We start from the raw sequence: 63,131 nt of genomic DNA, 5'->3' as shown, positions 1-63,131 counted from the left end.
ACAAGAAAAAGTTGAATTGCTTGATATGTACCGTAGATTGACGTCTGCAGCTGCAGTTGCCGCCATTTCAAGGTAAATGAATCCAGCGTTAAGGACCACTGTAAAAAAAGAAATGGAAATTCGTGAAGCTGTCACTGCAGCTATGTCATCTGGCACAATAACCTTGCACTTTTTGCAAAATACCCTTTTCTCTTGTATTGAAAATGCAGCTTTTAAGTGGGTGCAGGATTGCAATAAGAAAAGCATACCTATGGACTCTAATATGATTTAAGAAAAAGCAAACTGATTACATGACAACTTAAAGCAAAAGGAAGGTGAAGGATCTAAAGCTGGCACATTTAATGCCAGCAAAGGATGGTTTGATAATTTAGAAAGACTTAAAAATGTCAAGAGAAGAGGAGAAGCAGCTTCTGCTGTACAAGAGGCAACAGACGAGCTCCCAAATGCCACTTAAAAAAATCATTGAGGAGAACCCTGAACAGGTTCTTAATGCAGACAAAAATGCCCTATTCTGGAAAAACAATGCCATAAGGGACATTTGTTAGTAAGGAAGAGAAGTAAGCACCAGGTTTTAAGGCAGGAAGGGATGGGCTAACTCTACTTTTTTGTGCAAGTGCAGTCGGGTTTATGATCAGGACTGCTCTTATACATAAAGCTGCTAACTGCTGAGCCTAAAAGGAAAAAATAAACTCCAGCTGCTAGTCTTTGGGTTGGTATAGCAAGGAGGCCTGGACAATAAGACCTTTTCTGGATTAATTCCATTGATGCTTTGTCCCTGAAGTCAGGAAGTACCTTGCCAGTAAAGGACTGCCTTTTAAATTTCTTTTCATATTGGACAATGTCGCTGGCCACCCAGAACCCCATGAGTTCAATACCGAAGGTTTCATAGTGGTCTACTTGGCCCCAGACACAATGTCTCTAATTCAGCCTTTAGATGAAGGAGTCATAAGGACCTCTGAGGCTCATTACACATGACACTCTATGGAAAGGATTGTCAACGCTATGGAGGAGAATCCTTACAGAGAGAACATCATCAGTGTCTGGAAGGATTACACGATTGAAGATGTGATTGTTGCTATAGGAAAAGCTGTGAAAGCCATCAAGCCTGAAGCAGCAAATTCCTGCTGGAGAAAACTGTGACCAGATGTGCATGACATCACAGGATTTATGACAAAGGCAAGCAAGGAAGTCATGAAAGAGATTGTGGATGTGGCAACAACAACAACAGCAAACAAAAAACAAAACAAAACCACAAAATCCCTTGGGAGTGAAGGGTTTCAAGATATGGATCTTAGAGAGATTCAAAAGCTAGTTGACACCACACCAGAGGAATTGATATAGATGAGTGCTTCTGAACCAGTGCCAGACAATGAGGAAGAAAATGAAGAAAAAACACTGCCAGAAAACAAATTGGCATCAGACAATCCCACAGAAGGTTTCCGATGTTTCAAGATTGCTTTTGACTATTTTTACAACATGGATCCTTCTATGATATGGGCACTGAAACTAAAGCAATCAGTGGAAGGATTACAGCATACAAACATTATTAGAGAAATGAAAAGGAAAAAATACGTAGTTCCATAAATTTACCAATGCCGCCTCCTCCTCCTCAGCTCACTCAGAGTGCAGACATGAGGATGTAGATCCACTTCCACTAGTAAATAAGCATCATGCCACACAGTTAAAAACTTATCTCCTGGGAGTATGTGTCTTCGTGTGAAAATCTAATAACTGTATGGCAAGAACTGTGTCGACGTTTTTCTGTCATCATCATCGTTATCATCACCTAAGGGTTCATCCTGTAGAACAGCGTGTGCAAGACGTGTATTGAAGTGGGTAGCCTATCCCAACATAGGCATAAGGTGAGTGACATTTAATATAAAATTAATCGGTTAGTTTTCTTACCTTTTTATAACTTCGCTTTCAAAGAATTGCATTACTGTACAGTATGCCTTTCTCATAATTGGAGAAACTGCATATCAGTCTATCATCACAGGGAAGTGTTTTCTTAAAAATGTAATAGTGTTTCTAATACTGTGCTATGAATATGACTAACACTGTATGACATAAAAATTTTATAACGATTCATTCATTAGTGTATAGATAGGGTAGGTTACCATAAAGCAATCATATTGCTGCTTCTTCGTTATCAATGCATGAATTGTTATACTTGTAAATAAATGTGTATTTCTTTTTCACATGAGCTTTCATTTTTGATGTCTAGTGTTAGTAATACAAATAACATCTACAGTGTTTTTTTTATCAGATAAGACAATATTGATGTAGGTACTGACATAGAGACGATTCACCTCATAAACAGATGACGTAAGCCTATGGTGTTGATAAATACAGCACAGCACTGTAAATGTATTTCCCCTTCATTATGATTTTCTTAATAACATTTCCTTTTCTCTAGCTTACTTTATTGTAAGAATACTTTATTATAAGAATATGTAGGGCCTCCCTGGTGGCGCAGTGGTTGGGAGTCCGCCTGCCGATGCAGGGGATACGGGTTCGTGCCCCGGTCTGGGAGGATCCCATATGCTGCGGAGCGGCTGGGCCCGTGAGCCGTGGCCGCTGGGCCTGCGCGTCCGGAGCCTGTGCTCCGCAACGGGAGAGGCCACAACAGTGAGAGGCCCGCATACCGCAAAAAAAAAAAAAAAGAATATGTAATACCTATAACATACAAAATATGCATTGATCGACTGTTTATGTTATTGGTAAGGATTCCAGGCAAAAGTAAGCTATTAGTAGTTAAGTTTTGGAGGAGTCAAAAGTTATACATGGTTTATTGACTGCATGGGGGTTGGCTGCCCTAACCCCCACAATGTTCAAGGGTCAACTGTATGTATAATTTATTATGGTAAGAATATAACCATTGATTTCTTCTTTCTTAACTGTTTTTATCAGGTATTGTATTTGTCTAAGGCTTTTTCAGGATTTGTGGTGATAATCATATATATTTTAATATTACATACCATATTAATGATCTAAGTAATATATGTATATATATGTTTACTATAATTATCTGTTATGTATTATTATTACTAATATTAAAACAGCCTTTTATGCCTGGAATAAATTCTACTTAGTTATGTTGTATTATTTTCTTAATGTGATTGGATGCTGCTATTGTTCTATTTAGTACCTTTATATCAACATTCAAAGGTAATATTGGTCTGTATTTTTAATTTTTGTACTATCTTTATCAGGTTCAGTTATCAATGATATACTTAATAAAAAGAATTTGGACATTTTCCTCCATTTTCAATGTACTGGAACAATTTATGAAACATTAGGACTATGTTGTCTTTGAAAGTGTGGTGGAATTCCCCTGTAAAACCACCTGGGATTGGTACTTTCTCTGGGTAGTCCCTTAATAATTATCTCTATTTCTTCTATGAAATTGGTCTTTAAAATTCTTTTCATCTCTAATGGAGTTGTTTTTCATAATCTTTGCTTTCCTAGGAAATTATCCCTATCACCTAGATTTTGAAATTTATTTTCATAGAGGTCTGAAAAGTAGTCTCTTTTTTATAATTAATTTTTATTGGAGCATAGTTGATTTACAATGTTGTATTAGTTTCAGGTGTACAGCAAAGTGATTCAGTTATACATATACATATATCCATGCCTATTCAGATTCTTTTCCTGTATAGGCCATTACAGAGTATTGAGTAGAGTTCCCTGTGCTATACAGTAGGTCCTTATTAGTTATCTACTTTATATATAGTAGTGCATATATGTCAATCCCAATCTCCCAATTTATCCCTCCCCTGCTGTTACTCCCTGGAAACCATAAGTTTATTTTCTACATCTGTGACTCTATTTCTCTTCTGTAAATACGTTCATTTGCACCATTTTTTAAGCTTCCACATATAAGTGATATCATATGATATTTGTCTGACTTACTTCACTGAGTATGATAATCTCTAGGTCCATCCATGTTGCTGCAAATGGCATCATTTCATTTTTTTTAATGGCTGAGTAATATTCCATTGTGTATATGTACATCTTCTTTATCCATTCACCTGTCAATGGACATTTAGGTAGTTTCCAGGTTTTGGCTATTGTAAGCAGTGCTGCTATGAACATAGCATATCTTTTTGAATTATAGTTTTGTCCAGGTATATTCCCAGGAATGGGATTGCTGGATCATATGGTAGTCCTATTTTTAGTTTTCTAAGGAACTTCCGTACTGTTCTCCATAGCGGCTGCACCAATTTACATTCCCACCAAGAGTGCAGGAGGGTTCCCTTTTCCCCACACCCTCTCCAGCACTTATTGTTTGTAGATCTTTTGATGATGGCCATCCTGACTGGTGTGAGGTGATACCTCATTGCAGTTTTGATTTGCATTTCTCTGATAATTAGTGATGCTGAGTCTTTTCACGTGCCTCTTGGCCATCTGTATGTCTTCTTTGGAGAAATGTCAGTAATCTCTTATTATGCCTTAAATTTCTTCTGTTTAACTGTTATTTCCCCATTAGTTATTTTGTATATTTTTGCTTTCTCTATTTTATTTTGATCAATTCAGCCAGTTGTTTATGTTGTTCATCTTTAAAAATAGGATTTCGATTCATTAATTACATCTATTATTTTTCTATTCTCTGTTATTAATGTCTACTTTTATCTTCATTATTTCACTTCTCTTTTATTTACTTTGTTGTACATTTTCTAGTGTTTTTTGAGGAGGCGTCACTCAGATCACTTTGGAGACATTTTTTTTTAATTGTAATAAAAAACAATACAAAACGCACCATTTTTTTTTCTTTGCGGTACGCGGGCCTCTCACTGTTGTGGCCTCTCCCGTTGCGGAGCACAGGCTCCAGACGCGCAGGCTCAGCGGCCATGGCTCACGGGCCTAGCCGCTCCACGGCATGTGGGATCTTCCCGGACCGGGGCACGAACCCGTGTCCCCTGCATCAGCAGGCGGACTCTCAACCACTGCGCCACCAGGGAAGCCCAAAACGCACCATTTTGACTATCTTTAAATGTACAGTTCAGGGCTATTAAGTATACTCACATTGTTGTGCAAATTTTGGGGGGGTTGAACTGGTATTTAATTGATTTATTTTCAGTCTTTCATTTTTACTGATAACAGTGATTAGTGCTATAACATTTCCTCTGATCAGTGCTTTAAATGCATCCCATAGATTCTGATATGTTTATATCATCATTTGTTTTAGAAATGCTGTAATTTTAGTTTGTATATTTTCTTTCAACCAAGAGTTGTTTAACTAAAGGTCTTAAAAATAACTCCCAGGGGCTTCCCTGGTGGTGCAGTGGTTAAGAATCCGCCTGCCAATGCAGGGGACACAGGTTCGAGCCCTGGTCTGGGAAGATCCCACATGCCATGGAGCAACTAAGCCCGTGCACCACAACTACTGAACCTGCACTCTAGAGCCCGCGAGCCACAACTACTGAGCCCGTGTGCCACACCTACTGAAGCCCGCATGCCTAGAGCCCATGCTCTGCAACAAGAGAAGCCACCGAAATGAGAAGCATGCACACCGCAACTAGAGAAACTCTGCGCACAGCAACGAAGACCCAACGCAACCCAAAATAAATAAATAAATAAATAAAAATAAAAATGGTCCACATCAAAGTAAATAAATAAATAAAATTCCCAGGCAGAAGGCCCTTTTAAAAATGTTTTAATACTTTCTAGTTTTATTTTATTGTGATCAATCAGACAGTGTTGTTTGCAATATTTGTACTTTATGAAATTATTGATCTTTTCTTTGTGACCTAACATATAATCAATTTCTGTGATGTGGACACCTGAGAATATATAGTCTTTAATACTAGTGTTTAATGCATAGGATCAACATTTCTATGTTGTCTAGGTCCTCTACATTATTACTTAATTTTTGCCTACTTGAGCTGTCTTAGAGTGGCATATTCAAGTCTCCTATCTTTAGTGTGTTTTTATCTCTGATTCTGTACATCTTCTATATTTTTTACTTCATAAAACTAGTTACTGTGTTATATGATTCATATTGAATTGCAGATTTTAGTGTCAAAAAGCACTCTTCTTTGTCACATTCAATGTTTCTGGTTTGAATTCTGCTTTGTCTGATATAAGAAACACTACCCCTGATTTCTTGTTGTTTCCATTTGCCTTGTACGTCTTTATCCCTTCTTTTATTTTTGGCTTTTCTCAGTCCTTTTGCTCTCTGTGGTCTGTTGCCTGCAGCATATGATTGGTTCTTGCTTTGTGAGTCAAATTGAAAAGTTTCTTCTTTTAATGGATAAATTAAGCCCATTCACATTTATTGATCTAACTGACATGCTTGCCTCAATTTAGTCATATCTTACAATTATGTATGCGATGTTATTTTTATGTTTCCTTCTCTACAAGATGTGCTTTCTATGCTTATTTTTTAATTCACTTATTTATTTTAGCATTCAAAGAGGTTTGTATTTTTTACAAGTACCTTTGTACTTATACCTTTTTGAAACTTTTTATTTTGAAGTAATTACAGAATCAAAAGAAGTTTCAAAAACAGTACAGTATTTTACCCATCATGTAACTTCCCCAAACAGTAATGTTTGCATAATGTTAGTACCTATACCTTTTAAAAATTGCTTATGGGCACATTGACACAGAATTATCTAAGTCCTGGTTTGTTTAAAACTTTTTCTTTTTCCATAACCTTAATATTTAAAGACTAGTTTCACTGGATATAAAATTCTTGGCTCACACTCTCTTTCCTAAGTTTCTTGAAAATGATACTTCATTGTTGCCTTCCTTACTTTGTATGTTGTTTTGGGAAGCCTGGCACCAGGTAAATTAATTTACCTTCACAGGTTATTTGATCTTTTTGCTTAGAGGTCCTGAGGATATATTTTCTTTATCTTTCATGTCTAATAGTTTTACTAGGATATGCCTTGGATTGATCAGTTTGGTTAATTTTCCTAGGAACCCAGTGAGACCTTTCAATGTGTGGACTGAGGTCTTTAATTTTGGAAATTTTTCTTGGATTATAGGTTTAAATCTTTTAAATATTAGTTCTGTCCCATTGTTTTGTTTTTCTTTCCCAGTGATTCCAATTTTACAACTGCTATTCCTTTTTTGCTTGTCTTTCTGATCCTTTTTACTTCGTTCTAAATGTCATTTTCATTCTCTCAATTATTTTTCTGCCTTTTTCCATGCATGTTATTAAATTTTCTTGAGTCCATTTTTGCTTGAGAACCTTTTAATTTATCCTCAGTTCTGAGATAATTTTATCTTTTTCTTCCATTTATTTTCATATTTTGAGTAATTTTCTCCACTTTTTTTATCAATTTTTTGAAAGTCTGAATCAAGTCCTTGCTGGGATTTGGTATTTTTTTCTTTTTTTTTTTTAACTTTGAGTTATATTGAGGTTTGGGTATTTTTCTGTCTTCAAGTTATGTTTACCATGTGGTTTTAGTGCCTTTTAAAATGTGTTCTTGTTATTCTGTATTGTTTTTGGAGGAAATATTGGGAGACACAGACCAAGGCAGCCACCATTGTCTTCAGCAACTGGAAGTCTTATTGAATAGCCTTTTTGAAGTTTCCTAACTTATGAAAACCAAATCTACCATCCCCTACTCTGATGAATTCACAAGGTATTTTGTTCCTTACCTCAAGGCCCTTCCAGCTGTGTTGATCACAAAGCAGATCTTGGAGGTGATCTTAGGTTTGTAACTTGTATAAAAGAAAGCCTATCCCCAGACACTTGGCTGCTATACACTTACCTACTTCTTTATTATAAATGGCAGCCTTGTTTTAAAATTGTGCCCCCTCCCCCTCCACCAGAACTCATATGTTGAAACACTAACCCCCCAATGTGACTGTATCTGTAGATGGGGCCTTTGGGAGATAATTAGGGTTAGATGAAGTCATGAAGGTGGAGACAACAGAGAGCTTGCTTCCTCTCTCTCTCCACCATGTGAGGATACAGTGAGAAGGCAGCTGTCTGCAAACCAGGGTGAGAGTTCTTGCCAGAACCTGACCATGTTGGCACTCTGATCTCAGACTTCTGCCTCCAGAATTATGAAAAATAAATGTCTGTTATTTAATCCAACCAGTTTATGGTATTTTGTTATGGAAGCCTGAGCAGACTAAGACAAATTTTGGTACTGAGAAGTGGGGTGCTGTCCTAACAAATAGCTAAGCATGTGGAAGCAACTTTGTAAGTGGGCAATGTATAGAGGCTGGAAGAGTTTTGAGGTGCATGCCAGAAATATGGACATTATAGCTGATTCTGGTGAGGGCTCAGAAAGAAGAGAGAAGAGCAGTAGAGGAAGATTCTGTCATCTTGGAGAACACACATATCATCGTGACCAGAATGTCACTAGAAATGTGAGTGCTAAATGTGCTTCTGGTGAGCTCTCACACAGAAATGAGGAACATGTTATGGGACATTGGAGGAAAGTCCATCCTTGTCATAAAGTGGCAAAAAACACAGCTGAATTGTGTTCTAGTGTTCCACCACTGATCAGAAATGCCACCTTATCAGATAGTAAGTTTTCATACATCTCTCTATGTTTAGAATCTCTATTCCACTACTATCTGTGTTTGCACCAACATGTAATGCTTTCACAATTAGAAAAAAATTCCTTTTTATTTTTTAAAATTTGACACTAATGAGTAAAAATTCCCTTTCTCATATTGGGTAATTTACATCAGTAGGGGAACAGGTTGCTGATGCTAGGTTCATCCAGGACCCTGCTTTGGAGTCATGTGTCTGCCCAAGTGGGAAAAAAATTTAACTTCTCATAAAAACACATCTCTAAGAATTTTCACAGAGGTTGTGCTATGCAAAGGCTATATGACCAAGTGGAACTTGTTTGAGGTCAGGCTGGGGGAACATATAAGGATGTACTTCTGTTATGTAGCCTTGTGCTTACTCTTTTCATAACACATACGTATTGTAATTGCACGTTTAATTGCCTGTCTCCATTATTGAAGTGCGTGTTTCATGAGAATAGGGACTGTTCCTTTGGCATGAGGTTGTTGTGAAGATTAAATAACTAAATAATAATAACATAGTAAGTACTCAATAAGTAGTTACTGAATTGAATTGTATTAATGTCATCTAAGAAGATAATAATCCTTTCATCTAGGAGGGTAATTCTGAGCTGTATCAGTACCTATGAAGTTGGATAAGACTTACTTGCAGCTTTGCAATGACATGAATACACTTTTAAGTATGGTGTAATCTGTAAAAGACTGCTTCTATTAATGAGTTTAAGGCCATGGTACTGAGAAACTTTGTTCTTTCTTTGTTTCTTTCTTTGTTTCTTTGTTTCTTTCTTTTGCCACACTGGGGGGCATGTGGGATCTTAGTTCCCTAAGCAGGGGTGAACCTGTGCCCCCTGCAGTGGAAGCAGGGAGTTTTAACCACTGGACCACCAGGGAAGTCCCAAGCAACTTTGTTCTTTAAAATCATAGATCTTAAAAAACTTGACTCTTTGAAATCCTATCAGTGAGAATAAAAGGACCTGAGATGTTCAGAGAAGTCACAACTTTGCCATCTAGTCCAGGTACAATTGTCTCAGATCAGGGTCTTCCATCAAAGAGGGGACACAACATTATGTATTTATCTTAACTCTGGCTCCAAGGACAGTGCATTGAGCCCTTTCTATACCCAGGCCTGTTAACTCTTTTTGTTTTTTAATTTTATTGAAGTATAGTTGATTTACAATGCTGTGTTAATTTCTGCTGTACAGCATAGTGACTCAGTTATACATACATGTATATACATATTCTTTTCCATTATGGTTTATCAAAGGATATTGAATATACTTCCCTGAGCTATATACAGTAGGACCTTGTTGTTTATCTATCCATCCAATATATAATAGTTTGACTCTGCTAATCTCACACTCCCAATCATTCCCTCACAACCCCCCCTTTGGCAACCACAAGTCTGTTGTCTATGTCTGTGAGTCTGTTTCGTAGATATGTTGATTTATGTCATATTTTAGATTCCACATATAAGTGATATCATATGATATTTGTCTTTCTCCTTCTGACTTACTTCACTTAGTATGACAATCTCTAGGTCCATCCACATTGCTGCAAGTGACATTAGTTCATTCTTTTTTATGGCTGAGTAATATTCCACTATATCTATCTATCTATATCTATGTCTATATACACACACACACCACATCTTCTTTATCCATTCATCTGTTGATGGGCATTTAGGTTGTTTCCAAGTCTTGGCTATTGTGAATAGTGTTGCTGTGAAAACAGGGATGCATGTATCTTTTCAAATTAAAGTCCTCTCTGGGTATATGCCCAGGAGTGGGATTGCTGAATCATATGGCAACTCTGTTTTTAGTTTTTTTGAGGAACCTCCATACTGTTTTCCATAGTAGTTGTACCAACTTATATTCCCACCAACAGTGTAGGAGAGTTCCCTTTCCTCCACACTGTCTCCAGCATTTATTATTTGTAGACTTTTTAATGATGGCCATTCTGACCAGTGCGAGCTGGTACCTCATTGTAGTTTTGATTTGCATTTCTCTAATAATTAGCGATGATGAGCATTTTTTCATGTGCCTGTTCCAGGCCTGTTAACTCTTTACTCATTGCCTTACTTTTCTTTGAACCTATGAAGACACTGCTTTATTTAAATTTTATCTAGGGACTTCCCTGGTGGTCCAGTGGTTCAGACTCTGAGCTTCCACTGCAGGGGGCATGGGTTCCATCCCTGGTTGGGGAACTAAGACCCACATGCCCTGCAGCATGGCCAAAATATAAATAAATAAATTTTATGTAAATCCCACTAAGACTTCTAATAACACCTATCTCTCTTTTTTGAGGCTGAACTTTGTTTCTCTTTTGAAGGAACAAAAGTAAACTTCAGTTTTTGTTTTCAGATTTGAGTGATTTGATTGTATTTTAACATGTATATTTGAGTACATGTAGTAATGGAACATTTTAAATTCTGTAGAAAGATTTGTGATTATCCTTTAAGAACAGTTTACTTTACCCTTTAATGGACAGCAACAAGACCTTTTGGTCAGTCAAATTTCTTAGTAAAATTGTTTTAATGATTTAGATGTAAATATTTCTAAGGAACAGTTTGAGACTGTGACTGTATGTCATTTGTAACTTCAGCCATCTGTTGAGCTTGCACACATGATGTATTCTAGCAAAAAATATTGATACTTTCCATATCATCATTTAAAATTGCAGTTGTTGTGCCATGGGAATTAAAAGGTGAAATGAAAATATGAAGACCTTTAAAATACACAGTGAGCAGATAGTTTGGATTAACTAGATACAGAAAATATAGCATTCTTTTTCATAAGAAAGTTGGATAAAGGAAACCATATTTTCCATATTCTTATTTCCAAAAGATTTTCTAGTATGATAACAAGTGAAAAAAGAGGGTTTTCTACTGAAAGAGCTGTCCTAACTCTTTTGCTTAGCCACACTTGCATAGGTATTTTCAATTTCTTTGTCTTCAGGACACGTGTGGGTAAATTCTTCACGGGCATAGGCATTGTGGAGATAGCGCCAGACTCCTGAGAATTCTCCTGGAATGTCGAAATCACGGTATTTCTTTGCAGCAACCTAGGGTTTTGGAAAAAAAGAGGAAAAAGCAATTGGTAGTGAGGGGCATCAGTAAAATGCCTAGTGTGTAAAAACATATGTCAAAATTCAGGATCGGGCTTCCCTGGTGGCACAGTGGTTGAGAGTCCGCCTGCCGATGCAGGGGACGCGGGTTCGTGCCCCAGTCCGGGAAGATCCCACATGCCACGGAGTGGCTAGGCCCGTGAACCATGGCCACTGAGCCTGCGCATCCGGAGCCTGTGCTCTGCAGCGGGAGAGGCCACAGCAGTGAGAGGCCCGCGTATCACACACACACAAAAAAATCAGGATCATTGAGGACGTTACCTACACAAAAAGTACTACAAAATAAACTTAAAGAATCTTGGATTTACTACTTTAATGTTTTGTCTACAAATGTAGACAAAACTCCATGCTTGTAATCATTTTTATATTTATGGTGTATTTAATTATGAATGTTTAGAAGAAGGAAGCACAGAAAAAGAGCACAGATCTTTTCACTGTTTAGGGTCCGACAGTGTCTTACTTCTTTATGTGTTCTTTGTGTCTGGCATAGGACCTGAGATAGAATAAGGTCTGTTCAATAAAAATTTGTTAAATTCGATTAGATAATAATAATATTAATAGCTCACTTTATTATCACTTGTTATGATCCAGACACTTTTCTAATATTTCATATGTCTTAATTTTCTCAACAGTTCTGTGAAATGGGTACTATTACCCTTGTTTTGTAGACAAGACAGTGGAAAACACCTTCTGATTTAGGAAGAAAGAAACAAGTTTTTATGCTTCCTAGAGAAGATCATTATGGATTTTTCCTCTGAGGAGAAAAAGGAGACATACCTTATACATAGTGATGATGACAAAGCCCTCATATAAAAACTCACACTGAATGGTCACTGTGCTTCCTGTTGGCAACTCCCAAACTCCTCTCAATCATTCAGCCTGCCCTATGAAGACTTACTTTAATAATGTTCAGTTTGGGTAACAAACTGCAGTCAGCCAGTGTCAGCTGATCCCCATCCAAGAACAATCTTCTGGAAACTGTGAGTTCCTCAGCACTGTCTGGATCAATTTCATCTAGAAGTGGGGTGTTCAAGTAGTCATCCAGACGCTTAAATTCTTTGAGCAGAGATTTTTCAAAATCTGAGGCAATGAAGTCAATGGGTTACTTATAAATGTGCGGTCTTCATGACTAAATACATTCCCAATATGCTTTTCACACATTTAGACATCTCTATATACTTAACTAGAATGCTCAACTACCCACTGATAAGACAGAATCAAATGTTTAATCAAATGGTGAATAGACATATTTTTGGACTCTTCTTGAGGAGGTAAATTGGGAGGAGAGTCAAAGAAAAAGAAAGGTAATATATATTATCACTCAAGAAGAGTCAGAAAGTGGAATCAGAGACTAATAGCTCTCATGATTCAGAGAATAGTAAACCTATTCGAGAGTGTTTGTGAGAAATGGTAGGTGCTATGGTTTAAGAAACCTTAAAGGTACACAAGACTGGGAAAGTTGGGGGGGTTAAGAAATACAGTCCAGCAGTTAGTTCACCCCTGGCATGTCAATGTTCTAATAGAGCTAATTTGGTGATTCCTATATTGAATATTAGATTCTAAATCCAATAAAAACTTCATGCAAGGAATTTCAGAAGAGAGAACAGAGAGTGAGATGAAGAGTATTCCCCAATATATACTATATATTCAGGAAAGTCCTATTTTAGTTGAGTCAGAATATGAGAGTGAGCATGTGAGTGAGCAAAACGAAAAGACTTAAAGAAAGGTATCTTACTCTTATTTGCCTCCTTTTGTGCATTCTTAATGTATGCAGAAAACTTGGCAAAGAGGTTACAGCCCACGTCAAAAGACTCCTTGTTCTTGGGACTCAGGTGAGGATACCTTAAAAAGAAACATCACTGCACATAACATTCACCCATAACAAGACATAGACCTGGTGTCTTTGTTGCACTCTACTGAGAGAAGTTTTGGAAAATTGTGCTGGAAACTGAAGGTGCTGAGAAACCTTTCATTGGAAATATGTTTTTTTCCCACTCTGAGAATTCTTTAGCTTCTAAAGTTCACAGGGAAACCAGCTGTTTGGAATTCAAGGCTCATTTATCTACAGAAACAGTGTTTCAAATGGCTGTTGGGTCCCCATACTTGCTCCTAAAAGCCTGTTTGGCAGAAGATATGGTGGTAATACATTTTCAAAGATAAGTAGTAGGAAAAAACATGGCTTCAAATAACAAAATACATAAAAGAATAAAGAGGATGGAGAGGATGGGGGGAAAGTAGCCAAGATGTCCTCCTCTTGGTAATACAAAGTTAATTTAGCATAATAAATTAAAGTAATGTAATAATGTAATTTACCACATTAACAAATTAAGGAAAACCATATGATCATGAATAGATGCCCAAAAAGGGTTCAGTGAAAATCAATTCCTATTCATAAAACCCCACACTAGCAACTAGAAATGGTTGAGCCAAACACTTAGCCATCTTCTTTGATCCCTCTTTCTCTCCATGCCCACATTTGATCCATTAGCAACTCCAGCCAGACTACCTTTCAAAATGTATCCAGAATTTGTCCACTACTCACCACCTCCACTGCTCCCTACCTGGTCCAAAGCCTATATTACTGCAACACTTTGATTATCCCCCCTCTCCCATGCTTATCCCTCACACTCCCAGGACATTCTCCACTTGCTGCCAGAGCAGTCATGTTAAAACTTGTCATATCATGTCTCTTTCCTACTCATTACCTTGCAATGTCTCCATCTCATTCAGACTCAGAGCCCAAGTCTTCACAGTGGTCTACAAGGGCCAGTGTGATCTGACCCAAGCTTACCTTCTGCTCTCATCACTTCCTACTCTCTTCCTTACTTCACTTCACACTGACCTCCTTGCTCTTCTTCAAAGAGGCCTGACAAGCTCCAACCCCAGGTCCTTTTCACTTGGTCTGCCCCTAAATAAAGTGCTTTCCCTCATTTATGCACATGGCCCTCTCTCCCTCTTCTTTCAGGTATTTTAATCTGATATATCCTCCTAAGTGAGGCCTTTCTCTGGCCACCTTATCGGACATTGCAACCTCTCCCCTGGCCCTAACACTCACTACTTCCCTCCCTTGCTTTACTTTTTCTTAGTGTTTATCATCATCTAAAATAGTTTATATTTTGCTTTTTATCTTGCTTATTTTCTCTCTTCCTTAACTAAAATGTAAGCTCGGCTAGGGCAGAGAGCTTTTGCCCATTTTATTCACTCATGTGTCCCAAATGCCTAGAAGAGTACCTGACACTTAGTAAGTATTCAGTAAATATTTGTTAAATGATTAAATGAATTTATTAATTTCTTTAACTTGGTCAAAAGTTCCATCAAAAATTTTCAGCAAGCATCATTTTTAATGGTGAAATGTTAGCACTATTTCCTTTAAAATCAGTAAAGGATGAAGATAATCATGAAGGCCAGACACTATAAAACTCTTAGAGGAAAACATAGGAAGAACACTCTTTGACATAAATCACAGCAAGATCTTTTTTTTTTATCCACCTCCTAGAGTAATGGAAATAAAAACAAAAATAAACAAATGGGACCTAAGGAAACTTCAAAGCTTTTGGACAGCAAAGGAAACCATAAACAAGATGAAAAGACAACCCTCGGAATGGGAGAAAATATTTGCAAGCGAATCAATGGACAAAGGATTAATCTCCAAAATATATAAGCAGCTCATGCAGCTTAATATTAAAGAAACAAACAACCCAATCCAAAAATGGGCAGAAGACCTAAATAGACATTTCTCCAAAGAAGACATACAGATGGCCAAGAAGCACATGAAAAGCTGCTCAACATCACTAATTATTAGAGAAATGCAAATCAAAACTACAATGAGGTATCGCCTCACACCAGTTAGAATGGGCATCATCAGAAAATGTACAAACAACAAATGCTGGAGAGGGTGTGGATAAAAGGGAACCCTCTGGGCCTCCCTGGTGGCGCAGTGGTTGAGAGTCCGCCTGCCGATGCAGGGGATACGGGTTCGTGCCCTGGTCTGGGAGGATCCCATATGCCGCGGAGCGGCTGGGCCCGTGAGCCATGGCCGCTGGGCCTGCGCGTCCAGAGCCTGTGCTCCGCAACGGGAGAGGCCACAACAGTGAGAGGCCCGCATACCGCAAAAAGAAAAAAAAAAAAAAAAAAAAAAAGGGAACCCTCTTGCACTGTTGGTGGGAATGTAAATTGATACAGCCACTATGGAGAACAGTATGGAGGTTCCTTAAAAAACTAAAACTAGAATTACCATATGATCCAGCAATCCCAATACTGGGCATATACCCAGAGAAAACCATAATTCAAAAAGACACATTCACCACAATGTTCATTGCAGCACTACTTACAATAGCCAGATCATGGAAGTAACCTAAATGCCCATCAGCAGACAAATGGATAAAGAAGATCGGTACATATATACAATGGAATATTACTCAGCCATAAAAAGGAACAAAATTGAGTCATTTGTTCAGACGTGGATGGATCTAGAGACTGTCATACAGAGTGAAGTAAGTCAGAAAGAGAAAAAGAAATATCGTATATTAATGCATGTATGTGGAACCTAGAAAAATGGTACAGATGAACCAGTTTGCAGGGCAGAAGTTGAGACACAGATGTAGAGAACAAACGTATGGACACCAAGGGGGGAAAACCTCAGTGGGGTGGGGATGATGGTGTGCTGAATTGGGCGATTGGGATTGACATGTATACACTGATGTGTATAAAATTGATGGCTGATAAGAATCTGCAGTACAAAAGACAAACAAACAAACAAAAAACAACTAATACTAAACTTCCTTTCGGTTATTTGTATGGAAATATGTTAATATAAATGTTTTAGACATTTCATGAAATTTCTAAAAATCTTATATGTTCTGGTATAATGTTATAAGTCATAATTCTAGTTATGACTTTAAAATGTATATCTCAGAAATAACTAAATTTCCTTGTCAATTGAATTATTATGAACTTTCATCAAATATTTAACTGTGGTCATTTTTAAGTCTTTGGTCATTTACAGACAGTTCTGGGTGTACTCTGATGCTTTTGCAAAAATGTTCCTATAAAAGGGTTTCATCTTCAAGGCATTCATGGAAAAGACTCTTACAAGTACAGATTTCTGGTAACTGACTATACTGCTGAACTGAATGAATAAGCATTTTCAGAACTCTAATGGAAAACTGATGAATTCATAAAAGTGCTAACAAAAGATCAAGATGAAAAAAATTAATTACATGGGACTGAGTGAACTGATGAGGATGATTACAATTTTTGTGACTTTCTGTTTGAATTTTAAAAAAATCCCACAAGGACTCAGAGGCAAAAAATATACAAATCAATTTTCACTGCAAAGTAAAGGAACTGTTACAGTGGAGGATTACTGGACTGAATGTCAATATTATGACATAGTATGATTGTGTTTCATGTTTGGTAATTGCAATCCTTGTTGCTTTTGTTGTGGTCATCCATTTACAATGCTTGGTGTCAGTTTATTTATCTCTTGTAAAAATAAAATACAGTGTGTGTGTGTGAAAAAATGGGCATTGTGGTTTTGATTTGCATTTATCTAATGACTAATGACATTAAGTACCTTTGCAAGTACTTGTTCACCACTTGTATATATTCTCTGGAGAATTGTTTACTCAAATCCTCTTTCCATTTTAAAATTAGGTTGTTTGCTTTCTGTTATTGAATTGTAAGAGTTCTTTCATATATTTTGGATACTAGTCACATACAAGGAAACCACCATAAGGCTATCAGCTTATTTTTCTGCAGAAACTTTGCAGGCCAGAAAGGAGTGACATGATATATTTAAAGTTCTGAAAGGGAAAACCTACAACCTGGGATACTCTACCCAGCAAAGTTATCATTCAGAATTGAAGGAGAGGTAAAGAACTTCTCAGACAAGAAAAAACTAAAGAAGCTCATCAATACTAAACCAACCCTAAAAGAAGTGTTAAAGCGTCTTCTCTAAGTGGAAAAAAAAATATTATTTTTCTCTTGCTGCCTTTAGAATTCTCTCTTTATCTTTAAATTTTGCCATTTTAACTATGATATGTGTTGGTGTGGGTCTCTTTGGGTTTATCTTGTTTGGGAGTCTCTGTGCTTCCTGTACCTGGAAATCTTTTTCCTTCATCAGCTTCAGGAAATTTTCAGCCATGATTTCATCAAATACCTTTCTATCCCTTTCTCTCTTTTCTCCTTTGGGGATCCCCATAATGTGAATATTAGTACATTTGATGTTGTCTCAGAGGTCCTTTAAACGTTCCCCATTTTTAAAAAAATTTCTTTCTACTGTTCTGATTGGGTTATTTCCATTATTCTATCTTCCAGATCATCTAATTTTTCTATTTTCTATTTTCTTCTTTGGCTGTATGTGCTTTTGGTGTTATATCTAAGAATCCATTGCCGAATACAAGGTCTTGAAGATTTACCTCTATATTTTCTTCTAAAAGTTTTATAGTTTTAATCCACACATTAGGTCTGATATATTTTAAGTTGATTTTAGTATATGATGTGAGGTAAGGGTATAACTTTATTTTTTTGGCATGCCAATGTGAATATCTAGTTGTCCCAGCACCACTTGTTGGAGAGACTATTCTTTCACCATTGAATGGTTTTGGCATTCTTGAAAATCAGTTGACCACAGATGTATGGGTTTATTTTTGGACTTTCAATTCTATTCCAATGGTATATTATTATGCAAGTACTGATTGTTTTGATTACTGTAGTTGTGTAGTAAGTTTTGAAATCAGGAAGCATGAGTCTTCCAATTTTTTTGTCTTTATCAAAGACTATTTTAGCTATTTGTGATCTCTTTCAATTCCATATGAATTTGAGGATTGGCTTTTTCATTTCTGTAAAAACACCATTGGAATTTTGGTTGGTATTGCATTGAATTAATAGATCACTTTGGGGAATATTTCTACATTAATATATTAGGTCTTCTAATCCATGAACATGGGATAGTTGTATGGGCTGAATTCTGTCCCCCCAAAAAGGTATGTTGAAGTCATAAACTCCAATACTTCATAATGTAACCTTATTTTGAAATAAGATTGTTACAGCTGTGATAGTTAAAATGAGACCATATGGAGTAAGGTGGGCCCATTAATCCAGTATGACTGGTGTCCTTAAAAAAGAACACTTTGTGAAGAGGCAGAGACACAGGGAGAATGCTATGTGAAGATGGAGGGTTGGAGTTATGTATCTATAAGGTAGTGATTGCTGAAAAACCATGAGAAGCTAGGAAGTTATTTTAGCAATTGTTTGTAGTCTTCACGTACAAGTCTTTCTCTTCCTTGGTTAAATTTATTTCTAAGTAGTTTATTATTTTTGATGCTACTGAAAATGGAATTGTTTTCCAAATTTACTTTTTGGATGATTCACTGACAGTATATAGAAATAAAATTTTTTTTATTTTGATCTGTATCTTGCAACTGTGCTGAATTTTTATTAGTTCTAATAGTATTTTAGTGGACTTTAAAGGATTTTCTACATAAAAGATCATATCTGCCAGTATCATTTTACTTTTTCCTTTCCAATTTGGATGCTTTTTCTTTCTTTTTCCTGCATAATTGCTCTGGCTAGAACTTTCAGTACAATGTTGAATAGAAGTGGCAAAAATGGCATATTTGTCTTGTTTCTGATCTTTGGGAGAAAGTTTTCAATCCTTCACTTTTTTTTTCTTTCTTTCTTTTTTTTTTTTTTTTTTGCGGTACACAGGCCTCTCACTGTTGTGGCCTCTCCCGTTGTGGAGCACAGGTTCCAGACGTGCAAGCTCAGCGGCCATGGCTCACGGGCCCAGCAGCTCCGCAGCATGTGGGATCTTCCCAGACTGGGGCACGAACCCGTATCCGCTGCATCGGCAGGCAGACTCTCAACCACTGCGCCACCAGGGAAGCCCTCAATCCTTCACTTTTAAGTATGATGTTATCCATGGGTTTTTCATAGATTCCCTTTATCAGGTTAAGGAAGCTCCCTTTTATTCCTAGTTTGTTGAGTATTATCATAACATGGTGTTGGATTTTGTCACATGCTTTTTCTGCATCAACTGAGATGATCATGTGTGTTATTTTTCCTTTACTGGTGCTCTTTTATTTCTTATGTGACTTTGAATTACTTTCTAATGGCCTCTCATTTCTGCCTAAAGGACTTCTGATAGCATTTCTTGCAGAGCAGGCCTACTAGCAACAAAATCCCTCAGTTTTCCTTCATGTGGAATGTCTTAAGTTCTCTTTCATTTTTGAAGGATATTTTTGCCAGATATTGAATTCTTGGTTGATTTTTTTTTCTCTCAGCACTTTAAATATATCATCTCTCTGCCTTCTGGCCTCCATGATTTCTGATGAAGCTTATCTGTTAATCTTATTGAGAATCCCCTCTACATGATGAGTCATTTATTTCTTGATGCTTTCAAGATTATATCTTTGGCTTTGGCTTTAGATAATTTTAAAATAATGTATCTTGGTGTTGATCTCTTTGAGTTTATTCCACTTGGAGTTTGTTGACCTTCTTGGATGTATAGGTTTATGTCTTTCATTAAACTTGGGAAGTTTTCAGCCATTGTTTTCTCAAATATTCTTTCTGCCTCTTTCTCTCTGCCATCTCTTCCCTTATCATGTGTATCTTTGTACATTTTATGGCATCCGACAGGTATGTTAGGCTCTGTTAATTTTCTTCATTTTCCTTACACTGGGTACTCTCAATTAACTTATGTTCAGTTTTGCTGATTCTTTCTTCTGTCTGTTCAATCTGCTGTTGAACCCTCTAGTGAATTGTTCATTTTAGTTATTGTACTTTTCAACTCCAGAATGTCTATTTGATTCCTTTTTATTATGTATATTTTTTATTGATATTCTCTCTTTATTGAGACATTGTTTTCTTGGTTTCCTTTAATTCTTTGCCCATGGTTTTCTTTAGCTATCTAAACCTATTTAAGACAGTTGATTTAAAGTCTTTGTCTATTAACTCAGGGTCTGGGTTTCCTCAGAGACAATTTCTATTAATTTCTTTTTTTCTGTGAATGGGCCATACATTCTTGTTTTTATGTTTTTTTTTTAAGAAGATGTTGGGGGTAGGAGTTTACTGATTTATTTATTTATTTATTTTTGCTGTGTTGGGTCTTTGTTTCTGTGCGAGGGCTTTCTCTACTGTGGCAAGTGGGGGACACTCTTCATCACGGTGCGCAGGCCTCTCACTATCACGGCCTCTCTTGTTGCGGAGCACAGGCTCCAGACACGCAGGCTCAGTAGTTGTGGCTCACGGGCCTAGTTGCTCCGTGGCATGTGGGATCCTCCCAGACCAGGGCTTGAACCCGTGTCCTCTCCATTAGCAGGCAGATTCTCAACCACTGCGCCCCCAGGGAAGCCCCTTGTTTTTTTGACATGCCTTATATATATATTTTGAAAACAGGACACTTTAATATTATAATGTGGAAACTCTGGAAAACAGATTCTTCCCTTCCCTTCCAACAAATAGGGTTTGTTGTTGCTTTTTTGGGTGTTGTTTATTTGTTTAGCGAATTTTCTGAAGTATTTTTGTAAAGTCTGTTCTTTCTTGTGTGTGGCCACTGAAATCTTTGTCTCATTATCTTTGGTCAGTTTATGATTTGACAAAGATTTCCTTAAACTCCTGGAAGCAAAACAAACAAAGAGACAAACAAACAACAAACCAAGGGATTAAAAGCTCTCCCGGTGTTTGTAAGCTGGCTCTGTGTTTGGGTACTCCTTCAATGCTTAGGTATGCAGTTTATAATTCTGCCTTAGCCTTCACTTTCTACTTGTGTGGTGCCTGAAGTTTAGCCAGAAGTGAAAGCTTAAAGTCTTCTCAGGTTATTTTTTCTGAGCATAGGTCGAGACTTGGGCATGTGCTTGGACTTCTAGATTCCCTAGAATACATTAATTTAAAGCCCTTATTCCACTATCTCCAAAGTGTCTCAGCCTCTTTCTTTTTTTCTTTAAATAAGTTTATTTATTTATTTTTGGCTGTGTTGAGTCTTCATTTCTGCATGCAGGCTTTCTCTAGTTGCAGCAAGCGGGGGCTACTCTTAATTGCGGTGCATGGGCTTCTCATTGCAGTGGCTTCTCTTGTTGCAGAGCATGGGCTCTAGGTGCATGGACTTCAGTAGTTGTGGCTCGCAGGCTCAGTAGTTTTGGCACGTGGGCTCAGTAGTTGTGGCGCATGGGCTTAGTTGCTCCGTGGCATGTGGGATCTTCCTGGATGAGGGCTCGAACCTGTGGCCCCTGCATTGGCAGGCAGATTCTTAACCACTGCACCACCAGGGAAGTCCCATCTCAGCCTCTTTCTTTGCAGACTTTTCAGTTTGTCTATTGCTTTCTCCAAGTTTTTTTCCTTGCCCCATGTGGCAGTGGCTAATACGTTTGCTTCTAAACGCCTTCCATGAGTGCCAACAGGGAAGCTTCCTCAGCCCTAAGGAAGCTCCAAAGAAGGTGAAAAAAAAGGCAAACCCTTGAGCCAATCCCTCAAGGTGCCACCAGGTCAAATCACACAACCACAGTTATTTGAGAATAAGGTCCATATCCTGTCCTCTGGTACGAGCAACCTGTTTCTGCAATGTGGACTGCTCTCTTTAAGGCTTCTAAAGAGCTGAGTAGTTGAGGATGGTAACAGGGTAACCTAAAATGCCACAGGGCTCTCTTACTGAAATTTTGCTTCTTTATTCTTCATTAAGAAACCCCAGCCTGCTTGTAAATTTTTGGTTAGATTCCAGAGTTCTGGCAAAGTTGATTCTGACAGCTTTTGCTGGGCTATTAATTGCTATTATGGAGGGATAACATTTTGGAGTTCCCTACTCCACCATTTTCATTGATGTGGGCATCTAACAGGTTTTAAAATTTTAGATGAAACAAAGATTATATGGAAGAGCTCTTGTATTTAGCAATGTGGCAGACTAAATAACCACTCTAGGGGACCTTGTCAAAAGAAAGTTCATTTTAGCATTGTTTGTAACAACAAAACTTGGAAAAAATCTTCCAGCTGTTTCTCCGACAATGGTAACTATTATGAACCAGGGATTTTTATGTGTTATCCTATATTTCCTTTTAAAAATGGAAGATTTTATTCCAGTTATCCAATTCCTGCTCCACCACTGACTATTGCGTGTGTCAAGAAGAAGGTGGAAAGAACTTGTCTTTTAATTTATTTGACTGTTCGACCATTAATATCTAAGAGAGATGTTGCGCATCACTCAAAGATCCTGGACTTTGAACTGGATGCAGTAACTGTAGGGGACTTGGGAGTTATCTCTCTTGGGAGTAAGTGTGTTCCATGTATGGGAATAAGAATACACGCATATATTTGGATGGTCAGAGGGGCAGAATATGGAAGATAACACAGTTATGTACCACTTTCTCCCTCTCTCTCTCTCCCTCTCTCTCTGTCTCTCATTAACTGAATCTTATTTTGTTAGGGATGGCAATACACCTGGATGAAATCTATGTTTCCTAGCTTCCCTTTGTACTTAGGTATGACTATGTGAATTACTTCTGAATAATGAGATGTTAATGGAAATTGTTGAATGTGGCTTCTGTGAAAGCTCCTTAAAGCTGACTTGCATCTTTTGCCCTTTGCCCTTCTCCTTCTTCCTGTGTGGGAGTTAGATCTGTTGCCTGGAATTCCAGCAAACATATTGTCACCGTGAATTAAACTTAAGACTGGAAAACTCACCTGAAGAATGGCAGAGAAAAAATATTAGATAGAGCCTGGGTCCCCAGTGAAATTATAGAGCTGTCATTCTACCCCTACAATGCCTAATTCTTGGTGTCTTATTATGTAAGGAAAATAAAACCCATATTTATCTAAGCCACTACTTTTTGGGTCTCTAGTTATCAGAGTTGAATGCAATCCCTAAATGATACATACATAAGCTAATAGAAAATCAGAAGAATTTGACAAGGTAATTCACAGAACAAAACCAAATGCTCAACCAACATATGTAAAGATGTTCTAATTCACCTATTATTCAGGGAAATGCAACTAAAGTATCAATGAGATATCACTACACCCGTCAGGTTGCCATGAATTTTAAAAGAGTGATAATGCATAGTACTACTACAGATATGTGGGAAAAGTGTATATTTATACACTGATGGATAAAGCAGTAAAAATTTTAAAAGATATATACCATCTGAATTTTACTCCTGGAAATCTATTCCACTGGAATAAAAACACCAGTACATAAGGACATATGAGCAAGCATGTTATTTATAACACTGTTTGTAGTGGTAAAAAACTGGAAGGAAAGGGAATTTGTTATTGTGCTTATATGAACAAAAAAAGGGTATGAAAAGATAACACAATAGATTTTTTCATTAGTTAATCTTTGGGAACAAGAAAAGGTTGGAGAGATGGTTTGAGGAGAGGCAGTAGTAGAGGAGGATGGATGAGGAGAAAAGAACAAAATAAGACTCAGTACTTGGAGCTGGTGCTTAAAATATAAGAAGCCACCAATAATGGATGAAAGAGATATAGTATAGGCACACAGAAAAGAATCTAGAATAGTATCCCTAATTTCTTAGGTAGGAAGAATTTTGGACCGATAGAACCTTTTATTTATCATATGTATGTGTAATGATTAAGACGTTATTTTTTAGAGCAGTTTTAAGTTTACAGCCAGACTTCTGACCAGTGAAAACTGTGGGATAATAAATGAGTGATATTTTAAGACACTGAGTTTGTTGCACAGAAATAAAAAATGAATACAGTAGGCTTATTGTTTCCAGATACTATCCTGGGTGGGCAGAGACATACAGCTGTCATTCAAGTGTAGACAGTGCAGTTATGGCCTCTGGCTAACTGTGAGAGACCTGTTTCCTGGTTTTCTTGTGTTGGGTATGTTCTATCTTCATGCCATCAGTGGTATAACGGACTAGTCCTGACCAGTCCTCATGGACTATTCAGCGCTATTACCCCATGCCCTCGCTCCTAACTCACCATAGGCTTCTTCTCTATTTCTAGACTACAGAGAATTTACTTTCTTATTTTAAGCAAGCTATGCATTTTAAAAATAATTTGAAATATTATATTGACTGTCTTTGTGTATTTGAAGTTGAAGGGGGGAAGTTTATGTGTGATAGACATAATATTTCTCAACCTGTAGAGCTAAGAGATCAGACTGAATTAAAGGCTATTTCAAAATTGTAGATCTTCTGAGGGTTCTACAATAAAATAAGTCTGATTTCTGTCAGTATAAATGTCCCCAAACCTCATTATGGATCAGATAACATGGATAAAATTAAATGTGGCCTAAATTTCTTGTCTTTCCTAAATTTCCAAGTGTATCCTTTGACCATTCCTAATATACTACTTGCATCACATAAAGTTTTAATAGCTTTACATATGTTAAATAAATAATTATGTAGTAAAGTTTTCTAATCATACATGGAGTGATCGGGGGATCTTTGCAAACTTTTCTAGAAAGATAGCAAAAGAGAGGTCTGAAATTGAAAAAGAGTTAGATGTTTAGAAGAATCCTCAATCTGCAATAAATAAGCCAATAAAATAGATTATCTCAAGAACAATAATATCCTGTAAAAATGTTGTACCTTGGAGGAGCCAGTGTATGCTCTAGGAACTCCTCAATTTTAATGAAGTCTGTTTTCAACTCCTTGTTATATATCAGGAAGGGAGGATTGGTGCCTGGGGCTAAGTCCTTCAGCTCTTCAGGCTTTCTATGATTATTGAAAATAAGCAGAGTTAGGCCTCTAGATAAAGTACACATTATGCAAACACCAACATTGTATTGGTGTCTACTGATTTTAATCCCCAGAATGAAACATGTCCTGATTTGTCTTACCTGGTCATGTCAACAGTAGTCACATTGAATTTAACTCCTTTAAGCCAGAGGATCATAAAAAGGCGTTGGCAAAAGGGACAGTTTCCAATACTCTCCCCATCACTTCCAGCCTATTAAGATAAAGAAAGTCTTCATTCATTCATTTGCTCAATAAATATGTATTGAGTGCCTGCTGGGAAATAAGCTAGTTGTTAGAGACAAAGTTGGTAGTCCTTAATCTCTTGAATTCTACCATCTGTGGGCAGAGAGAGATAATGAAGCAAATACTTTCATTGTATGTAAAATTACCAGAGTGATGAGTACATAACAACAGAATGCTGACTAAAGACTATGTTCATTTTCCATTTTCATAGATCCTGCCAAATTTCCTTCTTGAAAGGTATATTCAGTATTTTCATTGGACCTTTGATTTCCTTATTCTGTGACTTGTTTGTTCATGACAATTTTATATTTTTCTATTAAGGTGATGACCTTTTCCTTATTACTTTGGAAAAATTACTTGTATACTAAAGACACTAACTCTTTTTGATAATGTTACATGTAATTTTTAAACAATGTCCTATGTAAAATTTTAATTTTACATAAAATCTTATATTGTTTTCCTTTATGAAATCTGGTTTTTCTGATCTGCTTACACAGCTGTTATGTACATCAAGGTTGCAAAGAAAAAAATTACTTTCTTATTTTGCTTTACCATAAAGATGTTCTCTCATGTTTTCTTCTGGTAACTTTATGGTTTCATTTTTGCATTTGTTTCATCTATTTAGAATTTATTTTGGCATAAGGAATGTATTGGGGCTCCAGCTTTATTATTTTTATTTTACAAATAGTTAATAGTTGTCTTAATACCACTCATTTAAAAATTCATCTTTTGCTCAACATAGCAAATTATTAGAGAAAGGCAAATCAAAACTACAATGAGGTACCACCCCATACTGGTCAGAATGGCCATCATTAAAAGTCTACAAATAATAATTGCTGGAGAGGGTGTGGAGAAAAAGGAACCCTCCTATACTGCTGGTGGGAACATAAATTGGTGCAGCCACTATGGAGAACAGTATGGAGGTTCCTTAAAAAATTAAAAATAGAGTTACCATATGATCCAGCAATCCTACTCTTGGGCATGTATCCAGACAAATCTATAATTTGAAAAGATACATGCACCCGTATGCTCATAGTAGCACTATTTAGAATAGCTAAGACATGGAAGCAACTTAAGTGTCCATTGACAGATGAATGGATTAAGAAGATGTGATATATGTATATATATATATATATATATATATATATATATATATATATCCATTATAATATATAAAGGAATTGTATATATAATATACATATATAATGGAATGGTATATATATAATATATATATTATTTATATTATATATATATATATATATATATATATATATGATGGAACACTACTCAGCCATAAAAAATGAAATAATGCCATTTGCAGCAACATGGATGTACCTAGAGATTATCATACTAAGTGAAGTAAACCACACAGAGAAAAACAAATACAGATATGGTTTATATGTGGAATCTAAAATATGACACAAATGAACTTACCTACGAAACAGAAACAGACTCATAGACATAGAGAGCAGACTGTGGTTGCCAAGGGGGGCAGGGGATGGGAGAGGCATGGATTGGGAGTTTGGGATTAGTAGATGAAAACTATTACATACAGAATGGATAAACAACAAGGTCCTACTGTATAGCACAGGAAACTATATTCAATATCCTGTGATAAACCATAATGGAAAAGAATATGAAAAAGGATGTGTGTGTGTGTGTATATATATATATATATATATATATATATATATATATATATATGTAACTGAATCACTTTGCTGTACAGCAGAAATTAACACAACATTGTAAATCAGAGACACTTCAGTGAAAAATGACCACATCTCACTTTATGTAAATTATACCTCAATAAATTGTATTAAAATGGAAAAGTTCAAAAAGAAGAACAAAAAAAACCTCAAATAAATGATATTATGCAGCGATTGCAGACGTTGCAATGACAAAGGTAAGGGTATAACCATGGAAGGGGGTGCCTGAGAGATTATGAAGAACAAGGTCACTGGAGGAGAGAAAGCCAAGGATGTGAGAGGACAGAGTGTTGGAAGGGTCATTTGTGTAGATATTAAAATCACCAAGAATTATGATAGGCATAGTGTTGAAGAGTGTGACAATATTCCAGGAAATAAAATCCTTAAGAAGTAAGGGAAAGTGACCTGGGATTGGGAAGACTACTATAACAAGGAGGGGTAGTGGTTGGTTTAGTCTGATTTTATGAGACAACCTAGATATTTCTCTGAATGGGAGAAATAGAATGGTCTGGAAACAAGAATGAGGAGCAAGGACATCTAAAGACACCTACCCCATCGCCACCCTCAGTGGTAATAGAAATGAGGAAGAAAGGGGAGTCACTCCTTGAGAAGGCTTTAGCTGATGTTGTCTCCTGAGGAGAGATCCAAGTTTTAGACACCTCAATCTCAACATGTCCCAAAGTGAATTCTTTCCCTTTTCTTTACTCCACACACTTACCTACTCTTTAGAGTTCCTAATCCTGTAAATTGCACTGCTATCTACTTTGGATTTGTGAATTGTGTTCCCCCCAAATTAAAATGTTGAATCCATGCCCCCCAACGTGATGGTAGTTGGAGGTGAGGTGTTTGGGAAGTGATTGGTCTAGATGAGGTCATGAGGGTAGGACCTTTACGATGGGATTAATGCCCTTATGTGAAGAAACCAGAGCTCTCTCTCTCTTTTTCTCTCTCTTTCTTCATCTCCCCCAACAACCATGTATATAAGGTCACAGCAAGAAGGCACCTATCTATAATAAACCAGGAAGAGAGTTCTCACCAGAAACTGACCATGCTGACACCTTGATCTTGGACATAATTCTTGTTTTTTGGTAAATTTTCCTTTTCCTGGCAGTGAGTGCAACAGAGGAAATAATGTTTATTGTTGCTCTTTTTGGCATCAGGGAGTGAAGAGGTATGGGAAGAGGCAACCACCTTGGCAGCTGAATTTATTTTGTAACAGAAGTCAGGCTAAAGATCCAATCATAACTGGGGTTAGTGAATGGAAACTTGATTAGGCAGGAAGAAGAATGAAGTCTGATAATAGATACAGCAGGAAGGGTGGGTTGCCTTTGGCAAAAGGAAAGGCAAAACAGTGAGGTGTGGGGGAAATGCAGCACAATTTTACAGGAAAACTGAATTTTTTTCTGTTTATAATAATGCTGATTTAAAGTGCCACTACACAAAATGTATGAATATACAATGGAGAAAAGACAGGCTCTTCCATAAGTGGTGCTGGGAAAACTGGACAGCTACATGTAAAAGAATGAAATTAGAACACTCCCTAACACCATACACAAAAATAAACTCAAAATGGATTAAAGACCTAAATGTAAGGCCAGACACTATAAAACTCTTTGAGGAAAACATAGGCAGAACACTCTATGACATAAATCACAGCAAGATATTTTTGACCCACCTCCTGGAGAAATGGACATGAAAACTACCACAATGTGGTCATTCACCAAAACAACTTTTTCTCTTTGCGTTTGTGATCTATGTTTCTAAACATGAAAAATAGTAATGGCTGGAACATCTGACATTTATTGAATGTTTACTATGTTAACAACTACTGTGTCTTACAAATTTATTTTATTTTATGCTTATAATGAAGACGATCCTGTGAGGTAGGTTCTGTCATTACTCTTGTTTTACAGATGAGGAAATTGAAGTTCAGAGAACCTGACTTGCTCAAGTACACTCAGCTAGACAAGAGTTGATGACCCATACACTCTTCTCATGTAGCTAATCCAGGACTGTCTACTCCACAATCCACACTCCTTAAACACTGCTTTCTCCCATCTAATAGTTTTATTGGATTTTTTATTAATCAGTCTTTATAATAGTCTCTATGATAGTTCTAAGATAATTTGAAAATGGTCTGAACATTCAGAGAAGAGTATCATCTCTTTTTCTATTTTACATTTATCAATAAAGACAAAAATATTACATTCAGGATTTTGGCCCAAATGTTAGAGTCTATAATGTTATGTACAAATCTATGAAAATGTAATTTTAGACTGGTAGAGAACACAAAAACTCCATTTATCAATGAACAACAAACCAATAAGATAAACTCTGCATTTAGAGAAAACAAAATGTTAGAAAATCCTTTGTTCTTAGTTCCTGGATATAAATCTTGCCCAAATCATTCAGAGTTGAAAGGCAATGTTTTCACTCACTCCATGGAACACATGGGGGTGTGTGCTATAAATTCTAAATTGTGTCAGGAAAGGACTTACTTTCTTGTAGGGATCCCATCAGTGGCGTTGGGAAATTGTGGTAGGGTCCCCAGACATAGCTGGGGAAATTACAGACTCATTTAGTCTTTAGAAAGATACCACATTATAAGGGAGATACAACTGGTAAACAGTAGTGCTTTTTAAATTTTCTCATTAACATTTTCACCCCTCTCAGTCCCTATTCCCCCTCTTCTATGAAACTTCTAGAGATCTTTGGAATCCATCTCAAAGCAAAGCAAAACAAAAACCCAGATCAGATGGTACTAAAGGTTCTTCCAGAAAATCTGTGACTTGTATCAATGTCATTAGATAAGCTAACATCTAGAGGATTTCATCTAATGAAATTCTGGGAAATGTTACTAAAAAGTGTGCCAAATAGAAAACAATGAATTAAGATTATGCACAGCTATTTTAAGGGACTGGAATCTTGACCCTGCCATTTACTAACTATGTGACCTTACGCAAAGCTACTTAGCTACTTTTTGCTTTAGTTTCTGTAACCATAAAATAGGGTTAATAATAAACCACTTAGCACAGCCCCTGCCATAAGTACTCAATAAATGATTAGGTTTTTAACCTGAAAGTTATTTAATTTAACATTTGCTCATCCAACGTGTGATTTCCTAACTTCCCCTGTCTAGATTACCACCCAAATTATGGGAAGTCTATGAAGATAAACACACAGATCAATGCCAACGACTGGTTAGAGGAGTTCGATTGGATTGAATAAACAAGTTTAGACAAAAGAAACTAGTTACCCTATGAAGAGACCTATTACCTCTGGTTTGGAATTGGTAGTTATAAAAAGTCAGTTAGGAAGTTAAGGCTTACTTATGTTGCCTCTGAGCAGTGACATGTCTTGCTAGAATCCAGAGATAGGAGAAGTAGCTCTTATGCCCCACAGTCAAGCAAACACTTACTTGGATTGTTTTGCTATGCAGGAATTTAAGAGTCTCCTATAATTTTGAAAAGGCTGGTTAATTATGTCCTTGATGTATATATGTGACCAGTTGTAAAATATTTTAAAATTATTGTAAAAGTATTACTTTGGCCAACAGATGTTTAACCTAAAATTTGGTAAGCACACCTTATTTTATGCCTTTGTAGGCCATCAAGAGGCGATGTAGTTTTACAGGCAAGTTACTTAGACCTTATTTCCTTAGCTTACTTACCTAGAATTCATGAGGACAATATGACTAAAGTTTTGAGTACTATTACCACCACTACTACTGATGATACTACATTACTACTATTAACCTATCTTCTAAGTTGTTAGGACTAAATGAGATAATATACATAAAGTGTTAGAAAAGGGTTAAGCATGATATAAGAGTTTGTTATTATTATTACCATCCTGAATACTTCCAATAGTCAATGAAAATATAGAGAAAAATAGTTAATATAAGCAAGGATTTAGGAAACTATGTAATTTCTACTTGGAATAACCAGTAAAAGATTGTTTCTTTTTCTTGATGAGCTAATTTAGAAACACATGTTCCTTTCTCCAGCTTTAGGGGTTTTCCAAAGGGCTTTTCTGAAATGTTAAGACATTAAAAAAAAAAAAAGCCAAGGCAAAATACCCCCTACTCATATAACAGGCACACAGACTCCTGGCTTTTTCTCCTCTAGTGTCCATTTGACACTGCTGTGATGTTCATCCATTGTGGGAGAATTTTAGAAAGCTCTGTTTGGACCATGTGTGGGAATGAGGCTCTCAGGCCATTCTTGGCCCTCTCCTCCCCATATTCAGGCCTTCCAAAACATATCTCATAAAACACAGATTATGAGAACTGGAAAGCCCTTAAGGATCATTTTGTCAGGCTCATTTATTGTACAGATGGAAAAACAAAGAGGGAGGGAGGGATTTGTCCAAGGTTACATAGGAAGTCACTAATAATACAATTTACTTGTTCTAACTACCAGCCAGTCTACTTGTCTTTCTACCATATCTTCTTGCTTTTTTCAGATGGGGTGTTTTTCTATTGTTATATAAGAGCAGCCAAACACCCAGGTATTCTTCTAGGACTCAGAGTGGGTATAAAATTAAAAAATTATTTCCTATCTCTAGCTGAAATGTTGACTTAAAAAAAAAAGCTGAGGTCCAGTGTCAAGGAATAATACATTCTCTATGCTCTCATTATAACTAGAAAACTTACCTTCACAAAAAGCTCAATTTCAGGGTCTGCTTGACTGCTGGGCCTCGGGTCTGCCATCTTTCTGTTTTTATTGCCAGTTTTCAGCCCCCTGCCTTCTTTGCAGTCCACAGTACTCACAGATTCTTTTCTTCCAGTTTTATCCAAAGGCTTAAATGAAGGTTGTGCTTTAAGAGGAAAGTCCAGCTTGTAATAGTCAGAGCTGGGCTAGTCTCTCTTCAAGAGGTGCAGAAAATTCTAGATGCTTGAGAGCAACTCTTGAATTCGTTTTCTTTCTTCCTCTTGACCTAACATTTGAATCAAGAAGGAGCCGATGACGTGTGTATAAACTGGCTGGCTAGAAGGGTGGGGGAGTTTCCAAAGACGCTTCAATGCTATGAGTCAGCAGAGAGAAACACATACACACAAACACACACATGCAGTTTCGAGATATCAAGCAGACCAGATGTTCTCTAGAGCTTCCCTTTGAATCCTGGGCTCCATGCCCAGAAAATGGCTTCTTATGCTGTTCTTGTAACCTTACAGCAGCAAAAATCTCTTCCAGGAAAAGGCCACAAATGACTCGGGTTTTAGCATTGAGAAGGATGTTTATCTAATGACACTGTCTAAACGTTGGTTTAAAAAGAAGTGGGCTTCCCCGGTGGCATAGTGGTTAAGAATCCGCCTGCAAATACAGAGGGGACACGGGTTCAAGCCCTAGTCCGGGTCCGGGAAGATCCCACATGCTGCGGAGCAACTAAGCCCGTGCACCACAACTACTGAGCCTGCGCTCTAGAGCCCGCAAGCCACAACTACTGAGTCCACGTGCCACAACTACTGAAGCCTGCGTGCCTAGAGCCCATGCTCTGCAACAAGAGGAGCCACCACAAAGAGAAGCCCATGCACTGCAACAAAGAGTAGCCCCCCTCGCCGCAACTAGAGAAAGCCCACACACAGCAACGAAGATCCAATGCAGCCAAAACTAAATTTTTTTTAAAAAGTACACTTCATCAATGTCTACACCCTCAATTCTACTGCTGACACAGCCAGATTTCCCTTCTGCATTGCAAATTTCACTTCTCTTCTATAATCAGGGAATGTTTGATGGGTCGGTTGAGTCTGGAGGCATCTTTTGTGTGTCCCACCTTATTCTCTATTTCTGGGAAGGGTGGACTGGGAGGCGTCACTTCCTGGTTTTGGTATCTATATCAGGACTCGCAAGCGGTTCCGTATCTCTGCTTGTCAACACTGGGAACAGCAGTAAAATATCCAAATTGGTCACTCACTGTCTGCAGTGTTTCTGGAAGCTGTGTTTTCTGCCTGCCAGGATGGGGGGTGGGTGGAGCGGTGGGCCCTGGATTAATAAACCCCCTCGGATGGGAAATGTCTCTTTCTGCTTGGAGCCAAAGTGAACATAGACCCACCAGTTGGGCACCATTGTGACCCTCTTTCTACAACGCCAAACGTCCCCCATGCTTATATGGGCTGTACATGTACCTGCCATTGCCCACGTGTAAAGAATTTACAGGGTGAGAGGCTTTGGGCAAAACCTGATCTCTGCCACAGCTGCAGGGTTTAGGCAAGGAGTGGCCACCGGTATGAATATGAGTGTTCTTCAAGGTGTGGGACCTGTTGATTTCCCAAATGTTCAATAGAGTGAGAGGGAAGTTCCGATAGACATCTGCTGAGCTGACCTTGTGGGTGAGTATAGGACTGGCTGTTTGGCAGGACCTGGTGGATGCATTGGCCATATTTTTACTCTGTTCATTCATTCTTTCACTCCAAAGGCAATCAATGAATGCTTACTCTGTGCCAGGATGCTGACCCACTCACTGAGATTAGCCGCACAGGAGGACAGTAAGTTTGAGAGGACAACAGGAATTCAACTTGAAGCATGTTAAGTCTGAGGCATCCTCACTCTTCCCCATTCCCGATATCTAATCAGTACAAAATCTTGTCACTTCTGCATCCTGAATATTGTTTTAAACCCATCCACTTCTCTTTGCCCCCACTACTACTCAGAATTTCAACCCAGCAACATTCTTTTTCTGTTAATTTTTAAAATGTTTATTGTAAAAGACCCAAATCCCTGCTTGACCCTCAGCCCTCATGGGAAAACCACCATAACCACAGCAACAACGACAACATCAACAACATACAACAGCCCAATGAGCTCTGTATGACCCATAATAAATTGTGTCAATTGACACAGACTTTATTTTCTCTATTTCCCAAAGTGTTTTTAAAATTTTGTATCGAGATATAATTTAAACACCATAAATTTGACTCATTTTACGTGTACATTCAAGGATTTTTAGTAAATTTATCGAGTGGTGCAACCATCCCTATAATCCAATATTAGATATTTCCATCACCTCAATGGCACCTCTCTCTTGCCCATGTGCACTTAGTCCCCATTACCACCCTAGCCCCTGGGAACCACTAATCTGCTTCTTGTCTCTATAGTTTGCCTATTCTGGACATTTCACATAAATGGAATTACATAGTATGCAGTCTTTGGTGACTTGCTTCTTTTACTTAGTGTGACGTTTTCAAGTTTCATCCATGTAGTAGTGTGAATCAGTACTTCGTTACTTTTGATGGCCGAATAATGGTATATAATATATGTATATACCACCTTTTGTTTATGGACATTTGGGTTATTTCCACCTTTTGGCTATCGTGAATAAGGCTGGTATGGACATTTACGCACAAGATTTTGGTGTACGTATGTTTTCGATTCTCTTGGGTAGGTACCTAGGAGTGGAATTGCTGGTCATATGGTAACTCTATGTTGAAATTTTTGAGTAACTGCCAAACTATTTTTCACAGTGGCTGCACCATTTTACATTCCCACCAGCAGGATATGAAAATTCCAGTTTTTCCACATCCTAGCCAATACTTGTTATTTTCTGTTTTTATTTTTTTTTATTGTAGCCAGCCTAGTGGGTGTGGAAGTGGTATCTCATTGTGGTTTTGATTTTCATTTCCCTAATGATTAATGATATTGAGCATATTTTCATGTGTTTATTGGCCATTTGTATATCTATTTTACTAAATATCTACTCATGTCCTTTGCTATTTTTAAATTCGATTCTTTGTCTTTTTGCTATTGAGTTGGAAGAGTTCTTCTGGAGACTAGACCCTTATCAGATATATGATTTGCAAACATTTTATCCTGGTCTATGGCTTGTCTTTCAATTTTCTTAACAGTATCTTTTGAATAGCCAAGGTTTAGAATTTTTATAAGGTCTAAGTTATCAGTTCTTTTCTTTTATGAATTGTGTTTTTTGGTGTTGTATTTAATAACTCTTTACCTAACCCAATGTCATGAAATTTTTTTTCCTCTATTGTCTTCTGAGACTTTAATACAGTTGTCTCTCAGTATCCGTGGGATTATGCATGGGATTAGAGTCCCCATGGATGCCAAAATCTGAGGATGCTCATGTCCCTTATATAAAATAGCATAGTACAGTCAGCCCTCCACATCTGCAGATGCAGAAGCTGTGGATTCAACCAACTGCAGATCAAAAATCTTTATATCTCTTACATTTAGGTCTGATTCATTTTGAGTTAATCTTTGTGTATGGTGTGAGGTAAGGGTCTAAATTCCTCTTTTTGTATGTGCCTATCCAATTGTTCCAGCACCATTTGTTGAAAAGACTATCCTTTCCCCCATTGGATGTCCTTGGCATCTTTGTCAACAATAAATTGACCATAAATATAAGGGTTAATTTCTAGATTCTCTGTTCTGTTCCATTGATTTTTATGTTTATCCTTATGCAGGTACCATACTTAATAACTGCTTTATAGTTGGTTTTGAAATCAGGAAGTAAAAGTCTTTCCACATTTTCTTCTTTCTTTTCAATGTTGTTTTGGCTATTCTGGTGTCTTTGCATTTCCGGATAAATTTTAGGATCAGCTTATAAATTTCTGCAAAAAAAGTCTGCTGACATTTTAAGGAATGTGTGACATTCCAAAAATGTGACATTTTAAGGAATATATACATCGACTTGAAGCGTATTTAATCTTAACAATATTGAGTTTTAAAATCTGTGAATGTGAAATGCCTATCCATTTATTTAGATTTTTTTATCTTTCCTCAACAGTATTTTATAGTTTTCACTGTACAAGTCTTGCACTCCTTTTGATAAATTTATTCCTAGGCATTTCATTTTTTGATGCTGTTATGAATGAAAATATTTTAATTTCATTTTTGGAATGGTCACATTAGTATATAGAAATAGAACTGATTTTTTAAAAAGAAATTTTTGTTTTGAAATAACTTCAGGTTTACACAAAAGTTGCAAAGATAGTACAGAGAGTTCTCATATTTTCCTCACTCAGTTTTTCTTACCATTAACATCTTATATGGACATGGTACAGTTGAAAACAATAAGAAACCCACATTATTACATTATTAACTAAATTCCATACTTGGAGTTCACCATTTTCCCACTAATGTCCCATTTCTGTTCCAGGATCCCTTCCAAGAAATGACATCACATTTCGTCACCATTTCTCTATAGTCTCCTCTCATCTGTGACAGTTCTCACTCTTTACTTTTTTCTTGTGATATTGGAAGTTTTCAAGTACTTGCCAAGTATTTTGTAGAATGCTCCTCTATTTGGGTTTGATGTTCTTATCATGATTAGACTGAAGTTATTGGTTTGGGGAAGAATACTCTAAAGATGAAATGCTCTTCTCATCACATCATCACGGGGTACATGGCATCAACATGACTTCTCACTGGTAAGGTTAACCTTCATCATCTGGCCAAGGTAGTGTTTGCTGGGTTACTTTATGTAAAGTTACTATCCCCACCTTTTCCATACTCTATTCTTTGGAAGCAAGTCACTAAATCCAGCCCACGCTCAATGCTGGGGAGGGGAGGTTAAAGATTTACCTCCTGAAGGGGGTTCTAACTACATAAATTATTTGAGCACACCAAAATTACAACTATTCACGGAGCAACTATTGATGAGAATGACATGAAGACTAGCAGAGAAGATCTGAAAGAAGGAATCACAACGACATGGGTAGAAGGGGTGAAGATGTGGTATAGTCAAAACGCATACCCTTGTGGTAGGCAAACCACAAGTGGGAGGATAATTACAACTACACAGCTTCTCGCCAAGGACTGAGGGGGTCTGAGCCCCACATCAGGCTCCTTAGCCCGAGGGTCCTGTGCCAGGAAGACAAGACCCAAGAGCATTTGGCTTTGAAGGTCCGGGGTGAGGTGGGGTGGGGGAGGGGTTATGGGAAAGCAGTGACCTCACAGGGTGCTCCCCGACCAATGAGGGCCCGGCCTGTGGTCGCTAGGATACGGAGGAGGGGCCTGAGAACACCGGTTGTCTTGAGATGTTGGGACCAGCAGGCACAACCGACAGCCCCTCATCCCGCCGCACCTCATCCCAGCGCACCGCAGAGCGAGGCCGTCGCAGAAAGCGCGCCCAACGGCCAGCATGCCGGGGAAGAGGGGCCGTCGAGGGTCACCCGGTCGCCGCTCCCGCACCCCCCGAGCCGAGCTGTCCTTCTCCATGAGCCACATGGAGCGCCTCCTGCGGGAGGGCCACTACGCCCAGCGCCTAAGCTCGTCCGCACCCGTCTACCTAGTGGCCATCATCCAGTACCTGACGGCCAGGGTCCTGGAGCTGGCGGGCCATGAGGCCCAGAACAATGGCAGGAGGTGCCTCACTCCGGAGCTGATGGACATGGCGGCCCGCAGCAACGCGCTGCTCCCCGACTTGTTCAGGACTATAGCACCATCTCCCAGGTGGCCCCGGTCCAGCACTAGCTGCCCAACGACACCTGGGTCCCCGGACCCCAGGGGGGTGGCCGTCAGGCGCCAGGCCCGCTCACCGACTGACCGCACAGCCCGGGCGGCCCCGGCCTGCCCGCCGCCTTGGGCACAGTCATTGCGAGTCAATAAAGTGTTTCAAGAGACCCCCTGCGCGTGCTTCACTCACTTGGCGTGGGAGGTGGTGGTGGTGGGACACCCCTCGTCGGAGGGATGGGGGCGGGGCGGTCTGGCCGGAGTTGGGGGGTGGGGGGCGTGGAGTCGGGGGTCACAGAGAGGAGAGGTCTCTCACGGTGACAGTGCCTGGGGTGGCCCTGGGTGGGAGAGGCTGGCTGCGGCGGGGGTGGGGGCGGACTGGGGCCTGGGGTGAGGCCGGACAACGGAAGGCTCCCCCGCTGGCTCTGAGCAAGTCGGAGCCAGGCCAAAGTCCCCAGAGGGACGGGGTTCCTTGCGGTGGCAGTCGACACTGTGAGGGCGGCGTCGTGATAGGATGAAGGTGCCAAGGCGACCGACCGCCCTGGGTGCGGGAGGCAGGGGTGGGTGGACAGAGCGCTTGGCATGGACTCCCATGGGGCAGGGGCTTTGACGGGAAGATTCAGGCGTGATCGGGATTGGGGTGGGCGGGACACAATCAACACATAGGCAAAGTCGGAATTAGGGTCACGTGGGGTCAAGAGTTTTTGGTTGTGTTCCCCTAGAGATGCCAAGGGATGCCCTGCTTGGCAACCTGCGTAAACAAGCTGTCACCTACCGGTTGGAGCCCTGGTCTGGGAAGATCCCACATGCCGCGGAGCAAGGAAGGCCGTGCGCCACAACTACTGAGCCTGTGCTCTAGAGCCCGAGATCCACAACTACTGAGTCCGTGTGCCACAACTACTGAAGCCCGCGCGCCTAGACGCCATGCTCCACAAGAGAAGCCACCGCAGTGAGAAGCCCGCGCACCGCAAGGAAGAGTAGCCCCCGCTCGCTGCAACTAGAGAAAGCCCCTGCACAGCAACAAAGACCCAACACTGCCAAAAATAAATATATTAAATAAACAAATTTTTTTTAAAAAGCTGTCACCTAGCAACAGGGGGCGCCCAGCCAGGCCCCGCCCCAGCACCATTGGTCTGCTCACAGAACCCCGAACGGCGGGCCAGGCCCCGCCGCAGGGCTCCTGATTTGCATACGCCACCGGCAGCCAGTCCCGGCCTGGCCTCCGTGCTTGCTATTTTGCATATCACCAGGGCGACGAGAGCTCCGGGCGGCCAAGCCGGCGCGGTCGCGCGGTTGGCCGGAGCCCGACGCAGGGCACGTCTCAGCCCGCCGCCGTCGCCCAGCACGTGCGCCCACTTGCGTCAGCGCGCCCGGAAGTGCCTAAGTGGCGAACATGGCGGCTTCCGCGGCCGGCCTTGGCGGCGGTGCGTGCCCCGGGCCTGAGGCCGGGGACTTCCTGGCTCGCTACCGCCAGGTGTGCCAGAAGCTGAAGAAGCGGTTCCTGCGGAAGCCGAACGTGGCGGAGGCCGGCGAGCAGTTCAGCCAGCTGGGGCGCGAGCTGCGCGCCCAGGAGTGCCTGCCGTACGCGGCCTGGTGCCAGCTGGCCGTGGCCCGCTGCCAGCAGGCGCTCTTCCACGGGCCCGGGGAGGCGCTGGCGCTGACCGAGGCCGCGCGCCTCTTCCTGCGGCAGGAGCGCGACGCGCGCCAGCGCTTGGCCTGCCCCGCCGCCTACGGGGAGCCGCTGCAGGCCGCTGCCGCCGCCCTGGGCGCCGCTGTGCGCCTGCACCTGGAGCTAGGCCAGCCGGTTGCCGCCGCCGCGCTCTGCCTCGAGCTGGCGGCCGCCCTGCGCGACCTGGGCCAGCCGGCCGCCGCCGCCGGCCACTTCCAACGCGCCGCGCAGCTGCAGCTGCCCCAGCTGCCCCTGGCCGCCCTGCAGGCGCTCGGCGACGCCGCGTCCTGCCAGCTGCTGGCGCGCGACTACAGCGGCGCCCTGGCGCTCTTCACGCGCATGCAGCACCTGGCGCGGGAGCACGGCGGTCACCCGGTGCCGCCGCCGGGGCCGCAGCCCCCGCCGCAGCCGCAGCCCAAGCCGCCAGGGCCGCAGCCCGGGGCCGGCGCGGTCTCCGCCCCACCGCTCGCGCTGCTCCCGCCCGGCGCGGGGTCCGTGGCCGCGACCTCCCCCGCCGCGCTGGGTGCCTTCGCCGACGTGCTGGTCCGCTGCGAGGTGTCCCGCGTGCTGCTGCTGCTGCTCCTGCAGCCGCCGCCCGCCAAGCTCCTGCCAGAGCACGCGCACACCCTGGAGAAGTACTCCTGGGAGGCCTTCGACGGCCACGGGCAGGACAGCAGCGGCCCGCTTCCCGAGGAGCTCTTCCTGCTGCTGCAGTCCTTGGTCATGGCCACCCACGAGAAGGACACGGAAGCCGTCAAGTCGCTGCAGGTGGAGATGTGGCCCCTGTTGAGCGCCGAGCAGAACCACCTCCTGCACCTCGTTCTGCAGGAAACCATCTCCCCGTCGGGCCAGGGGATCTGATGAGTCACTCCCAGCGACTCTGTGCCTGTCCCCGAACCTCACGCACCCGCCTGCGCGTTTACGGGGACACAAGAGGCGTTGACCCAGCGCTTCTGCCTTTGCAGTGTATCTTACCCCCTGTTGCCACCAGAGGAATGTGGTTGACTACAAGTTACGTTGTTTCCACAATAGTGGCAGAAAAAAAACCATATGGTAGAATCGGCGTAGAGTCTCCGATTCTCTTCCCCAGAAACTGCAGCAGAACCATGAGAGTCCCTTCCGCCCCCTTTCCTCTTCTGTTTTCACCCAGCTGTCCCCACCCACCCCTCTTCCCCCGCAAGGCTCCCCTCCCCCCGCCTCCTTCTTTCCGACTGAGGATTAATTTGCACAGCTCTGGCTCGCTACTTAAGCTGCATGACTTTTTCACGGTGACTCTGATTGCTTAGCGTATTTCGATGTCCGCCTGCGTGATGGCCCAGTTCCCCCTGTGTTTCATGCGCCCCGCTGTGTTTCGCTACAGCCCTCACTCCATGATAAAGCCATTCTGACCCTCCTAGCTTGTGGTTCTGATTTACTTTATCTGTAAAATGGGAATAGCTTATCTACCTGGCAGGAGGCGGCAAGCAGAAGCAGATAGCTCCCTTTTAGCTCCAAGATGGGTTCGTTCATTCGAAATGGACAGTGTGCCTATGAATCTACAGAGATCATTTGCAATGTGGTCCTTTCTCAGCTGCAGTGCGAATGTGTTCGGTGCAGAGCGGGGTGGGAGTGGCGGTGAGGGTGAGGGCAGGGTGGGCTCCAGAGCAGAGGTGTCAGATGTGCACTGGAGTTTTCAGTTCTGGCTCCATTTCGAGAGGTACGGGTAATCCACGTGGCAGCTTTTATTTGTAGTGCGGGTCCTTCTACAAATCTTAATTAACTCATATGTAAAATCAGCATGCTGCTTTGGTATTGTGTGATCGTGTGTATGCCAGACTGTGCCCTTGTTCCCCCAAAGCAGGATGGCGTTCCATTTTTAAACACTAAATTTCCAAGGCTTTTTGGTCCAAATGTTGCATGCAAAGCGACTTAGCTCTTTTCTCAAATTCACTTTTATTTTCTTTAGTGTTGGGAGTGATGGTAGGAACTCTTCAGAATATAATCTCAGTCATTCGGCTTTGGGAAAACGCATCCTTTAGGCTGAAGTTGTAGACAGCACTAATCTTTTGAGGTGAGATTTAAGGACACAGTTTGGGAACAGGTCTTGGTTTTGCGTATGTGGGCGGGGGGAATATGTGGAGTGTTGTCACTCTGAGTTAAGTGTCCCAAAGTGGATGGGGCTTTTAGGGTATTCTTTTCTACTTCTATTTCAGCAGTGGCTAAGGAAATGTGGGGAGGCCCATTTGAGACAGATTCAGCCACCCTTCCTGTGCTCTCACTTGTCTGCCAGGAAGGGTCTTTCCGAGCCCTAAAAGCCTAGTCCAGCTTGTTGCCAAAGTGGTAAGGGTGCATGCTCCCTTGTGCTTTTGCTTTTTCTGGTACACTCTTTTCAGCCTGGGCTGCAGCTCTGGCCACCTTCCATATTGTCCTTATGACAAGAATGCTTAGGAATTATGGACTGTGACTGGTGACAGCATTTGGGTTTGGGTGCAAGGAGAAGCCTCCTTAGACCTCTGGTCTAAACTCCTTGCTTTGAGGAGGTGGGGGGAGGGATTACCAGAGAGCCTGGTATTGGGTATACAAGCAGTATTAGAGCTCTCCAGAGAAACAACAACAGAATCAATCTCTCTCTCTCTCTCTCTCTCTCTCTCTCTCTCTCTCTCTCTGTCTCTCTCTGTCTCTCTCTGTCTCTCTCTCTCTCTCTATATATATATATATATATATATATATGTAATTATTCCATGATGTCAGTGTTTAACAGTACCTATCTGTTTTAAAAGGTATATTTAAAAAATGAAATATATAGAATCTCATTACAGATCAGCATTAACAGGTGAACATTTGGATTGATTTTAATGGTAGGGAACACTAACTTTGAACCATAGTTAAGTAAAATGTTGTCCCCCCAAAATAACTGTAATCTTCACATGAATAGACCTGTATTACAAAAACATTATTATTATATTTTGAATTTCATCAACTTGTGGAAATTTTTAAATTTTCTTTTTGTATATATACCTACATGATATTCTTAATTTTTCCTCCTGGCCCATCAAGTTTTAAATATTTACTTCCTACCTCTTTGCAGAAGATTGCCAACCCTGACAGAATTGGCAACCCCTGGAGAATGAATACTAAAGATACCTCCAAAAAATCCCAGAATTCAGTAAAGTTACAGGATATAAATTTAACAGAAATCAGTAGTCTTCATATATATACACAATAACCTGTTAGAGGACATGATGGTAGAGAAAACGACCATTTACAATAGCAGCAAGGAAGATGAAATATTTAGGAATAAACAACAAGAAATGTTCAAACCTGTACTAGAAGAAGCTTAAACACTCCTGAAAGACACAAATGAAAACTTCATCATACAGAAAGGCCTCCCTTGTTCTTGTTTAGGATGACTCAACACCATAAACATGTTAATTCTCCATAAAGTAACTTATAAGTATATTGCAATTCCAGTAAAAGTTCCAACAAGCTTTTTTAGGGACCTAGACATATTGATACTAAGTTCATATGAAAAAGCAAACAAGAAAGAATAGCCAGGAAAACACTAAAAAGGAAAAACTATGAGGGAAGAGTAGACTGACAAGATATTAAAGTATACAATAAAGCATCCTTAAGTAAAAGTGGGGTAGTGGTGTAGGAATAGGCAAACAGACCTGTGAAGTGAATAAAATGTCCTAAAATAGAGCCAGATACATACGAAAATTTAGTGTAAGGTAAAGATAGCATCTCAAGTCTCTAGAGAAAAGATGGACATTTTAATAAATCGTTCTGAGACAACTGGAAAGCTATTGAGAAAAAAGATCCATATCTCACACCATACACAAAAATAAACTCTAGATATATAGGGGTCTAAATATTAAAAAATATACCATACAAGTATCAGGAGAAAATAATACAAAATTTTTCTTTAGCCTTAGTGAAGGGAAATACTTTCTAACTACGACTTAAAATCAGATACAGCAAAATTAAAAACTGGTAAATTTGACTTCATAAAAATTTTTTTTATTAAAAACCTTTACATGGTTAAAAAAAGACAAACTGGGAAAAATATTTACAACATATATTACAGATTAATAGCTAATATTTCTAATTTATGAATATATATTCATTTATATCTTACACATTTTTCCATTAAGATTTTGATCCTTTGTCCCATATATGTATATATATGTGTGTGTGTGTATATATATGTATATATATATACACACACATATATATGCTTATCTCTATAGAAGAAACACAGAAAGGTAAACAAGAAACAAATAAAATTGGTTAGCTACAAGGGGTGAAAAGAAGTTTTTTATAGTGTTGACTTTTGTAATCATGTTAATGTTCTACACAGTAAAAAGATAAAGTAAAATCAACAATGATAGGAGAACAGTAATTGTAAAACCAAAAAGATGAACTCAACTATACTTCAAGTAATTAACAAACACATTCAAGGAAAAAAGAAAAAAACTCATGCCAGTATTTTTAATGCAATTCTTTGCCTATATAGTCCCAACCTGAAAAGAACTCAGAACATCAATAATATCTTGAACCATTCTTAGCAGGCTTGCTTTTTGAAGGGATATGGGAATAGCAATTCTGAAACATTCGTGTTTTTCTTTAATTGTGAAGAAAAAAGACTGTACTGATGAACATATTTGAAGTTGGGCACAGTAGTTGCCAAGGGAAAAAAGTGAAAGTCTATAAACAAGTCACAGTATATTTTTCAAAAGAGTAATACATTAAAATTTCTTAGTGAGATTTTAAACTTTTAGAATATGTGAAATGAAGTCTACTGCAAACAGCAAACAGAAACACCTATCAAGAAAATCTATAAAAATTTTATAAAGCAGAAATCTGTAGTATTTGAACCAAGACCACTCCCTCCCTTCCCACCCACCCCCACCACACTCATCGCTCCACTCCAGACTGCTGTAGCTTTCTCTTCCCTCCAGAGGGCTTTCTTCCTGGGAGGAGCAGTATATCAACATTTCTCATCCTGACCCCAACTATGTGTTGCTGAGGCTGAGTCCCAGGCAAGTGTGGTTGAGAAGTGGCAGTTCTCCTCTTCCACTCAGCCCCCACTTACCAGACTGAGGCTCTACATTGGGTGCAGTGTGTTGAGAAGACTGGGGTCCTGATCATCTTGCTCTTTCCCTGGCTTATGAGTTGGTGGTTCCACTTCAGGCTGATGCCCCCTTCCAAATGTTCAACTCCTAGAGCAAGAATGTCACTCAGAAAGAAGCTGGCCATTGTCCCCAATCCCAGTTCCAGAGCCCTGGCTCAGAGATTTTGCCCAAAGGGACGAGCAGACCATAAAACAGCTAGCTCCTAATGTCTTCCCAAAGGAACTGATTTTATTTACAAGAGAGCATGGAGAAGTTCACACCTAAGGACACCCTCAAGAACAGTGGAGGTTGTGGTGAAAGGCACTGGGTAGAAACTTGTGGATTTAATGAAAATACAGACTATCAGCCAGGTAGGAACCTTCCTGGGGTCAGAACAAATATCAAGCATGAACCTCAGAAACCATTCTTCAAAGGAGCTGCAATGTGATGATTGAATTAGTTTGAAGACCAATTTATGCTCCCAAGGCTTTGATGAAAACAATATATTATCAGCTGGCAATTTGTGGAGTTTAACAGCTGGATGTGGTCAGGCAAAGAAAGTCCTGCCAATATCACTGTCATTCCAGGGTAAAATATCGTGGGGGCGAGGGGACAGACTTCACTAATAATATAGTCCAGCTAGTCACTAAAGAAGAAGAAGAATTAACAATAACCAACCCTGGGGTGGGGAGTGGACCAACAGTCAGACTTAGTACAATATATTGTCTAACATGTCTAGTTTCCAACAAAAAAAATTATGAGACATGCAAAGAAACAAAGTATGATTCATACACTGGGGGGGGGGAGTAGGCAACAGAAACTGCCTGTGATAGCAAGTAGCCGTCAGATTTAACAGAAAAAGACTTCAAAGTAGTCATTACAAATATGTTCACAGGACTAAAGGAAAGCATGGTTAAAAAAGTAAAGGTCCATACAATGGCAATGTCACATCAAATATAGAATATCAATACAGAGATAGAAAAAAGAACCAAAAGGAAATTCTGGAGTTGAAAAGTACAATAACTGAAATGAATAATTCACTAGAGGGGTTCAACAGATTTCAACTAGCAGAAGAAAGAATTAGCAAATTTGAAGACAGTTCAACAGAGAGTATGCAAGCTGAAAATGAGACAGAAAAAGAATGAAGAAAAATGAACAGAGTCTCAGAGAAATGTGGGACACCATCAAGTGCACCGACATAGGCATAATGAGAATACCAGAAGAGAGAAAAGAGTAGGGAAAATGTCCAAAAAATATCAGAAAACATCCTAAATTTATTGAAAAACAATAACCCACACATCCCAGGAAACTCAATGAACTTCTAGTAGGATAAAGATAATGAGATTCGCAAACAGATACATCTTAGTAAAAATTTCTGAAAATCAAAGAAATGATAAAGTCAAAGAGAAAATCTTGAATGTAACAAGAAAACAAATGACTCATCACTTAAAAGGGAACACCAGTAAGATTAATAGTCAAGGACTTCCCTGGTGGTGCAGTGGTTAAGAATCTGCCTGCCAGTGCAGGGGACACGGGCTCGATCCCTGGTCCAGGAAGATCCCACATGCCACAGAGCAACTAAGCCCACGTGCCACAACTACTGAGCCTGCGCTCTAGAGCCCACGAGCTCTAGGGCCCGCATGCCACAAGAGAAGCCAACGCAATGAGAAGCCCACGCACCGCAACAAAGAGTAGCCCCTGCTCACCACAACTAGAGAAAGCCTGTGCACAGCAACGAAGACCCAAAGCAGCCAAAAAATAATAAAATTAATTAATTAATTAATTAATTTTTAAAAAGATTAACAGTCAACTTCTCAAAAGAAACAATGCAGGGGAGGGGCAAGATAGGAGTAGGGGATTAAGAGGTACAAACTACTATGTATAAAATAAGTAAGCTACAAGGATATATTATACAACAGGGAATATAGCCAAAATTTTATGATAACTATAAATAGAATATAATCTTTAAAAATTGTGAATCACTGTGTTGTACACCTGGAACTTATATAATACTGTACATCAACTATACCTCAATAAAATAAAGAATGAAAATGGTAAAAAAAAAAGAAAATGCATTGGGATAATGTATTCAAAATGATAAAGAAAAACCATAAACCAAGAATCCTATATTCAGCAAATCTTTCAAAAAAGGAAAGGAGATAAAGACATTACAAGATAAACAAACAAGCAATGACTGAATTTGTTGCAGACCTGCCTTACAAGAAATACTGAAGGAAGTTCTTCAAGCTGAAAGCGACTGCAGATGGCAATTTGAACAAACACACACACACAGACACACACAAAAAAACAGAACCAGTAAAGGTGTTTATGTAATTATAAAAGACTGCATAAATGTATATTTTTCTCCTTTTTTTGAACTGATTTTTTAATGTATAAAATAATATGTATATGGTGTACTGTTGGGCCTATAACATAAAATGTAATATACTTGCCAAAAGCAGTGCAAAAGAAGTGACTGGGAGTCAAGCTATATTGGGCTAAGGAAATGACTACAGATGGCAAAGCAATAATTATAACAATGTATTGTTGGATTTGTAATATTAATGGACATAATATGTATAATAGTAATATTAAAATGGAGAAAAGGGAATGGAGCTCTATAGGAGTAATGTTTCTATATATTATATAGAATATATATATATGGAATAAGGTAGTATACATCTGAAGGTGATTCTGATAAATTAAGAAATATTTGGTAAACCCTAGAGCAACCACCAAAAAAAACCCTCAAAAATATATCTTAAAAAATCATTTAAAAAACTTCAAATGCTACATTATAAAATATTCACTTACTGCAAAAAAAGGTAATAAAGGAGAAATAGAGGAACAAAAAACCCCATAAGTTATATAAAAAGAAAGAAATAAAATGGCATATCTAAATAAACTATAGCAATGATAATAATAACAATCCAGGAAAAAAGCAGAGATTGTGAGATTAGATAAGATAACATGATAAACTATATGCTGTCTACAGGAGACATACTTAATATTCCACAATACAAATTGATTGAAAGTAAAAATATGGAAATATATTATGCAAACAGCAACCACAAGAAAGCTGAGGGCTTCCCTGGTGGCGCAGTGGTTGAGAATCTGCCTGCTAGTGCAGGGGACATGGGTTTGAGCCCTGGTCTGGGAGGATCCCACATGCCGCGGAGCGGCTGGGCCTGTAAGCCATGGCCGCTGAGCCTGTGCATCCGGAGCCTGTGCTCCACAGCGGGGGGGGCCGCAACAGTGAGAGGCCCGCGCACTGCGATGAAGAGTGGCCCCCACTTGCCGCAACTGGAGAAAGCCCTCGCACAGAAATGAAGACCCAACACAGCCAAAAATAAATTAATTAATTTAAAAAAAAAAAAAGAAAGAAAGCTGAAGTGGCTATTCTAATATCAGACAAAATAGACTTCAAAACAAGAAAAGTTACTGGAGACAAAGAAGAATATTTTATAATGATAAAAGGGTCAATTCATTCTTATTACAAATATATATGCATTGAAAAACAGAAATCCAAAATATACGGGGCAAAAACTGATAGGATTGAAGTGAGAAATAGTTGTACAATAATAGTTGAAGACTTTATACTACACTTTCATTAATGGATAGGACAACAATACAGAAGATCAACAAGAAAATAGGAGACTTGGACCACACTAAAAACCAATTAGACCTAATACACATATATAAGACACTCCACCCAAAAGCAGAATATACATTTTTCTCAAGTGCACATGGAGCATTCTCCAAAATAGACTATACACTATGCCATAAAGCAAACCTTAAGAATTTTAAAAAGATACAAATGATACAAAGAATGCTTTCTGAACGCAAGAAATAAAATTACAAGTAAATAGCAGGAAAAATGTGGAAAATTCACAAATATATAGAAATTAAACAAAACACTCCTAAGTAACAAATGGGTCAAAGGAGAAATCATAAAATAATTTGAGATAAATGAAAATGAAGATATCAATATCAAAACTTATGGGATGCAGATAAAGCAGTGCTCAATGTAAATGCCTATATTTAGAGAAAAGGAAGATCTCAAATCAATAACCTAACTTTACACCTTAAGGAACTGGAAAAAGATGAACAAACTAAATCACACAGAAGGAATGAAATACTTAAGACTAGAGCAGAGACAAATGAAATGGAGAGCAAATAAAAAAATAGAATAAACAAAACCAAAAGTTGGTTCTTTGAAAACAAAATTGACAAATCTTTAGCTAGATTGACCAAGAAGAAATAGAGAGAAGACTCAAATCACTAGAATCATAAATGAAAGAAGGGACATTACTACTGACCTTACAAAATTTAAAAGGAATACATAGAATTCCTTTATAAGGAATACTATGAACAATTATATGCCAACAAATTGGATAACTTAGATGAAATGGAGACATTTCTTCCAAGATACAAACTACTGAAACTGACTCAAGAAGAAATAGACAATTTGAATAGAGCTATAACAAGTGAAGAAATTGAATTAGTAATCAAAACACTACCCACAGAGAAAAGCCCAGACCCAGATGGCTTCACTGCTAAATTCTAGCAGACATTTAAAGAAGAATTAATACCAGTTCTTCACAAACTCTTCCAAAAAGCAGAAAAGGAAGGAATGCTTCTCAGCTCATTTTATGAGGCCAATATTACCCTGATACTAAAACCAGAAGAGGACACTGCAATAAAAGAAAACTATAGACCAATAAATGTCATGCATATGAATGAAAATCTCCTCAGAAATGCTAGAAATCAAATCCAAAAACATATTTTTAAAATTATACACCATGATCAAGTAGGATTTATACCAGGAATGCAAGGTTAACTCAATATCCAAAAATCAATTAATGTAATACATTATACCAAATAAAATAAAAACAAATCACATGATCATCTTGAAGATGCAGAAAAACCATTTGACCAAATCATAAAGAATACACTAAAAAAATAGGGAATTCCCTGGTGGTCCAGTGGTTAGGACTCAGCACTTTCACTTTCAGGGCCCAGGTTTGATCCCTGGTTGGGGAACTAAGATCCTGCAAAGCTGCATGGTGCAGCCAAAAAAAAAAAAGTTGAAAAATATAAAATCAATTATGTTTTTATATACTTGCAATGAACAATCTGAAAATGAAACTAAGAAAACAATTCACTCAAAATAGCATCAAAAATAATAAAATACTTAGGAGTAACTTAGCTAAAGAAGTGTAAGACTTGTAAACTGAAAACTACAAAGCATTGTTGAAAGAAATTTTAAGAGACCTAAATATATGGAAAGATGTTCTATGTTCAAGGATTTGAAGACTTAATTTTGTTCAGATGGCAGTATTCCCCACATTGATCTACAGATTTAATGAAATCTCAATCAATATCATAGCTGCCTTATATGCAGAAATTAACAAGCAGATCTTAAAATTCATATGAAATTGAAAGGGGCCCCAAGTAGCCAAAAACAATCTTGGAAAAAAAGAGCACAGTGGGAGGACTCATGCTTCCTGATTTCTAAACTTACCACAAAGCTACAACAGTCAAGACAATGTGGTATTGGCAGAAGACTAGACATAGACCAATGGAATAAAATTGAGAGTCCAGAATTAAACCAGTCTATGGTCAACTGATTTTCAACAAGGGTGCCAAAATCATTAAATGGGGAAAGAGGGACTTCCCCGGTGGTCCAGTTGTTAAGAATCCGCCTTGCAATGCAGGGGATGCAGGTTCAATCCCTGGTCAGGGAACTAAGATCCCACATGCCACAGGGCAACTAAGCCCACCCACGGCAGCTACTGAGCACATGGGTCACAACTAGAGAGAAGCGTGCACGCAGCAAGGAGGAGCCTGCAGGCTGCAACGAAGATCCCGAGTGCTGCAACTAAGACCCGACGCAGCCAAAAATAAGATAAATAAATATATTTTTTAATGGAGAAAGAATATTCTCTCCAACAAATGGTGCTTGAACAAGTAGATATCCACATGCAAAAGAAGGCAGCTGGACCCCTACCTCACAGCATATATAAAAATTAACATAAAATGAATCACAGACCTAAATGTATGAGCTAAAACTACAAAACTCTTAGAAGAATGCATAGGAGTAAATCTTCATGAACCTGAATTTGGCAAAGAATTCTTAGACATGACACCAGAAGCACAAGCAACAAAAGCAAAAACAGACAATCTTTACTTCATCAAAATTTAAAACTTTGCACTTCAAAGGACACCCTTAAGAAAGTTCAAAAAGGACACACAGAATGGGAGGAAATATTTACAAGTCACATATCTGATAAGAGACTTGCACATACAATATGTAAAGAACTCTTACAACTCAATAATAAAAAGACAAATAATCCAGTTTTTAAATGGGCAAAGGGGGAATTCCTTGGTGATCCAGTGGTTAGAACTCCGAGCTCTTACCGCCAGGGGCCCAGGTTCAATCATTCCCTGGTCGGGGAACTAAGATCCCCAAAGCCGCTCCGCGGCCAAAAAAAAAAAAAGGCAAAGGATCTGAGCCTACCTTTCTCCAAGGAAAATATGCAAATGGCCAATAAGGATGTAAAAATATGCACGTTGTCATTAGTCATCAGGGAAATGCAAATCAAAACCACAGTGAGATACCACTTCCTACCCACTAGGATGTCTAGAATCAAAAAGTCATAAAATAACAAGTGTTGGAAAAGATATGGAGAAATCAGACCCCTCATACACTGCTGGTAGGAATGTAAAATGGTGCAGCCACTGTGGGAAACAGTCTGGAATTTCTTCAAAGGATGTAACATATAGTTACCATAGGTCACAGGAATTCTACTCCTAGGTTTAAACCCAAAAGAGTTCGAAGTATGTGTTCAAACAAAAACTTGTACATGAATGTTCATAGCAGCATTATTCATAATAGCCAATAGACGGAAACAACCCAAATGTCCATCAACAGATAAATGGATAAACAAAATGTGTTATGTCACCCAATGGAATAGTATTCAGTTATATAAAGGAATGAAGTCCTGATACATGTTACAATGTGGATGAACTCTAAAACATCATGGTAAGTGAAAGAAGCCAGTTACAAAAGTCTACATATTCTATGATTCCATTTATTTTTAATGACATCAGATTGGCAAGAATTAAGAAAGAGTATCATATATGATGCTTAAAGTAATGCCAAAAAATGGTCTTTTCACACCTTGCTGACTAGAATTTAAATTGCTCAGTATGTTTGCAAAGTATAATGCCCATATATATAACATTTAAAATATTCATACTCTTTGACTTCCTGGTCTTTCTTATTAAGACTCTATTTCATAGAAATAATGTATGTGTGACTATTCTTAAGAGAATATTGCAGCCTTGTTACGGCAAAAGGAAAATAGTTGGAAATGGAGAGATGCCAATGATTCTTTATTCATTGCAAAAAACAAGTGTCAGAGTAATGGTCCAGTTCGATCAATTTTTGTAAAATCAAACAGCAATAAATATGTATATGTATATATATTTTCATAGAAATACACGTGGAAGAATATATAACAAACTGTTAATATCTTGGGGAAGTAGGGGGCAGATAATTATAGACTTTCCTTTTTTGTATATTTTTGTATTGTTTCCTTAGTTTTAATGAAGAAGTGTTACTTTTGCAATTTGAGAAATAGAGAAAATTTTTAATTAAGAAGAGGAATTAGAAAGGAAGGGAACGAGCTGTTTTCCCGGCCATTTCTGTGTGCGCTCCTCTTACAGACAGTGCGGTCCTGGGCGTCGCCTCTACGTGGAGGATTACAGTAACCCTGTAGTCAGTGATGAGTCAGAGTGCGTGGTGCTGATGCTGCTGCCATTTCATCACCTCTGCGAGCGCAGCATCCATCCCTCCTCTCTCCCTGCGCCTGGGCCTACCTCGCCTCAGGCTCCCAGGCCAACGATGCGCTCGTGGCTGATCTAGATCAGGACCGAGTCGCGCTCTCTGAGGCCTCGGCCGGGCGCCCCCATCTCGCCGCCCACGGCCTGGGCCAAGGAGACCTGCCGAGCCCCGGCCATGGAGGCCATCTGGCTGTACCAGTTCCGGCTCATTGTCATCGGGGATTCCACGGTGGGCAAGTCCTGTCTGATCCGCCGCTTCACCGAGGGCCGATTTGCCCAGGTTTCGGACCCCACGGTGGGGGTGGATTTTTTCTCCCGTCTGGTGGAGATCGAGCCAGGAAAACGCATCAAGCTCCAGATCTGGGATACCGCGGGTCAAGAGAGGTTCAGGTGGGAGCGCAGCCCGGGCCCGCGAGCAGTGGGAGGGTCTTTGGGGCTTGCACCGTCCCTGGGGAAAGAGGACTTCCTGGTCCTGGTCGCCGCCCTTAGGGAAGGTACCGAGGGTCTGAGAGCTTCTGCTTAAGCCCACCTTCAGGTAGCTGGGAGTTCAGTGCAGGGAAAGATGCACCCTGGCAGGGAAGGCCAGTCAATAATACATACTGCTCGCACCACAACTGCACCAACCTGCCCCTTGGTGGCTAATAAACTAGCTGGAGTTGATCACTGTAATTCATCAATTTCAGTCCCTATACTACATTTCGAAAATGTTCCCAGGTCATCCTAATGTAACTGACAGATATAGATAGATGATGTAGAGATAGAGATAAAGATAGCTAGATATAGATATAAACATAGATACTATATAGAAATATATACATATATATATATATATATGAAATAGACACTGATGATTGATGCCTTCTTGCAACCAGCAGACATTGAATGATCATCCACTATATGCCAGACACTGCACTGTTTCTGGGAAAACAGCCTGAGGAAACTCCTGCAAGGGGATGCCATGTAAACAAAACAGACATAGGCATTTCCCTCTTAGAATGTCTGTGCTAGCATACTGGGGGAAAAATAGACCAGCAATTACACAAAAGAGTGCCTTGTTCATATTTGTATGCCCACTGCCTACCAGAACGCTTAGCACATATTGAGTACTCAATGAACAGGTTTAATTTTCTCTTACAACCCTTTGGTGGCCCTTGTAGTATGTATCATTTGTAATTATATGTATGAACACAGATGAGGGAAGGCTAAGTGGAGAAGATGAGGCCTGATGAGTGTGATACCCAAGCAAAACAGGAAAAGCCCAGGGCAAGGAAGCAGCATGTATGAAGACAGAAGAGCAGTGTACACAGAAAACTTTGAGCTACAGTCATGCCGAGCAGCAGGAACTAGATCAAGAGGGCTCAATAGCTCACGTTTAGGATCGTTTCTTCATTTAGCTATCGAACACTAATCAAGCGTAGAAGATGCTGCTTAGGTGGTTGAAGAGGTGTGGGGAGAAGAGAAAATTTCAAATATCCTTGTTCAGGTTCACTTTGAACTTGTGATTGCATTTCTCATATTATAATTGAAGAAAGGTGTCTTTTATGCTTATTGGAATTTCTTTCTGTATGAACAGCCTTTTCCTATCCACTGATATTATTTATTAGGTGATAGTGATTTCTAACAGCTCTTTATATATTAAGAACATTAATCCTTTTCTGTCATGGATATTGTAAACTATTTTCCCAGTTTTTCATTTGTCTTTTAACTTTATTTAAGAAAATTTTTTGATGTATGGGAGGTTTTAATTTTTATGTAGCCTTGTGTTGTATTTATAAAGAAAGGGCTTTGCTACTTTCTAAATAGTCACAAACCATTAATGTAATAATGTGTTTTAGAGTTTTGACTACAGCTTGCCTATTGATTTCTTGAACCAAGCTGTTCATGAATCACAATCTTTGTTCATGTTGAATTTTCTGGTACACCTACCATTCTCCATGAATCTTCAAACATAAGGGAATTAGAAATGCTTTCAGTCTTTATGGCTGATTTGCCTGGTTCTGGAGGCAAACTCAATTTGTAAGGTTTGTCCTTACCATCATCTAGCTTGGAATTTAATTCCCTGGACATTGTTTATTCCGTTACCACTGGGCCATTTGTCCTAAGCCTTAAGCTATTGAGTCCCTCATTGTTTATCTTCATCCAAGGAGACAGAAAAACTAAAAATAAACATAGATAAAAAAGCACAGTAGTCTAAAGCAAGTGATTGTACAAGCAAGTAGTTCTACAATGTCTAATATGCTCTGAGAAAAGTACCATAACACATATTGAAAATGAAGCTCCTCAAATCAAGAAGCGAAAATGAATGAGGTTTCTTCTGTTTAAGAAGTACAGAAAATGTATAATAGGTTTTAGAAATATTCTAAAGCATTCTACAATGCTTTAAATAAATCATATTATTTTAAGGGGAAGCTTTGGCTATTTGGGCAGTTTTTCCAAGCTTGTGGCTCCCAAGTCAGCCTCTTCAAAATGTGTTCAGGAAGTGGGGCCAGCAGACACTTGGCTCAAAGCCTTTGCAGACCATCCCTCTTTTTCCTATTCCCACATGGACTGGAAAATAAAAAACAAAATTATGTTCCTCCTCACAGAAAAGATTGAGGACCCCTGTTAGATTAAAATAAAAATATAATAATAGACAAACGTGGTAATGATAAATGGGGAAAAAATGGAGTATATTGTAATATACCTATATACGTATAAGCATTTTCTGTTAACTATCGTAAATTCATTCTTACTTTTTAGAAAATCCTTTTCCAACTATTATAATTTGTAATGAGTTCTCCAGGTCACAGAATACTTTAACATCCATTATTTCATTTGCCTCATGATAACCTGTTACTTAAGTATCCCACTGAACAGAAGAGGAAGTCTCATTCAGCTATTCAGATGTGGGCGTGGAGAGTTAACTGTGGCTCTTGCCTAAATCAAGGGGAAATGCCTGTATGCCCATGAGCATTCGTTTCTAGAAGATTCCATCTCAAAGTTTTGCTCAATTGAGAATTCATATATCATTATTATTATGGAATGACATTTGTATTCCTTTGTTAAAAAAGGAAAACAATTTTCACCAAAGGACTATGTTACTAACCAGAGACAACAGAATACACTGAGTTCATTGAAGTGCAGGAGTTTGGGCATGGCCTTCATTCTTTGCTTCTTTCTTGTGTTGTAGATCCATCACGCGTGCCTACTACAGGAACTCAGTAGGTGGTCTGCTCTTATTTGACATCACCAACCGCAGGTCCTTCCAGAATGTCCATGAGTGGTTAGAAGAGACCAAAGTACACGTTCAGCCCTACCAAATTGTATTTGTTCTCGTGGGTCACAAGTGTGACCTAGATACACAGAGGCAAGTGACTCGCCACGAGGCAGAGAAACTGGCTGCTGCATACGGCATGAAGTACATTGAAACGTCAGCCCGAGATGCCATTAATGTGGAGAAAGCCTTCACAGACCTGACAAGAGACATATATGAGCTGGTTAAAAGGGGGGATATTACCATCCAGGAGGGCTGGGAAGGGGTGAAGAGTGGATTTGTACCAAACGTAGTTCACTCTTCAGAAGAGGTTGTCAAATCAGAGAGAAGATGTTTGTGCTAGTCAGCCCTTTTATCTCCAAAACGTGCTCTCCCACCTGAACTTAAAAGTGATCAAAATGAATAGAATCATCGTGTGACTGAAGAGAACTTAACCTCCATATTGGATACCAAGTGAGCCTCCTCCCCAAGGGGCCCTTGGACAGGTGATGGGCGGGTGGGTGGGTGGGTGGGGGGAACCTGGGTGCTGGAACTGGCACTTTTTTGTGGCCCATGCTGGGCAGTGGCCGCTCTGTGTGCCCTTTGTGGACTGCATGTCAAGGAGCTGAGGTCTGGGGAGCTAGGTACACCCACAGTCAGGACAACTATTTCTTGGTATTTCAGCTCATTCATAGGTCATGATCATAAAGAAATATGCAAAGGGGAGAAAAGTATCACATTGGGAACAATTAGCCAACCTAAAAAAGCGTATGAGATCAGCTTAATCAGTGAGACTATGCTGCACTAAACATATGTGCTGGGTTTGGTTAAAAGGTACCAGTTAGCTTCTAAACAGCTCATCTGTAAAATGAGGGGTGTGGACCAGCCTTTTACTAAGACCCTTTCAAGGCCTGGTGTTCTAGTGAAAACGGTGTGAATGTGAAAAAGGGAGGCTATTTACACACTGTTATTGTCACACTTGAAAAAATGTACAGCCTTGTGAAAGAATAACCAGCTGTGTGTAAGAAATTGTCCCACGCAATTTGTCGTGTAAGTAGAAGAGAGAAACACTGTAACTCCAATGCCCTCTTTCCCCTCTGACCACGCCTGGGGTTTCACTGCATTGGCGACTGCAATCTGAAGGTAAACACCTGCTCAACAGGAGGTGCTGTAAGCCTTACAGACACATTACAGTTCATTGACTTACTTATTTGATCATCGTAACAAGCCGTTAGGGTTTCTTCCCCAGTTTATGAAAAAATTAACTGAGGGGCAGGAGAGTCACTTGACTCCTGGTTCTTGTTTCACTGCATCATCCTGCTGTCAGATGAATAAACTGTTATTAATTTGTTTACTTTGGAAGAGATATGACTGTAAATAAATATTCTCTACATGTTAGGATATGTTTCCTTATTGATTACAACTCAGTTATAATCCTGAGGGAACCCGGGCATGAGTCGAAGGTAAAGCCCATTCAGGTATTATTGACAAGAGGATTTTACACAAGTGAGTAACTGCACAGTGAAAACACGTTAGAATTGTTAGGGCTATAAATGTTCTTATCACTGAAACACAGTGGATGTATTATTGAAAGGAACCAAATACAGCAATGGGGAGTGGGATGGGGATAAAATACTCACCTCACAGTGACCTTGGCCACTTGTTTGCCTTATGCCTACCCTGGGTTCCTGTCTACCCTAGAAAGTCAGCTCTCAATTCTCAGGTGAACAGACAGCTAACTGCATCAGAAACTTGGAATGGTTGGCTTGAGGTTCCATTATCTTCTTGAAGAGACGTGATGCTTTAAATGATTTTTTTGAATTGTAGCCAGTTCAGCTAGGCAAAAGCCATAATTTTCACAGTAAGAAAATCAGCTGGAATAAAGAAGTCAAATCATGAAAATTATGGAAACAAACCACCTTGGACCTACGTGCAGCATCAACCCCAAGTGACCAAATCATCATCTCTTCCTTCGTTTAGCATGACCTGGCTTGGGTGGAGTAATTAAGTTGCCAGCTTTGTGGTTGTAGAAGACAAACAAAAGATAGTAAATTGGGTTAACACAAAGTTTCATCAACTACTATACTTAATTATGTTTAGAAGATTCTGAAAGCAAGATTATCCAGTGGATAGATGAGAGTTGACTGGATTCTGTCAGTTCAAAAAAAAAAGGTACAAACAAAACTCTCTACCGTTTTCTTGACTTAAATACATCATACGTATACTTTTCCCATTCCTTTCATTTTTTAGGCAGGTTTAAAAACTCTCAGCATAGATCCAGCAGAAGTGGCTGAGCTTAATTGCTTAAACAAGTTCTAGAACTTTAAAAATCATTTTAGTAGAATTCAGTGCTGTTGTCACTGCAATAACTGGGTTTTAGAAAATGTGTGAAAAAATCAGGTGTTAACACAATATTAAGGATAAAGCTTTAGAAGCTATTTTATTACATAGGTGAAGACAAGATAAACTAACTTGTAACAAAGACCACAACTGCATGTTGGATTAGATTGTCTCATATTCCAGAATAAAATGTACTGTATACTTTTCTTCACTTTGTTGTGCACTGTAATGAAATGTGAAAAAGATGTTTTCTTTAGCTGTATGTGAATGAAAATATGCTTGTATTTAGTAAAATGGTTGATTATGTAACTGTGAGATTCTAAGTGTGTGTTGTAGCTGTTTCCAGAGGAGTCTGTCACTACAGTGTAGCCACCACTACAAAGAACATCAGTTAGCTGTGACATATGCTATACACAACAGTATCTTAAAGCCAGAAAGTTATATGATCATCATGTTGAAAGTCACAGAGACCTCACTAATGCCTGGAAATCCCATACCACTTTTGGAAACATCTGTTCTGTCAAGCCTAAATCTGAATCATTGCATTTTTTAATCAAAGATCTTTTTGTTTAAATTTTAACCATTTTTTAAATTAAATTTATGTATTTATTTATTTATTATTATTAATTTTTGGCTGCGTTGGATCTTTGTTGCTGCATGCAGGCTTTCTCTAGTTGCGGTGAGCAGGGGCTACTCTTCGTTGTGGTGCGTGGGCTTCTCACTGCGGTGGCTTCTCTTGTTGCAGAGCATGGGCTCTAGGCATGTGGGCTTCAGTAGTTGTGGCTCATAGGCTCAGTAGTTGTGGCATGTGGGCTCAGTAGTTGTGGCTAGTGGCTCTAGAGCACAGGCTCAGTAGTTGTGGCACACGGGCTTAGTTGCTCTGCGGCATGTGGGATCTTCCTGGACCAGGGCTCGAACCTGTGTCCCCTGCACTGGCAGGCAGATTCTTAACCACTGTGCCACCAGGGAAGCCCTTAACCATTTTTATTAAATAGCTCCTAAATTTTTTTTCTTTTTTAATTGAAGTATAGTTAATTTACAATATACTCATTTCAGATGTACAAAATAGTGATTCAGTATTTTTATAAATTATACTCCATTTAAAGTTATTCCAAAATATTGGCTATATTCCCTGTGCTGTACAATACATCCTTGTAGCTACTTTATTTTATACATAGTAGTTTGTACCTCTTAATCCTCTACCCTTATCTTGCCCCTCCCCCTTCCCTGTCCTCACTGCTAACCACTGGTTTGTTCTCCATATCTGTGAGTCTGCTTCTGTTTTGTTATATTCAGCAGTTTATTGTATTTCTTAGATTCCATATATAGGCGATGTAATATTTGTCTTTCTCTGTCTGACTTACTTCACTTAATATGATAATCTCTAGGTCCATCCATGCTGCTGCAAATGACAATATTTCATTCTTTTTTTTACGGCCGAGTAATATTCCATTATATATATATACACATATATATATATACATTATGTATATACATATACATTCCATTATATATATACACCACACTTTATACATACATATATATATATACACACACACACCCCATTATACACACACACACACACACACCACATCTTTATCCGTTCATCTGTTGATGGACATTTAGGTTGCTTCCATGTTTGACTATTGTAAATAATGCTGCTGTGAACATTGGATGCATGTATATTTTTGAATTAGAGTTTTTGTTTTCTTCAGATAGAGGCCAGGTAGCTTATTACAATTGTTGTCTTCCCCTGAAAGTCTTCTTTTCTCCAGGCTAAATTGCCTCAGTCTTTTCAAGTCCTATAAGGTGTGCTCTTTGTGTCAGGATCACTTGGAGAATATAAACATTGCCTGGGGTTTATAGTACATATTTTGGGGAGGGTAAAAAAAAAGGGGGAAGATGTTTGATTCTGAGTCTAGACATAGGTACACTGAGTTCTGTGCAGCTTTATCACTTTTATAATCATGAGTGAATGAGGGAGGGAGGGAGTGAGGGTGGGAAAAAAGAGGGAGGGAAGGAAGGACCAACAATGCAACAGCGCTTAACATAGTTTATCTTCCTCAGGGCTTGATTATCTTTTCTTCAGTTATATTAAGTCCCTTGGTGACCTCATTCAGTTCCATGGCTGTAACTACCAAGGAGTCCTGAATTTCTATCTCCAGCTCGTATCTTTCCCATGGACTCTGGACCTTTAGAAGCAACTGTGTACCCAATATCTCCATTTGAGAATCTATTAGGATCAGAAATGTAACATGTCACACCGTCATTTGTTGCCTGAGTTACTGTGAGAGCTGATTTCACTGCTTCTACTCTTTGCCCCCACACTCTGTTCTCCACACAGAAGAAGACTAAAGAGTCAGACTCTGTGTCGAGCTGTCAGGAACAACTTCTGCAGCCACATCTTCTCTAGGATCAGGAAGCTGCTTTCAGATTTTGGAAGCCGTTGGTTTCAGAACTTGATGGAGGTGAGGGAGAAATCCATGCAGACATCTCAAGATAGAGAATTCCAGATTGAGTGAAGGGCAAGTAAAAAGGCCCTGAGGTGTGAATGTGCTGGGTGCGTTTGATGAACAGGAAAGAAAAATGTGTAGGGCTTCCCTGGTGGCGCAGTGGTTGAGAGTCTGCCTGCTGATGCAGGGGACACGGGTTCGTGCCCCAGTCCGGGAAGATCCCACATGCCGCGAAGCGGCTGGGCCCGTGAGCCATGGCCGCTGAGCCTGCGCGTCCGGAGCCTGTGCTCCACAACGGGAGAGGCCACAACAGTGAGAGGCCCGCGTACCGCAAAAAAAAAAAAAAAAAAAAAAAAAAAAAAGAAGAAGAAAGAAAGAAAACTGTGTAGCTGGAGTAGAATGATCAAGGGGTCAGCAGTAAGAAACAAGGTTACACGGGTGATGGGATGGGGATGGACTTCACTTTTAAGGGTTCTTCTGAAGGCCATTGGAAGGACTTTGGGTTTTCAGCTGACTAAAATGGATAACCACTGGGGAACGAGTAGATGATTATTCCCTTTAGGGAAAGGGAACTTAGAAGGAGAGAACGGAAAACCTGGAGAGCACAGTTTCACAGGAAGGAGTAGACAATAGTATCACCATGCAGCAGTGGGTTCAGAAAGACAAGGACTAAAATATATCCATAGCATTTGAGGAAGTCATGCACGACCTCTGCCGGCATAGTGCTGGTGGAATGATTTCTGCCTGCACCAAGCCTCTCAGGAAGTCAGTGTTCTTAGTTCTGTGGGAGGCCCAATTCTTTCCTCGTTCTCCATCCTCTCTTCTCCCTAGACAACCTTACCTACTCTCATGACTTCAGTTATTGTCTTTGCATTGAAGACTCCCAAATGAAGGACTTCAGCCCACTGAGCATTGTACCAATACAACCCACTTGCCTACTAAACACATCCACAAATTCCCCAAACTTCACCTATCCAGTATGAGATCAACATTTATCAAAATGTGCTCCTCAACCCCAGTCTTTCTTATCTCTATAAATGACACCACATCTACCCCCTTGTTCAACACAGAAACTTAAGAGTTATTCTTAATTCCTCACTTCCCCTCACCTCCCATATCAAATTAATCATCAAGCCCTATCAGCTCTATCTTCAAAATATATCCAAGTCTGCCATCTTCTCCATCTCCATTACTATCACGTTTGTCTAAGCCACTATCAACTCTTTGCTGAACCACTTAATATCTTCCTAAGTGGTCTCCCTACTTCTGCTCTTATTCCCATGACACATTCTCAACATAACAGCCAGAATGATCTTTTCAAAATGCAAATCAGATCAAGTCATTCACCTGCTTAAAACCCACCAGTGGTTTCTCATCACATTTAGAACAAAATCCAAACAAACCTTACATTTCTTAACATGGCTACAAGGCCTTGAATGATCTGGCCTCTTGCCTACTCTAATTATAAGGTCCATGAAAGTAAGAACCTTATTCATCTTGTTCACCAGTATTTCCACAACCCGTACCATAGATATAGGCTTGAATCATCAATAAATATTTGAATGAATGACTTTTTTCTTGCCCTACTTCAATCCAATGACCTTGGCTGTTACTTCACTTCCATAAAATACACACATGGCCCCATCCTAAAGCATTACAAAATTTTATACAACCTCTGAAATTCCTCTCCGATTACAAGCTCTGGTTGTCCACTCTATCCCTTGAATCCTGTTTTAAACTTCTTTAGAAACTTCAGGCAATCAGTCACTGCCCATTGCCAGTCTATCAATCAAGGTACCCCTTGACTTTGTTTCTCTCCCTCTGTCTCCTGGCTCTTCTGGTCAACTGCATTCAAGTCATCAGTTCCTAAAGAAAATGGTTGTTAAAAGTTTGATCTATTTCCTTCTAGATTTTTTTCATTTTACTTTTCAAAAGGTTATTTAACAGAGTGGTTAAAAGTGTGGATTTTGGAGTAAGACAAACATGGGTTCAAATTCTGACTCTACAAGTCTCGGTTTTCACATATATTAAATTGGATAATAATACCATTTAATCTATAAGGTTGTTGTGAGGATGAAATTAGATGATCTATATAAAATACTTAGCAAAAGCCCTGGCACTTGCTGAACGTCACATAGTAAACATACTCAGTTTATGTATTATGTTTGCACCTAAATGAATCTTTTTCAAAAATGGTATCATGCAACACATACTGTGCTGTTACCTTTTTCACATACATTATATTTTCTGTGAATGCATGATGGCAGTAGCTATTTTTGCTCATATGATAATATCTCTACAGTCAATCAGTGCCTAGTACTTTTTTTTTTTTTTGGCTGTGCTGCGCAGCTTGTGGGATCTTAGTTCCCCGACCAGGGATTGAACCCAGGCACGTGGCAGTGAGAGCACCGAGTCCTAACCACTGGACTGCCAGGGAATTCCCCATATTTGTTGAATGTGATCAGAAGGAATTAGTTTGACGTACTGAAGATGACAAAGCAGATATAGAAGAAAGCTGGGTCCTTCATGACGCCACTGAGCTACAGATTTAACTATCCTGAAGCCACTCTATATTAAGACATCTTATTACAAGAGACAGTAAATCCCCTTTTAGTTTATGCCATTTTTTCCCACTTGTAGCTGAAAGACTCCTAACTAATACAACAGAATTCTATTATACGTATGTACATACAATAAGTTACTTAATTCTCTTTGGTGAACATTAGGTTACGTACAATGTTTTGCTATTATAAACCAATTCCTCAATACATACATATCTTTGTGCATCTGACCAATTTTGTCCTCAAGTCAAAGGC

The 63,131-nt window shown here is 39.4% G+C and overlaps 3 protein-coding genes across 3 annotated transcripts; 2 read left to right on the top strand and 1 right to left on the bottom strand.

The window, feature by feature from the left end:
* Positions 1-9,633: 9,633 nt before the first annotated feature.
* CLIC2 (chloride intracellular channel 2) lies at positions 9,634-32,229 on the bottom strand. Its single transcript, XM_082609051.1, has 6 exons — positions 31,929-32,229; positions 25,424-25,533; positions 25,173-25,298; positions 13,358-13,464; positions 12,521-12,702; positions 9,634-11,559 (listed from the first exon to the last, which is right to left on the bottom strand). Exons 1-6 carry the CDS (start codon positions 31,983-31,985, stop codon positions 11,398-11,400), a joined length of 744 nt encoding a protein of 247 aa, XP_082465177.1. The 5' UTR covers positions 31,986-32,229; the 3' UTR covers positions 9,634-11,397.
* Positions 32,230-38,982: 6,753 nt separating this feature from the next.
* Positions 38,983-40,320, top strand: LOC309796640 (40-kDa huntingtin-associated protein-like). The gene has a single exon (XM_082609903.1). The coding sequence runs from the start codon at positions 39,074-39,076 to the stop codon at positions 40,208-40,210; it is 1,137 nt and encodes a 378-aa protein (XP_082466029.1). The 5' UTR covers positions 38,983-39,073; the 3' UTR covers positions 40,211-40,320.
* An 11,969-nt stretch (positions 40,321-52,289) lies between these two features.
* RAB39B (RAB39B, member RAS oncogene family) lies at positions 52,290-56,010 on the top strand. Its single transcript, XM_082608985.1, has 2 exons — positions 52,290-52,680; positions 55,460-56,010. The coding sequence occupies exons 1-2, from the start codon at positions 52,466-52,468 to the stop codon at positions 55,884-55,886; spliced, it is 642 nt and encodes a 213-aa protein (XP_082465111.1). The 5' UTR covers positions 52,290-52,465; the 3' UTR covers positions 55,887-56,010.
* The last annotated feature ends 7,121 nt before the right edge of the window (positions 56,011-63,131 follow it).

This window comes from Mesoplodon mirus (assembly GCF_964341445.2).
Source record: "Mesoplodon mirus genome assembly, chromosome: X".
In the NCBI taxonomy this organism is placed as follows: Eukaryota; Metazoa; Chordata; class Mammalia; order Artiodactyla; family Ziphiidae; genus Mesoplodon; species Mesoplodon mirus.
Note: the sequence above shows the minus strand (reverse complement) of the source record. Positions and strands in the feature narration are given on the sequence as shown.

Bases quoted from the DNA above. Each gene is read 5' to 3' on its own strand.
- CLIC2 (XM_082609051.1), bottom strand. From the start codon at position 31,985: ATGGCAGACCCGAGGCCCAGCAGTCAAGCAGACCCTGAAATTGAGCTT. The intron at 25,299-25,423 runs GTAAGACAAATC...CAATAATCATAG, and splicing joins ACTACTGTTGACATGACCAG to AAAGCCTGAAGAGCTGAAGG. The intron at 12,703-13,357 runs GTAAGATACCTT...TCATTGCCTCAG, and splicing joins ACAAAAGGAGGCAAATAAGA to ATTTTGAAAAATCTCTGCTC.
- RAB39B (XM_082608985.1), top strand. From the start codon at position 52,466: ATGGAGGCCATCTGGCTGTACCAGTTCCGGCTCATTGTCATCGGGGAT. The intron at 52,681-55,459 runs GTGGGAGCGCAG...CTTGTGTTGTAG, and splicing joins GCGGGTCAAGAGAGGTTCAG to ATCCATCACGCGTGCCTACT.
- LOC309796640 (XM_082609903.1), top strand. From the start codon at position 39,074: ATGGCGGCTTCCGCGGCCGGCCTTGGCGGCGGTGCGTGCCCCGGGCCT.